The sequence below is a fragment of the Lepisma saccharinum genome, chromosome 16 (genome assembly GCF_977018435.1).
Source record: "Lepisma saccharinum chromosome 16, izLepSacc3.1, whole genome shotgun sequence".
In the NCBI taxonomy this organism is placed as follows: domain Eukaryota; kingdom Metazoa; phylum Arthropoda; class Insecta; order Zygentoma; family Lepismatidae; genus Lepisma; species Lepisma saccharinum.
The window spans coordinates 31,231,567-31,293,418 of NC_139244.1; the positions used below are offsets into that span (position 1 = coordinate 31,231,567).

General features: G+C 37.5%; 1 protein-coding gene across 3 annotated transcripts; it reads left to right on the forward strand.

Moving 5' to 3' along the window:
* The first annotated feature begins 18,518 nt into the window (after positions 1–18,518).
* mRpL37 (mitochondrial ribosomal protein L37) lies at positions 18,519–58,799 on the forward strand. 3 transcript variants are annotated; one of them, XM_083137933.1, is made up of 8 exons: positions 18,519–18,636; positions 36,988–37,190; positions 39,506–39,733; positions 43,443–43,562; positions 50,195–50,496; positions 56,123–56,152; positions 57,692–57,861; positions 58,471–58,799. In XM_083137933.1, exons 2-8 carry the CDS (start codon positions 37,012–37,014, stop codon positions 58,723–58,725), a joined length of 1,284 nt encoding a protein of 427 aa, XP_082994059.1. In that variant the 5' UTR covers positions 18,519–18,636; positions 36,988–37,011; the 3' UTR covers positions 58,726–58,799. The 3 variants fall into 3 exon arrangements, with proteins under 3 accessions (XP_082994059.1, XP_082994060.1, XP_082994061.1); XM_083137934.1 differs by having other exon boundaries at positions 18,519–18,627; XM_083137935.1 differs by lacking the exon at positions 56,123–56,152.
* The last annotated feature ends 3,053 nt before the right edge of the window (positions 58,800–61,852 follow it).

The following is a 61,852-nucleotide window of genomic DNA, read 5'->3' on the forward strand; positions in this document are numbered from 1 at the left end:
TAAACTGACTTAAAAAAAAATGTAGCATCCATTTCTGTAGATTATACTCCACAGCTCTGCAAGACAAGACCGGTTCTGTGAAAATGTAAACAAACTACTTTCGTCGATCCGGTCGACAATACCTTGTCCCGCTCGTGGGAAGTGAGACAAACTCATTCATTTCTGTTGTATAGTCACAGACATTTCTGGGTTGTAACGATTTCAATGAAAGTCAACGGGATCATTACAACCCAGGAGTGTCAGTGACTGTATGTCGAGTTCCGGGAGACAACGTAACCCGAATGATTTCTGGTTATTGAACCGTCCTTGAAAAGTGTGGCTCAAACTTAACGGGGTCAAGCGGCGGGTGGAGAAGGTGTAAGCACATGCTAGCAGACATTTTATTGGTATTACAACCGACCATAGGAATAGCGGTGGACGAATACATGTATTAAAATTCAAGAGAAATGCAATTGTGTTTCTTGTAATTTTATTTTACCACTTTCGGCCGATCGCAACGATGAACATTAATGATGATTAGGGCTAGGATTTTCATGACTTAGCATATTTTTTTTCGTAAGGATGATGTGTTCCCCAAACATATAGAAATTCTTATTATGAAGAAACTAATTAAGTTAAGGCGCTTTTTAAGGGCATATTTGGACATTTTTGCGTGATGTAGCATATTTTGATGTTTTTTTTCGGTCATATTCAGCATAGTTTTGCATTTTCAAGAAATATTCAGTCATTTTCGAAGTGGATTCGTTCTTACTCCCATGTGTAATCGATTTTTTTTTACTGTAGCAAAATCTTAATTTTTATTTGAAAATTTAGAGAAAGTATTCATTGTGCATTGCAACTCAGGACCCATAAAGTGAACTAAAAATAGTACGTATGTGAAAATATTTCAGCAAAAGTTAAACATTGATGTTTGAAACAGGGCATATTTTTAAAATTATAGTGCATATTTTGTAAAATTTTAGGTCATAAGTGCATATTTTATTTTGCATATTTTGGGCATATTTTGGTGATTTTTAGGTCATAAAAATCCTACCCCTAATGATGCTTATACCGTTCGTAATTTCAACTGGCGGCTGGGAAACAGCGAATCAGAGATCAGCTTAATTATCTTCGACTGACATCGTGCATTTTCGTGTCACGAGGCACAGAAAGTTTCTGGCGGGACGAAACAAATAAGCGTCGGATACACAGCATGTTGCCAAACGTACTGTTAAACGAGAGAGAGAGAGAGAGAGAGAGAGAGAGAGCTGATCAGCGCCGTTAGTGGATAAACGTTGTACAATAGTACACAAAGCACTGAAAATTTGTACACAAAACACCCAAAGACTGTACAAACAAGCTAATAAAAACAACAGACAAAAGCAGATGTACTCTTGGCAACGTTGTAACTGGAGAGCGATGCTACCACTATAGATTTTTACTTCGCAACTGAGGTTGTTGACACTCATCCAGGCACACAACCCCCGAAGGCGATTGGTGGACAGACAGAGCTATGTAGCAAGAAGTAGGTCAGCCTCCACTGATGAAAGGATAACAATGCCCAGCCTGGATTCGAACCCGGGACTTTCGCGGACGGAATCGTGAGAATATTCCGTATTCTGTGCAAAGGGGTCGCGTAAGCTGACAAGCATAGTTCGCCCATCATTTGATTTTGATTTGATTTGATTTGGTGTTTTAAGTCCACTTTATGCACAGTAAGGCTAATCGGGACTGGACCTACAGTTTATAGTGGGATCCGAACCACTTGTGCCTCCACCAGGTATCGAACCCGGGACCCCTTGATTACAAGGCGGAGACGCTACCACTGCGCCATGGGGGAGGCCCAGTTCGCCCATCATGTCAACAGTTACATTGACTTAATAAACATATAAAACGTTAGATATGACAACAGGACAGAAGTGGGAAATTGTACACATATTGTGATTAACTCCCCGAGGCACGAGTGAACTCACGCGTCTGTGACACGATTCCTGGCTCGTAGGCACTGTACGCTGGCTCCGTTACATAACAAGTAAACTGTGAAGTAAGAAGCTATTCTTGTTTTTTTTTTGTAGATGGATTTCTACGCTCTCTGTGGGTCCCTTGTCATTTCAGCATTACGTTATAACCCTGACCTTATTCGTTCTTCGACCAGCTCGTAAAAGCTGTGCGTAGGATTTATGTGGCGGAACAAAAACCTACTGATATTGAATAGTTGGAAGTTTATCAGTGTCAGATCGTTTGTTCTTCAATGTGAAACATGTTCACTGCGGCTTAGTTATTCCATTTTATGTCCACTCTTGCAGTTTCAACTGTGTAATTTGATCGACGTATGTTGGGAATTATTTGTTGAGACAGGTAACTAAATAGATCAATTCGAGACTTGTAGGAAATGTCTAGCTTCAAATTATCTCTTATCTATCTATCTATTTTGCCCATTATACGTCACTTTCTGAGCATCCATTCATAAATTTCATTTAATCACTATTCATCTTCATCGTCGCAATTATCGAAAGTGGCAGAAGAGCGGCGTTAAATGAGAAGCATTCAAATACAGAGTACGTAAAGAAAGCTTCTATTTCTACTTTACAAAATGTGTCGTATCTCTACCTTTTATGTTAGTCGCGGCGATGAGTATGTATGAAGAACTCACGAAGGGACAAAGGGAGCTCGAACCTGTTACTTCTGGACTCGTAGAGCGTTTCGCTAACCTCTCCGCCAAGGAGAGTTCGGTTCAATATATCTGTCTTGATTAAAGGTGCAGGAAGGCCGGGGAGGGGTGTACAGGTGTACAGGATGTTTCACGATTCCCTCCGGGATTTCGGAAGTCGATTGCTCAGAGGACAACTCGCCCACAGGTATTAGCATCTCAGTGAAGAGTGCAAATATCCAAGTTAATAACCCATCTTACAAATGTTGGATATGTCTGCCCTTGTTGACTCAACAGACGTCAATTCTGCGATGTTGTCCGTATGCAGCCCGCAATCTCAGGCGATGGTCCCGGCCTACCTACGTCTGTCGAGTCACCAAGGGGAGGGCATATCGAACATTTGCACGATTGGTTAAAAATATGGATATTTACTCTTTCCACTGACGTGCTCTCATCCTAATCTGTGAGTTGACCTCTGAGCAACCAACTTGCGAAATCCCAGAGGGATTTATGAAATACCCTGTATATATACCCAATTTTTTGGGATGGGTAGAGTATGAGTTGTACCCCAAATATGCAAGATCCTACATTTCAAAGAATCTCGTTTTTAATAGCTAAACGTAAAAAAGTTTCCTTTGTCTACAGTATCCTTCCAGTAGCGGGCCCAGAAAAGATTCAAGGGAGTTACAATTTTCAAGCACCGGTGATTATCGGTAAGGGTGTCAGAATTGGTTATCTGTTGAATGTATGTCGGTTCAGCCCTATATATTATTCTAAATTTGAATACTTCACATACAGGGTGGCGCAAAAGTCAGTTTACCCAAAAAGCACGTTGATAATAGTATTACGATAGTGTATGTGCTAAGTAATATTTACTAGGTATACGGTTGGTAACATTGTCGTTTGACACTGGCAACAGTGAACTCGTTATTCTTTCGTCGACAGTTGAGTCTCTGGCTTATTTTAGTGTGGTTGGTTGTTTGTTGTTAGATGACACATTTGAAGAGTGGACGTCGTGGTACCATTGATTGGCCTGCGCGTTCTTATGATTCGACGTCATGCGATTTTGCTTTGTGGGGAATTGCTAAGGATATGGTATATTCATCATCACCGGCAGATTTGGATGCACTGAAGGGCTCAATTATCAATGTGTTTCATGTCATCAACAATGATACAAGTTTACTGCATCGTATTTGCAATTCTGTTGTTGATCGTTGCACACAATGTATTGCAAACAACGGAGGACACTTTGAACAAAACCACTGAAACTGGATTTTTTTTTACCTACTTGTATTTTGTATGTATACTTGAATTTTGTGTATGGTTTTGCACCACATGGTAGATTGACACAACTAACATATGTACAGTCACGGACACTGCCGGCTTGTAATGAATACATTGACTTTCAATGGAATCGTTACAAGCCGGCAGTGTCCGTGACTGTACGTACTTATGGAGAATGTCCTTCCCTCTTCCTTCTCACCAAAACAAGAAGGGAGTTTTCATTGCGCTATAAACTAACAATTAAATAATGTTATGTTTAATTAATACACAAACAGCAAGGATAAAAGAGAATGAGTGAAAGAAAAACTTTTTACGTGAAACGCTTGAGCGTCTGCCAAGTAAATGTTGACTAACCTGTGAGAAATTGTTTTGCAATGTCCCTCGAGGTAGTGCATTCAGTGTATGAAGCGAAAAACCAAAAGAAATGGGCGTGTCCCTCCTAGCATAGGTAATGTTTGGGGAATAATAACGGATATGCCTGTGGGCCATGAAAGAATACCAGTCAGTTGAAAAATTCAGATAGAAAAACAGAGGCAGTAGACTATGCATACGTGACAAGACCCACCTCCCACATTTTCTGTGGGTGTAGTCATAATGTTCCAAGTTAAAAAAACGCATTAAGGTTGAGCCACATATCTCAGGGCCAGTCCACGACCGACATATGTTAGAATCTCCGTTCGCAGGCACGTAGCCAGGGGAAGGGCTAAGGGGGCTGAAGCCCCCCCCCAAAATTCTACAAACATCTTATTTAAATGTTATTGTTAATGTTAATAACTAGGGCTTGGAAGTTGAAGACCTATAAAAAGACCTAAAAATATCAAAAAAACGGAAAAAAGGACGTATAAATGTGATCCAAATTAATTAATAACTTCAGTTTTAATTACATATTTAATCAATAAAAGATATACAAAATTCTGGTGGTATGGAACACAGTGCGAAAAAACTATATGAATGAAATGCATCTTCTTTCCGACATTATATATTTTTTAGATTAACATAATTTGAAAAATCATATTTGGCCTAACCACACTAGGGTTACAGAAATAGGGCTTCGGAAACCTTACCTCAGTTGGCATTGCAGTATATCACAATAGTCATCTCCAGCGCGACCTTCCAGTCGTCCAAAAACGTTTCTCTCTCGTTTCAGGGATGGTTCAAACATATTTCTTTCTTTCTTTACTGCAGAAAGGATGTTTAAGAGGTGATGAACTGATGATGATTCGGATTGAGAATGGGCAGTAAAAACGTAGTCGAAAGAAGGTGAAGTTGCAAAAAAAGCCGTTAAGACCTAAAAAAGGCTAAAAAAGGACCAATAAGCCAAAATCGCCGAAAAAGGCAAAAAAGGACAAATAAAACTCACCTTTTTCTGGCCTACAATGACCCAAAATGAACATATATTATGCTGGGCCTCGTCTTCGGACACTAAGGAAAAAAAGGATTTTTCCTCAACTTGCGAGCCCTATTAATAACTAACAAAAATAAATTTACAACCTCAGTAAAAACTGCATTACATCGAAAGACGTTTAGTGTATAATAGAGAAACCAGGTTATATTTTCATATTCTACAATTTAATCCAGATAATAAATGGATCCAGAGGTTCCAAAACTTAGTTTTCTTTGTGTGAGGTCACAGAATATAAACTTTATGAGTAAAATTTACCACTAACTGTTAAAATCTTTTTTGAAAGATTGTGTAAAACTTAATAACAAAATACAATAACTATGATTTTCAGTGCACTAACTGTACAAAATATAAGAAAAATAATGGACAACAATTGTGTTACATATTCACTGATACGGTGGATCGAGTAGCAACGTCTCTCCATTTATGTAATAATAACAATAAATTTGGATTGAAATTGGTATATTTCTGATAACTTATATTAGTTGTTATTGTAAAATTTCTCAAGCTGAAAAAGATTGCAATACCAATACTAACAAACAGATGCATTAAAACATTGCTTCTAGAGTAAGTAACTTTCATACTACAGCAGATGGATTTGATAAAATAGTGCTTGATGTGTATATAGTCATAAATAAATATATGCATCTGATCCGACCTGCACAGGATGGTTTGCTCCCCTCCACGCACTATCAAGCATCGACATTTTCTTCTTATGCCATGGTTTGTGATATTTACATCCTACAAATTTTCAAATAAGGATACAAATAAAAACTAATTAAAAAATAATATAGTTTATATTTTATGATTTCTAGTTTGCATTTCTGATTATAAAAGTTTATCATATTTAAGAATATTTCACTTAGGGTCGTACTGTCTAAAGAACATCTAGGCCTACTATTACTTTGGAAAAAGGAAAATTCCAGCAGTGTGTTACCAGAGAAGAATTACACAGAGAGAAGTAGAGAGAAGCAGAGTGAAACAGAGTAAAAGAAAGAAAGAGGAAGAAGATAATTTAAAGAGCTCGAGAAATAGAGAGAAGGAGAAGAAACGATTGAGGGAGAGTAAATGAATGAGAAAACAAGAGAAGGGAAAGATGTAAGAGGAAAGAAATAAAAAGCGAGACAAACAGGAAGAGAGAGAGAGAAAAGCGATAGACTGAGAAATAGAAAGAAATAAACAAGCACAAGTGTGAAAAGAGAAAGAACAAACGAGAAAAAGAGAGAAAATAAGGAGAATAAAAGTAGTAAATGAATCAATCGACAAGAGAACAAGTAAATTCTAGACTTCCTTTAGCCTAAGAATAACAGCGAAGCTTGCAATAGGAACGCAAAACATTCCAAATGCATGTATCAGATAAGTGTATAGATTCAGAAACTACGAACACGATCTCCCTGTGCTTCATGAGTAGACCTCGGATTTTCAGGTTCTAAAAAATGTACTTTTAGGTTCCTAAATTAGGCTCTGAAAATCCTAAAATAGGTCCTAAAAACCTAAAAAAGGTTCTAAAAATATTAAATTTGACTAAAAAAATCCTGACGTAGGCTCCAATAAACTTTAAATGGTTCAAAGATCCTGAAAAATACTAATTAGGTACCATTGTTAAAAACAAAATTTCAAAGGAACCGTGAGAAATTTTAATAGATACGAAACCATGAAATATTAATTTTATAACCAAATTTTCATTTCTATGCATCATTTTCAAAATGATCCAATAATTATTGTAATACTAATACTTCAACTGTTGGCAAAAGTTAGTTATCGATATGATAAATGAAATGAAGAGTAAAATTGGTAAACGCTGCAAGTGCCACAATAATTCAAACACCGTTTTCCACGTTAAACTGTGAAATGTGCCATGCTTTATAATGTGGTAAACGTGAAAAGTGGCTGGTAGCCCTCTAAGTAGTTCAAAGGGCGTGTTAAGAGGTCACTAGTGTGCACGTTCCTACGGGCTGATGTGCGGAACGATGCAATTTCCCAACACTTTCGCTTTTGGCACTTACAACGTTTACCACTTTTAGTCCTTAATTATGTATAATTTCCCGCACAATACATAACAATTTTCTTCATATTATCTTCAGATAATTATCTGTGAGGATCATCATATGCTGAAAATTATCTTTGAACAGAAGCTTAGTCAATGGTGCAAATTTGAATCTTAGAAAGCACCAAAAGTAAGCGGATCAGAAGTTTGCACTTTGGACTGTGCAGGCAACAGTGGTGCCAGAAATTTTTCACCGGGTGGGCAGAAGCTGTATATTGATAGATTAGGGTGGGCAGGTATAAATGTAAGGACATATACATATATGTATGACATACACGTGTGTGTGTGTTTGGTGTCTTTCATCTTTCTTTTCTAATATATTCTCGTATCTTGTTCCACATCTTTGTCTCCGATGGACACAATTATTTCAAGGAAGTGTTTGTGTGTGCGCAGCCATACGTTCTAATCACATTCTTGCATTCATGTCAATGTAGTGAAATAAATGTGAATCTGTTGCATCACATTTTGTCCTTCAAGTGCAAAAAATACAAGGCACATACTCAATTTTATATAGCTATCCGGCAACAGTGATGAAAAGTGTGATTGTAGACAATGGTAAAGAATGAAATTACTTTCTCGTAATTTAAATGCATGTTGCTGATCATTTAATTTTCATCATATGAGTTTTTGACTGAAACTTGGAGGTTAATGATCACTTCTCTTGGTTTACAAGGTTACTGCAACTGACAAATGTCTGAATGTATGTTTGCAGTACCGGCGATCGGGTGCCAAAACGTGGGGGCAAGGACAGTTTATTTTTTGGTAGAAAAGTCTTAGCATTAAGAGGTCATAGTGCGGATGCAACAAGTGGCATAATGTGGCGAGGGGGGAAACTACCCCCCCCCCTTGTTCCTCCTAATCGCCTCCACTGGATATTGATATTTGGATTAAAATTAATGTCTTATTGGTAGGGAGACAAATTTATGGTAAATAAATACTGAGGAGAGCGGTAAATAAAATGTTAGATCAGCGGTATATACCATCGGTGGATAAAAAAAATTGGCACACACTTTTTCATTATGATAGGAAACAACATACAAAAGAGCTTGATAAACTGATAAATTGATAAACTACTTCATTTTTATGTACTGTACACATACATAAGTACTTAGCTGTCCAACCAAAAAGAAAACATCAACACAAAATCACTTCATTTCTAAATTGCATATCTCAAGTGATTTATTCATTGTATGTATTTAAAGGATATCTTTGCTGTCCAACAAATAAAATAATCACTACTGCACATACACAAACACATGTTGAAAATCACATGACGATAAACAAAATTAAATCATGACTGAACACAAATGACACCATCGAAATTGATTACCATACCCGGCAATTCATCTCTTTTTCACAGATGACTTGGGTTTATGGCGCGACCTTTTCGAAAGCGCTCAAATGTCAACCTCTATCCTGCCCAGCATACCCTGGAAACTTTAATCGCAGGTGAACGAATCTCTGCCGCCTGGAACCACAGTCAAAATAATAATTTGTGGTGGGTTGTATTTTCAGTGTCTGCGTGCATTTGTTTTCGTCCTTCGTCACTTTCACCTAATCACCATTGAACCTCATCGTCGCCATTAGCCAAATTAGAAGAAAAGTGACTTCACATAGAACAAATCAGTCGAATCAGCAACAACTTACTCTTTCAAAATTGGAGTTTCCTTAGTTCATAACCTTCGAAAGTTGAGGTGGTAGTTTCAATTTCACATTGTTTCATTCTTGAATCAAGGCAGGTAACTCCGTGAACAATAACGTTGTTTTCCGAAAGTCTCAAATATTTGTCTCTGGCAATACACTCTCTTAAATGTGGTGATAAAATGACACGTTTCCTGTAAATTCTTTCTGTATATTTTTTTCTCCAATGGCAAAACGTTATCTCCTTATAATGAAGAGGTTCTGGCTTATACTGCCACCTCCCCTGGTGGAAGCACAATGCACACTGGTTCGGACTCCACTTTAAACTGTAGGTTTAGTCCCGATTAGCCTATCTGAGCATAAAAGTGGATTTAAAAACAAACAAACAATATTTTCGAATGGATACTTCGTGACACCTTTTTTCATTACTTCATTTGCATCTACAGATTCTGTCGAACTTTTCGGCTGAACCTCTGATGCTTCTAAAGTTTAAACCATTCTCATCGTGATTGAGTAGTTCTCTGACGCCCTCAAAACAAAGCTTTCCTACCACCCCCCTTTATTCTTTTAATTCTACGTAAGTTAATCACAAGAAAAATCGCATCATTACGTAACTGATAGGCTATTATCAATTCAATAATTCTGTAGCTTTTTCCAAGGCTATTTATCAATTCAATAATTCTTTAGCTTTTTTCCAAACCCACATAACTGTTACATCACAATTTATACACCTCGGTATTGTAGTGATTATTGTGATTTCTTCTTATTAGTATTTATTAGCAGAACGAATACAAAGTTGTTGTTTATATATCACGTAGATATTTGAAGATGACATGTATATAAAAATTGTAATGAAATAAAGAAAGAGACACTTCTGGAATTTCAATGTAGACCTAATTAAAAAGTCGAAATAATTTATTGTGTTGCTGGAGGAAGCAACGCTAAGATGGGGTTTTAATTTGTTTATTTAGAGATTATTTTAATCATGCGCAGGCCGGGATTTATATATGTGAAGGCCCGGAGTTTACAACACCAAGACCCCACCCCAATCCCCTCCACAGTTTCAGTTATAACTTTTCGCTAAGCTACATGAGGTAGTTATACGTATTTCTAAATTTTTTCATCACATCCGAAGTACCTCCTTTATTTCTTCATGCAGTACTTTTCCAAGCAGTTTTCCCCAGTGAAGGCCCAGAGCTGCAGCCCTCAAGGTCACCCTAAATCCTGATCTCATCTTGACCATACCCTGAATAATTTTGCTCCTCCTAAGTCTACTAGCTGCTTCTAATCATAGAAGTATACAATTGATGACAGTTTATTTTGTTTCAAGTTCTCTAGTAATTCTTCTTGCATTCTAATGACAAAGTTAAGACAGCTTCTTATGAGATGATGATATGTGAACATTTCTAGTATACATAATATTCATGAGTAACATATACAAGTAATGAATACCAGAATATACTTATTTATTGAAACATTCACATATTCCCAAGTGTATGCACTTAGTGAATTTGATTGGGTGGGCACAAGATTTTTTGGGTGGGCGCTTTCCCACCCGTGCCCACTCCTGTCGCCGTCCCTGTTGTGCAGGCAACAGTGACGCCAGACATTTTGCTTTGATTAGAGTTTGAAAAAAACATTATAGACTTAGAAGGAGGGAAATCGGCAGAGAGTATGTTTCAAACAAGTTAGTCTAATTTTTTCTTTACCAAACAGAACAAATACCTGTGTGTGTGATGTAAAAATAATGTAAAACCTTAAAAATATATATAAAAACCCCAAAAAAGGTTTGATTTTGGCACAAAAACTTAAAATAGGTTCAAACAAGCAAAATAGGTTATTTTAGGCACTAAAAATTCATCAGATGTTGCCTTTTTTTAATAAAACGCTGACGTAACTTGTTATTTCTCATTTAGCTGCAAAGGAAAAAATAGGTTAAAAACCTAACATGCGAGGTCTATTCATGAGCACGGAATTCTGTCTGGTACGACATTGGAAACTACAAGTTTTATGCACTCTACATCATTACTAGCAACACCCCAAACTGCTTGTTTTCGAAATTAAGAGTGAGAAGTAAAACGCACTCACACTCAACCAAAAACGGTGTCAGTTTGAGTCTCAGTCTACCCCCTTGCCAGTGGCGTGCCCAAGGGGGGGGTTGGTGGGGGTTAAAACCCCCCTTTTGCTCAGTATTCCTAAAAAAAGAACGTCAAAGATAGGAAAACATGGCGGAATGGGGGATGACTACCAAAAAAAGTGTACATAACCCCTCCCTTTCGAAAATCCTGGGCACGCCACTGCCCCTTGCAGAACCCCAACTTATCAGTCCTCATTCATTTATGCAGTACCAAAGTCTGAAATGCACTCCTGAAACAACAAACCTTCAAACGTTTTCGCGACATGTTCCGTAATAAGGTGGAGTGAAAATATAGGGCAATTTTTTTTTTCAAAAAATGAAGATGACTGTAGTGGGAAAAGCTGTGTTATTATACAGTTAATTAACCCTAACTATTTCAGAAAAAGGAATTGATTTTTAGTGGTGCCCCAGGGTCACTGAAGATTTCATATTGAAAATCAGCATTTACTCACCGAAAATTATAACATTTTATTTATTTTCCTGAACTGAAACACAGAATGCCCTGTTTCCTAAGTAAACAAGTGCAAAAAATAGATATTTGAATACTACCATAAAGTTGTGCTACCGAAATACATAAAATAAACTACCCAAGTACCCATTAGTACCCAAAATATGTAACAATGTTAAACTTTTACATTTACATATAGCCCAATATCGTAATACTAATTACTTTTACAACTTATATTCTTTCTTAGTGTGAAATGTTTCCATCAATGCTCTTGATTTGATAGTTGAAAAGATAAATCCATCTCTTTGCACTGGAGTATATACCATCACCACAAAGGTCACAAGAGTTGTAAAATTATTTGAGGGTTTATCAGTCGATACATACAACCTTAGCAGTCTTGCACCGGTTGTTAGCCACCTAGAATGGTTTAATGGGCCTGGTTTGCGATTCGCTAATTCTTCACTGCAGTATTCATTTGTTACACTAATACACCAATTATAGAGATACCTCTGATCAGTACTTAAGTCTTCAAAGTCAACATTCCCAAAAAGCTGACAAGAAGAAGGAACATTTATTGGATCGAATTGCACAAGAGGTTGTTTTTCGCAAGTTTGTAGAGCTTTTCCTATTTCCCCAGAAAAATCTTTTGGACCAGTTGTGAATCCATCAGTTTTCTGAAAGAGATGGTGCAGTGGGAGTTCATTTATATGCAGAAAACATATAAGCCACTGGAGGGGTCTACCAAGTTCTTTTTTGAGTAAAACAATAACTCCTCCTTTGTTTCCTGTATTCACATTTGTACCATCACATCCAACTGCTAAAAGATCGTCCATACTTATTTCCTTCCTAGCACAGAAGCTCAAGATCTCATTTTTTATAGTGATACAGTGACGTGTCCTATATACCTACTTGGAATTTGGCTCCTGGACTAAAGTCACATGCCCTTCTGTTACGACGCGACCATAATTCTTCACTCCTCTCTTCTCATTAATTCTTCTCTGGTCCTTCCTGCCATCAAAATACAATCCAGTCAGAGTATCCAAACTATCAGCAGCTGTTTTCCTGACTTTACTTCTTTCCCTTCTAACCTTGCTCCCATCTATCACTTTAGAAACATCTGCATCACTAATAACAACTACATCTTCAAGAACTGCACTAGCAATTTTAGCTGCACTTCTGTCAGATATGCGATGTCTGTCACACTCTCTAGCAAAATTCTTAAGAGGCAACCGCATTTGAGCTTCGTTTGGGGTTAATGAGGAATTCTCTGAAGTGGAGGGCATTTCCGATTTGGTTTTAAGTACTTTACTCGTGTCGCTGTCAGTATCTGAAACATGTGGTTCCTGAGTTTTTCTCATTTTGCTTTTAAAGGCGGATATGAAGATATAATTTCATCACATCCAGAATTCTCAATGTATCTTTCAATACGCTAAAATAAGTGGAAATATGAAAACTTCGGAGGCCTTGGGGCACCAGAAGAAATTGACCTAGAGAATTTTTTTTTTTTTTTTTTTGACTATCTGATACCAAAATTCAACTTTCTTGACTACAGGCATTTCGAAATAAAAAAATCTCCATGTATCTTTCAATACGCTAAAATAAGTGGAAATATGAAAACTTCGGAGGCCTTGGGGCACTAGAAGAAATTGACCTAGAGAGCTGATTTTTTATTTTATTTGACTATCTGATACCAATATTCAACTTTCTTGACTACAGGCATTTCGAAATAAAAAAAAATCTCCATGTATCTTTCAATACGCTAAAATAAGTGGAAATATGAAAACTTAGGAGGGCTTGGGGCACCAGAAGAAATTGACTTAGAGAGCTGATTTTTTTTATTTGACTATCTGATACCAAAATGCAACTTTTCTGACTACAGGCATTTCGAAATTCAAGAAAAAAAATTCACTCCACCCTATTCCGTAAATCACTGATCACGGATCAGAAGCAAGATAAATAAACATGTGACTAACCAAAATCCTCGAATTTGGAATTCTTCAACTTTGTTTTGCTGAAGCGCCCTTATTTTTTAATTTACTGCTGTTATTGTTTATACTGTTATTATTTTATTCTATTGTATTGTCCTGTAATATCTTTATAATTTTAATTTTTATTATTATTAATTTGAATTTTGGGATTAGATGGTAGACCAGCAACATTGAACTTCAGCCAGGAATGAAGTCAGTTCTATTCAACTTGTCACACAGAAGTAATTACTCCATTTCGTGTGTCGTTCCATTATGTTGAACTCTATTCTACGTTAATGGACCGTAGAAGTGTTGGTTGCTTTGGTTTGCTCTAATGTGAATGCAATCAATAAGGTCGTATCATTTTCCACTTACTAAGGACTACTACTACATAACACTGGATCTTTTGAGGTGTGTCAGCTAATTGTATACCCAACGAGAAAACGAAGGAAATCAATATAAAGCATCAACATGCATAAATCTAATTTGTTGGGGACCCAAAAATAATGTTCTCATAATTATAATCGCTCAATAGAACATACTATCGACATATTGTTACGACAGGAGTCTCATTTAGAAGCAATTTCTGTTGAAACAACTCAGTGGAGGCGCCAGACTTGTGTTGTGGGTGGAATATGCGTAACTTGGAGGGGTCACTGGGGACACTTTCCCAGTAGCCCCGCACATTTTCTATGTTTTCTTAAAATTTGTTAATCTCCTGAGACCCTTGGAACAAATTAATAAAAAGGAAAAAAATTGATTTCACAAATGTGGGAATAAACTTGGACGATGGAATGAAAAACTTTTCCGACCCCCTCCCCCCACACACACAGTTAGGTCCTAAGGTTTCCCCTCCACAAAGTTAAGCCTCAAGTTCAGTTCTGCTCCCCCCCACTCATTTCCACCAAAGTTAGGTCCTATGTTACGCCCATGGTGGATGGGACTAATGGATGGCTGCCAAGAAACTGTGATGGACATAAATGTATTTTGATATTCATATTGCTATTGCATGATCCAAACAAGGATTAAACATCAAATAATTTGAAGTTTAAAAGTTTCACTGAAACATATCGCACAAATTCACACGTTACATTGATAAATGTAATGTGTGGGTGGATTGGTTGGTTAGACGTTAGAGCACTGGATTTGTAGTAAAATTAGAGGCCGGTCGTAGGATCGATTCCCACCACCGGCAAAAATAATCTTTTTCGCCCGAAGATGACAGAAGAGGTGCTTTGTTGACACGTAGTGTTTTTTAAAACACTTGATAATGGATAATGTACAATTAACATTGTATGATAATGTAGACCCATTGTCACTAATATTCATAGAATTATTTTAACAAAATGACGTGACGTCAAAATTAGACTTCACTGAACAAAAGCGATGATGACAAATTGATAGGGTCGGGAAGATAGTGCCCAGCCACATTTTCATGATTGTGAAAAACAAATTTTAAAGTTCAACCAAATCCACGTTTGCACTCGAAATTTCTTCCAACATTCCCACTTGATTGATAATTATTGTAAGTTGACTTTCACGTTATATTTCATTTAAAATGTCTTTTACGTGTGTGATGAAAATTAATGTGGTTTAGCATTATCTCGGTCTGATAGTGACCTTTTCTGCTGTCACTTAACATGGCCCATGCTAAGTTTAGGCAAGAAAAATGTTGCACGTCTTCACGACCAGCGAGGTCAGGCAAATCAAAGGACGTTTCTACTTCTGTAAGGTACAAGGCGTATTTGTCAAGATCAAAGACAAGTATCACAAGGATATATTGCACATCTAATTTCTTTTTATCAGCGTATTCAAAGCGTATTTCATATTATACTGAAAATGTCCATTTATAAATTATTAGCTTAGCTCCATTCGGGTCAAAATTTTCTGTTGCCGGCTCGTTTGTTCTTGAGGGTGATGGAAACGTCCTGAAAGAATAAGAACGGACGATTCAAGCAATAAACGAAATATTACGTTTTTGTAGTGTGTTGTGTTAAATGCTGGAAGAAAATATCCCCCCTCCCCATGGTGTTACGAAGACATCCGAATCTCGGCCTGTGCGTAGATGTTCTTTCTGGTGTCCCCTCATCAATTTCATCATATTCACTCATCCTCATAATTAGCCAAATGTGGCAGAGAAGCGACATAAACTTACACAATTCAATCAATCAAGCCATAAAGACACTGGTCCTCCCTCCCCATTCTGACTGACCAGTAGCGGCGATTGGGTGTCAAAACTGAGGGCGAGGGGCAAGGACAGATTACTGTCTCTTGGTACACAAGGTTTAGCATAATCAGAGGCGTGGCGTGCATGTAGCCGCTGTTACCGCAGGTAACCCCAAAATATAAAGAATTGAAGAACCCGTCTTAAAATATTATTACGTACATAAACTGGTAATATTGTCGTAAAGTAAACATTGCAGACTGACATTTTTTCTGACACCGGCAAAAGCGAAGAGGAGGACTGATCCGGTACCCTCCACAGGCAACATGAGGAAAGGGCCCTGAGCCCACCCAAGGAAGACTTCGCGTTGCGGCAAAGACTGAGGAGGAGGGTTTATGGTATACCTGTTTAGCCGGCGCACTTGCCGGTGATCCTTACCGGAAACATACCAGTGTTGCCATATTCAATTGACAGAAAAGAGCTAAGTCACCTAATCGGGTCTATCTTACTCTGAAGGTGTCCAGTCACACTGGGGAACGATGCGCAGTGGTAGCGTCGCCGCCTTATAATCAAGGGATTCCGGGTTCGATACCCGGTGGAGGCACAAGTGGTTCGGATCCAATTTTAAACTGTCCCGATTAGCATTACTGTTCATGAAGTGGACTTAAATCGCCAAATCAAAATTTAAAAAAATCAAATCACACTGGGGCAAAAGCAAACTACCAAGTGATATTTTGTATTTACACTAAATATCAGCGATTATGAAAGTCCTCTTTGTCCTTCTTCGACATCATGGGCGAGAAGGAGAGGAGAGGGATGGGTATGGTCAAGGGGTCCGCTGTCCTTCTAAAAATGTCAACCTAAAATTCTATATTTCACACATATAATATTATTTCGGTTACAGGAATTTGTGATAATTGTTGATAATACTGATTGAGATTGACATACGTTGTCGCAGGAATGCAATAATTTCGGATTGAAGCAATGTTTTTGAGGTGGTAGAACTGTTTTTGGGTGAAAACAATACTTACAAGCATAATTTCCCGATTGTTATCTTAGCACGCTCTGAAGTGTCAGGTGTCGCAGGTTCGAATCCTCAGCAAGAAATGGTTATTTCAATGTTCGTTGTTATTATTTTACTTACATAATTATAAAAATTAATAATTACATACACAAAGAAATAATAATTTTATTTCAATAATTCACCATGCATCCTCATCGTCACGATTATCCTATAAAGCGAAAGCCTTAAAGGTAGCAAAGGACGTAAAATATACGAAATAGTAGTGGTGTCAGAAATGATATTTCAGTGGATTTAGCGAAACATGTGAGTGGTAGTAGTTAGGAAACAGATGAAGACTACATCTACTCTACATACGTCTTATTTGAAACGAAAAGTTTCGCGATTTGGGCAAATCTGGTTTCAAAAGAACTAAGATGGCAACATTAGTAGAACTGGACTTCTTGCAGGTTCCGAAGGAAATATTGGGGAAGGGCCGATGCTGAGAGGGGAGGGTGCAAGGAAGGTGCTTCACGTGTTACAAAAGTAAACAACGGTTTGTGGGAGGGACTACAGTGTGTGTAATCGTGCGATAGAAGATATTTTGAAGCAATCTATAGGTTCGTTATTTTGCAGAAAAAATCGAAATTGTGGCGAAAGGGAGGCCAAAGCGTATTTTGAACGATTTAAAAACCAAGTCGTCTGCTGGATATGACCGACATTTCAATGTTTCGTGGTATAACGACTATCCGTGGTTATGTCGATGTGTGCAGTTGTCGAAACTCTTTTGTTGGCCATGTACTCTATTTTCGGGTGAAAAAAAAGTGTGGAATTCAGATGTGGATATCATGGACCATGACCATGACGCACCCAAAAATTCAAATTCAAATGAAAAACTTCTCTTTATGACAGCATCATAGAAGTTTTTTGATTTGATTTGATTGATTTTGCTTCGCTTGTGCCACTTTTGGCTAATTTGCGAAGATGGGGATGAGTGATGATATGATTAAATTGATGAATAGACATCACAAACGCCCATGCCCAAGCTAGGTTTCGAACCCGGGATCCCAGCATCATATAACTATTTTCAAAGTCGGATTGATCTGCTCTATAAGTAGCCTTCGATGTTTCTATAAGTATCAAATTACGTATTATTGTGTCAACAACCAATGTTTGCGATTTCACTTTAGTCCTTATGTCAACATTTTTTTTCCTGATTAATAACTTTACCAAAATCTAGTATTGAATTGCATACGTACCAGATTAATATTATATGAACTACTTGGAAGACATTGGGGGGGGCATGAGGTGGGGTGGCGCCCAAGTCTCCCTTAAATGTCCTACTGATAACCGGTAACACTTTTAAAAATCCACGCCACGCCACTGAGCATAATAGCAAAAAGTGGGGTGCATTTCCCCCACGCCCCCAAATCGTCATATGTACTGAAAACTAAAAATTCTCAAGAACAAAAATAAAAGTTTGCTTTTATGCAAATATCCGCCTGATTTTCCCCCTTTTTATTGCAGTAGGAAAAACAAAGACTGAGCATCACTGCGAATATGGACAAATAATGATATCCGTGCTGATCTTTCGTAGATCTGATTTTACAATTAGTCCTATGCTGTAGAGACTTATAAAAATATAAGGTAACTAAAAAATGACCATAGTCATTTGATTTAGGTTTGGCAATAAAAACATATAGGATAAGACAAAACAATACTTATATCTCCAGTATTACATAATCCGTGTATTTACTTTCCAGAATCGTCTGTGGTGGGACAGTTGTTTTCACCCGACAATGCATGTGCTTTGTTGTTGTGTGGTCGGTGTGTTGTTGAAAATGTACAAAATGTGAAATAAATTTTTCATTTAAAAGAAATTATATTGGTAACGCCGGTTGTAATATTGTAAGTTAGGTAAGGAATCTTGTGTGTGTGTTTTTGTAAAAATATCTAATATACTGTTTCCAGTTTATTTCTATTGCAAGAGACACCGAATTCTGGAGAGCATGGAAGGTAAGCCATGGTCCACCACACGCAGATTTCAAAATTGTTCAATTTCTATGTCACTTCGGAGTCATAGTGATTACTTACTGCGTGTTTTCTGGAGAACTGTTTTTCCCTTTCGTACATTCCTGCATTATTCTTTGGGTAAAAGTTCGATATATCGGAGACACATTAAAATCGGATATTTTGCCTTTCCCATGGTTCGTACTTACCTATTGTGTATTGTGGAACATAGTTAAGGTGCCATTATGCTTTTTACACGAAAACAAACACAATTTTTCACATTTACAGTGATTTTTTGGTAATTATACGATATAGCCCGATCACCTCTCACTCGTTTATTTCGTTCATTTTAGCATTGATACTGGCTCGGGTACCCTTTTCTACACCCTCGATTTTTCGCACATTTCAAATATTCTCGTTACGAAAATTAGTTCTTCATAAGAAACGATGTTTCTAAATAGCGCGGAAAGTAATTTTTTTTAGATCTACGTGCTAGGAAACTTACGTTTTTCAATATTTAGATTCCTTATGTAACGTCGAAACGGTTTTGCAGGGATTTGATCATGGCGCATCTTGGATTCATGTCACAGGCGCACGTCTGAACATTTTCTTTTTCTTCTTATCTTTGACTTGTGCAATGGGATAATTTGCAATTTTTTCTTGTTATGAATGACTTGTGCAATGGGATAATTTGCGATTTCAATATATTATTTATGTAATTTCGACGAGACATACGGGACATTGTAATTGACTTACAGGGAACCTAGCCCCACGAACCATTGACGCTAGCCCCACGAACCATTGGCGCTAGGCCCACGAACCATTGGCGCTAGGTCCACGAACCATTGGTGCTAGCCTCACGAACCATTGGCGCTAGCCCCACGAACCATTGACGCTAGCCCCACGAACCATTGGCGCTAGGCCCACGAACCATTGGCGCTAGCCTCACGAACCATTGGCTCTAGCCCCACGAACCATTGGCGTTAGCCCCACGAACCATTGGCGCTAGCCCCACGAACCATTGGCGCTAGCCCCACGAACCATTGGCGCTAGCCCCACGAACCATTGACGCTAGCCCCACGAACCATTGGCGCTAGCCCCACGAACCATTGACGCTAGCCCCACGAACCATTGGCGCGTGGATAGGTTAGTTCAGTTAGGTTGAGATCGATAGTTAAAATTTGGTGTAGTGTTAGTATCACGATCTAGAAATTGGAAATAATTGCGAACCATTTCAAACGACAAAATTTCAACTGTAAACGGCTGTACAGTCGTAAATACTTCTTTCCGCGCTCCAATTTTTTTTTATTCACAAATAGGATCAAATAATGTTCATAATGAAAAAGAAAAAAATTCAAAATTCGAGGGTGTAGAATAGGGTACCCGACCCGTTCGTGGGCCTAGCGCCAATGGTTCGTGGGGCTAGCGTCAATGGTTCGTGGGGCTAGGTTCCCTGTAAGTCAATTACAATGTCCCGTATGTCTCGTCGAAATTACATAAATAATATATTGAAATCGCAAATTATCCCATTGCACAAGTCATTCATAACAAGAAAAAATTGCAAATTATCCCATTGCACAAGTCAAAGATAAGAAGAAAAAGAAAATGTTCAGACGTGCGCCTGTGACATGAATCCAAGATGCGCCATGATCAAATCCCTGCAAAACCGTTTCGACGTTACATAAGGAATCTAAATATTGAAAAACGTAAGTTTCCTAGCACGTAGATCTAAAAAAAATTACTTTCCGCGCTATTTAGAAACATCGTTTCTTATGAAGAACTAATTTTCGTAACGAGAATATTTGAAATGTGCGAAAAATCGAGGGTGTAGAAAAGGGTACCCGAGCCCCACGAACCATTGGCGCTAGGTCCACGAACCATTGGTGCTAGCCTCACGAACCATTGGCGCTAGCCCCACGAACCATTGACGCTAGCCCCACGAACCATTGGCGCTAGGCCCACGAACCATTGGCGCTAGCCTCACGAACCATTGGCGCTAGCCCCACGAACCATTGGCGTTAGCCCCACGAACCATTGGCGCTAGCCCCACGAACCATTGGCGCTAGCCCCACGAACCATTGGCGCTAGCCCCACGAACCATTGGCGCTAGCCCCACGAACCATTGACGCTAGCCCCACGAACCATTGGCGCGTGGATAGGTTAGTTCAGTTAGGTTGAGATCGATAGTTAAAATTTGGTGTAGTGTTAGTATCACGATCTAGAAATTGGAAATAATTGCGAACCATTTCAAACGACAAAATTTCAACTTTAAACGGCTGTACAGTCGTAAATACTTCTTTCCGCGCTCCAATTTTTTTTTATTCACAAATAGGATCAAATAATGTTCATAATGAAAAAGAAAAAAATTCAAAATTCGAGGGTGTAGAATAGGGTACCCGACCCTTGATACTTATCTATTCTGCATTGCGGAAGATTCTTTGAGGTGAAGTTATGCCTTTTTCCATAAAATAGTGTCAACATTTCATATTACGAGTCATTATTTCTCTTCCTTGTTCCGCTTGGGTAACAGACAATATGGTGTGCACTCGTCTTGGATCATCGTGCTTGGGTTTTGTCGTTTTGGAATGGGTATGCAGTGTTCCAACCTTCTTAACCGAAAAATACCTACTTTCGTGTTCATTATGTCATCACAAACCATTGACGGATAGCCCCAAAAAACATTCACGATAGCCCCACAAACCATTGATGGATAGCCCCACGGACCATTTCCGGCAAGGTTAGGTTGGGTAAGCATAGTTAAAGAAAGAAAGAAAAAAATTCTCATAAAAAAAAGGCACGTTTGGAAACACTGGCGAGACCGTGTGACTTTCGACGCTCACGCCATCTGCAGGTACATAATGGAAACAATGGCAAAATGTTGTTGCTTTACAGAAAAGGCAAGTCCCTTACATAAAAAGTGATTATTTCTTTTTCTGCAGCATTTTATGGTGAAGTTTTCAGTTTCCGCAAAAGAAAATACCTTGAAGAACTTCCACAAGGCTAGAGTCTAGTTTACGTCCTTCTTGCCCATTCCTTCTTGCCCGTTTATGTCTTTCTTGCGCACTCCTTCTTGCCCGTTTACAAAACCGTGCTAGCAGACAGCCGGCGCTCCGGCATCTGTAGAGTAAGTAAGTTTTTCTTTTTACACTTTCTGTCACTAACCATTCACGGGAATGAGGTATGCCTACGAGGTTAGGTTAGGCCTGTTAGGTTAGGTTCCATTAGCACTCATTTCATCCCTAAATATGTGCTTCATCATCGAAAAATGTCCTCAGTACGTTCAATCATGCATATCCGGACAAAATCGGTTTTTCTCGATTTTCTCCTCCAGGAAATTTTTCCTCGCCTTGGGATTTACATTGTTGAATTCCTTATAAAATAACCTTTCCAACGATATATGACACGTATTCCTTAGGAAAAGGACATAAACTATACTCTTATCTTCCACAATGGGTCAATCCATATGAAGTCATACAACATGGTTGCTTGACCATTTTTAAAAAAGTTTATTTTTTGTGTGGTGTGCGCCTCATATGTTGACAGTTCAGAACCACTGTTATTTTATTTTACAAGGTAACAAAGAAAATAAAAACATAGGAAGCTTTACTTTTCAGCATGGCCTCGTATATATACTTTATTGTAGATCCATTTCAGGATTGTAATATTGTTGATTGACATTCCAAATTACAATTTGCATAATTTTAACATAAAATGTTAATAAGAAATGAAATTAGGCATGCCATATTTAATGCAAAATATTGAATTTTGCATGAGTTTTGTATCTCTTAAACCAATGAAATCTCAAACTCAAAATTTTTACTGAAGTTACTTATCATGGAGTACTGTATTGTGTACAAATTTCAGATTTTTAAACAACTGCCCACCAGAGATATTTAACCCTGAACTTGGAATTTTTTAACAAAAAGTACATGTTTATGACCCTGTAGAAAAAGAAATATTAAAGTCTCAAGCTTCAAATAATTTTGATGTACTCTATTGCTACACAGGTACTTGCACAAAAAAATTCAACTGCCTTCCCCCCTCCAAAAAAAGTCCGAAAATGTCATTTTGAGAGATTAAAATACACAATTTTGACCTTAAAATTTATTATGAAGGAATAATATTTAGAAAATTACACAGGAATATAATTGTAGCCTATAATGTGCTTAACTTCACAGATTTTGTCTCATTGTCGTAGGACTTACCAAAGCCGAGATAAAAATGTTGCTTACGAATGGAGAAAATGACGCGCGCCATGATAAAAGAATGCCCGCAATCTTCAAATCGGTGATAGTACCAGGTGTATAAGCTTAAATTTGCTGTTTGCTCATAGATGGTGTTAGTGAGCGTATGAAGCTACCATGGGCACGCCATACCTGGTGTTTGTATGAGTTGGACATCTGCCAACACGAATCAGTGCACATCGTCAGCACGTGCAGACAACAACAGACAGTGTTCCTGTGGTAAGCATGTCTAGTTTTGTGCCAGAAAAAGAGCATATGCGGGAAGCTCTGCTTTTCTGCTTCCATTTGAAGAAATCGGCTACCGAATCGCATCGAATGCTTGTGGAGGCCTATGGTGACAGTGCTGTATCGGAAACAACGTGCAGGGATTGGTTTCGTCGGTTCAAAGACGGCAATTTTGACCTGAGCGACAAGAAGCGTGAAAATCGGCCCAGGAAGGTTGAGGACCATCAATTCCAGGCTCTTTTGGACGAGGACGATACTCAAACGCAAAAGATGCTTGCCGAGCAATTGGGTGTTACTCAAGCAGCCATTTCCATGCGTCTACGTGCCATGGGAAAGGTTCAAAAGATCGGAAAATGGGTGCCGCATGAATTGACCGATTGGCAGCTGGAGAGACGCCAAAACACATGTGAAATCTTGCTTGCCAGACAAAAAAGAAAGTCTTTCCTGCATTGGATTGTGACTGGCGATGAAAAGTGGATATATTTCGAGAATCCTAAACGCAAGAAATCGTGGGTTGATCCTGGTCAACCATCAACATCTTCCTCGAGACCAAATCGCTTCGGCCGGAAGACGATGCTGTGTGTTTGGTGGGATCAACAGGGTATCGTCTACTTTGAGCTGTTGAAACCTGGTGAAACTGTCACTACCCACCGCTACCACCAACAACTGATCAAATTGCACCGTGCTCTGTGTGACAAAAGGCCGGATTATCAACAAAGACATGACAAGCTGATTTTCCTCCACGACAACGCCCCATCGCACACGTCAAGACTGGTCCAAAACTACTTGGAGACACGCAACTGGGAGGTGCTACCCCATCCCGCCTATTCACCAGACCTGGCCCCTTCCGACTACCATCTGTTTTCGTCGATGGGCCACGCCCTCGGTGAGCAGCACTTCGATTCGTATGAAGACGTCCGAAAATGGCTTGATGAGTGGTTTGCCTCGAAAGAGAAGGACTTTTTTTGTCGTGGTATCCACAAATTGCCTGAGAGGTGAGCAAAATGTGTAGCTCGCGAGGACAAGTACTTTGAACAAATTTCTTGTTGCTTTCTATGAACAAATCATGTGTTTTTCTGACTACAAAACAGCAGATTTAAGCTTATAAACCTGGTAAAAATTAGTAAATATTAGTGGTTCTGAACTGTCAACATATGAGGCTCACACCACACAAAAAATAAACTTTTTTAAAAATGGTCAAGCAACCATGTTGTATGACTTCATATGGATTGAGCCCAATGCCAATTTCAGTAAGTAGTTTCTCCTGTAAATTTGAAGAAATCCGTTCGGGATATATCACATATTTACAATTTTTTTTTTTATTCCTTTCTTAGCTTCCGCGACACACAATATGGCAGGCACATTTTGACTCACGTTGTGGGAATGCATTGTTTCCAACCTTCTTCACCGAAAAATGCCTACTATGGTGTTCGTCACGTGTGCAAATTGTACATTATGCACGGGTAGCTGACGGATAGCCCTACGAACAGTTATGCACTGTAGCTGATGGATAGCCCCACAAACCATCCACGAATAGCCCCACGAACCATTTGTGATATTAGGTTAGGTTTGGCAAGCATAGTTAAAAATGGGGGGTTGGAAACACTGTCAGGGGATTATGTCATCAAACGTATGCAGCATGCAGTTCACGTAGGCGAAGCAAATTAAAGCAATCGCAATTGTATGTCAGTGAGATATTTCTCTTGGAAAATACATGATTTCCCGGTCAAATGTATTCCACGATGAAAGAAATCTGTAAAACTTTGATAGTGTCCCAACTGATTTCTTCATTTTTACACAAGAAACTACGGTAACACTTTCATATAGGTGTGACTGATTTCTTACTTTTTACAGGAGAAAGTACTTATGCAAATCATTTTCTGTAGCGTTGTGGAAGTTCATGAATATAGTTTTGATCCATTTTAATGCGAATGCATGTTGTTTTCTGCGAAAATCTCTGTTCGACATGCTGTTGCTGCTGCCGCCATTTGCTTTCTGCATGAGAGCACAATGTTCCGTGTGTTAGATGACGTAAACTCCGTAGTCAGTGTTTCAAACCTCGCTGTGTTTTCACTATAACATGACGTGTCGAGTATTTTAATTTTTTTAAAAAATCTTAAATTATGGTTGCCTAACCTAACCTTACAGAAAATGTTTTTTGGGGCTAACGTGAATGGTTTGCGAGGTATTAGCATAATTTCAATTCTGGGCACGAAAGTGGGTATTTTTCGGTGAACAAGGTTGCAACACTGCATAAATTGACAAAACACTCGCACAATGCATGATGATCCAGTACGCTATCGCCATAATGTGTGTTACAGAATATAAATAGACATTATTTTCATTATAAATTCATTATTTAACCTAAAGAAATGTTCCACAATGGAGAATAGTACGTTAGCAATGTTATAAAGTGTGAAATGAATGATTTATAGGTGTCACAACTATACGAAAGTAGTACCGAAACTACTTACCAAAATGAGTTTCTGTAGCATTTAGAAGTTCTTGTTGGTATTTTCTTTCATTGAGAAAAACCGATGTTTTCCGTATATGCTAAATTGGACGGAATGAGTGCTAATGGAACCTAACCTAACAGGCCTAACGTAACCTCGTAGGCATACATCGTCCCCGTGATGGTTCGTGGGACTATCGTGAATTTTTGGGGCTAACGTCAATGGTTTTTGAGGCTAACGTCAATGGTTTAATAATTACTCTTTATGTCAAAACTTGAACTTTTTTCGTGTAAAAAGCAAAATAGCACCTTTAAGAATATTTTGCAATGCAGAATAGGTAAGAACAAATGATGAAATAAACGAGTGAGAGGTGTTGGGACGCTATCAAAGTTTTGCCAAGAAAACACCTTGATGAACGTTGGAAACCTTGTAGAAACTCATTTCTGTAAGTAGTTTCTTCTGTAAAATTGAAGAAATGTGTCTCTGATATACCGAAATTTTACCATTCTTTGTTTGCGAGCAGCCATTTGTCTACTGTCGTCCATAGATACAGACTGTTGCCACCACCATCTACTTATCCATGGGGTGCGAAGGTTAGACGGGTCAGGTGTAGAACTTTTAAGCATTAATAAAATAACCGCTGTGAGTGTTAAAATATTCCTAAATGCATTAAACACCTGCTCCTGCAATAACAAGTAACGGTTCCGAATTTAATGTTTAATGATTTTTAGCAAGGTTTAATAGGCATATTAGGAAGTCCTTTAGAATAATGAAAACGGTCATGGGAGTAAATTCGAAGCTTGGAGAAACTAATTAGCACTGTTTATTATTTACAGGAGGAATTATGATTTGAAATGTAGCTTGCGTGATCAGGTATTCGTGGTTTCCTATCGACTTACTGAAGTTTTGGGTTTGTGCTGGACACCAGATAGTATGTGATTAGATGTTTAAACCATTTATGAACATTATTTTAACACTAAGAGCCCTAATCCTGACCCACCTAATCTAGCAATTAAGTTATTTAGGGATATTCTATTCATGCTAAGAGCCCTAAACCAGAACCTCGTAACCTAACAATCTATGAACTTTCCGCTGGCACCCCATGCATGTGATGTAGATGAAAGCAGCACTCCGTATCCAAGACAACATTAAACAAATGGCTCCTTGCAAAGAAAGAAGGAGCGAATTTACAATACCGGACCCCTCCCCAATTTGTGTAATATTTTGCATACTCACTAATTGAGTTCTCCTAATCACGAATTTGAAGTTAAAATTTGGGGGTCACATGTAGAAATTGCAAAATAAGCGAAATTTAGTGGTCATCGATCGGAATAGAAACCCTGGATTTCTCCACAAAAACAATGGTTATTTCAATATTTTACGTTTTAGAATGAAATTGTAACTATGTTTGCCTAACCTAACCTTACTGTGAATGGTTTATGGGGCTATGCACGAATGGTTTGTGGGGCACCATAAAAAAATGTCAGTTTCGTAGCACTTGAGCGACAAATTTTAACTACACAATCGTGATCAAGTGTCCTAAATTATTGACTATGTGAAATATGAATGAATGCCCTGTATTATTAATATGTACCAAACTAAAAGTTACTAAAAAAAACTTACGAAATAACTTTATTTCCTACCTTCAAAGGAACAAGTGAACGCTACGTTGATCAAACATGGTTTCCATTCTTGTATATGGAGAACGATCGTGGTAATTTAAAAAAGCTTATTTTACAACTTACGCACATAAATTAACAATTTTAACACATCACCCCCCACCATGTTAACTTCAGATACTTCATCGGGACTACTTATTTTGTGAGTATAAGAAGTAGAATAGAAATTACGGATGGGTCCGGTATTGTAAATTCTTACCAGAAAGAATCATATGAGAGAGTATATTGAAGGGAAATATCGTTCTCCAAAAAAACACACACTAAGTAATCACTCAGACTGTGTAGTATGTGTTAACAGATATAAGTTGAAATCGAATAACAAGTTATTTCGGCGTTTCATTAAAAAACGAATCAACTGATGAAGTTTTAACAGTTGGGCTGAAAAGTTCATAGGCTGACTCATAGATGGCGTTACTAGAATTAAATCCATGTGATTTTTACTTAGTACTAACCTTCAAAAGATACGTGTATACATTTCACAGCTGCCGGATAATTAGTTCGTGAGATATAGCATTGTGAGTGAAGCAGCTTTTGTTATTGTGAAAAAATGGAGAAAAAAGAATTTCGTGTGTTAATAAAGCATTGCTTTTTGGCGAAAAAAAATACTGTTGAAGCCAAGGCTTGGCTTGATAAACATTATTCGGACTCTGCACCAGGAAAATCAACCGTTGAGAAGTGGTTTGCTAAATTTAAACGAGGCGAAATGAGCATCGAAGACGATGCACGCAGTGGACGCCCCAAAGAGGCTGTTACCGACGAAAACATCAAAAAAGTCCACAAAATAATTTTAAATGATCGTACAGTGAAGTTGATCGAGATAGCTGAGACTTTAAAAATATCAAAGGAACGTGTTGGACATATTGTGCATGAATATTTGAATATGCGAAAGCTGTGTGCAAAATGGGTGCCGCGCGTGCTCATAATCGATCAAAAGCAACAACGTTTTGATGATTCGGAGCAATGTTTAGCGATATTCAACCGTAATAAACACAAATTTTTCCGTCGATATATTACAATGGATGAAACATGGCTCCATAACTACACTCCAGAGTCCAGTCGACAGTCAGCCGAGTGGACTGCACGTGATGAACCGAATTCAAAGTGTGGAAAGACGCAACAGTCGGCTGGCAAGGTTATGGCATCAGTATTCTGGGATGCGCATGGTATTATATTCATCGATTACCTCAAAAAGGGCCAGACCATCAACAGCGATTATTACATAGCGTTTAAAGGATGAAATCACGAAAAAACGGCCCCATTTGAAGAAGAAAAAAGTGCTGTTTCATCAAGACAATGCACCGTGTCACAAATCAATGAAAACGATGGCAAAATTATATGAATTAGACTACGAATTGCTTCCGCATCCACCATATTCTCCAGATCTGGCCCCCAGTGACTTTTTCCTGTTTGCAGACCTTAAAAGAATGCTCGCTGGAAAGAAATTTAGCACTGATGAAGAGGTAATAGCCGAAACTGAGGCCTATTTTGAGGCTAAAGAGAAATCGTACTATAAAAATGGCATCGAAAAATTATATGATGGCTATAATCGTTGTATCGCCCTCGAAGGCAACTATATTGAATAATGAAATCGAATTTTGTCAAAAAAATATTTTTTACTATGTTAGCCTACGAACTTTTCAGCCCAACTGTTATAGTGCCTAAAATATCCTATTTTGCTTGTTAGAACCTATTTTAGGTTTATGTGCCTAAATCAAACTATTTATGAAGAAAACAACTATTTTTTGCTCTGATTAGCATTTCAAAACTATGTTTATGATGACCCTTAATTTTAACTATGCTTGCCTAACCTAACCTAACCTTACCGTGAATGGTTCATGGGGCAAACATGTTTTCCACCTTTACGCAAGATGCCATTTTCTCACATGCAAATCAACGCTCTCACTTATTGCACAACACTTGAGCAACATTGCTAGCAAGACCATTGTGCGGAAAGGAAGAAGTCTTCATATCGTTTCCATGTTAGTGTGTGGAGAATCATAGCGGTAAATGACAAGGTTATTTTGCTATTTCTAGACGTGACCGCCAATTTTTAACTGCAGATTCGTGATTACAAGGCCAAAATTAGTGAGTATGCCGAATTTGAAAGTAATTGGAGATACTTCCGGTATTGTAAATTCATACCAAGTAATGTTTTAGCATTCAAATTTACACCACTGAGTATGATTTTGTTGAAACATCATTTTCAGCATGTAAGATGATTCTCACAGATAAGAGATGGAGTTTGACTGTGGATAACATGAAAGATATTGCTATGTATTCAGGGTGGGCACTTAAGGACCATGATAAAATTCAAGAAAATTCCCAGTTTTCAATACGAACTTTCCAAAAATTGAAGGGTATAAGCAGATGTTTTCTCTATTTCAACCTTACGTATTACCCTCCTCACCAACCACACATATACACATGCAAATATATTAAAAACGTATAAGGGTCCAAGTGATTCTAATGTATACAAAAATTCTAAGTAAATTCAATTAAACAGTGTATGTATTTAAAATATTTAATATAAGGTGCTAAGTTTACATCTGCCATTTCACACACTCGGAATTGAAATACATCTACAAACACAATCACAAATATTAGGGGTTTTCGAAAAATCTTCAATTTTTTTTCAATTGTACAAGAATTTTAAACTCAAATTTACGAAATCAACTTCAAGATATCTTATCTTGCAATAAACTTCTGTCTTTCAGATAGATTCTTCTGCAAAGGGCACTAACAAAGTAAAGAGATTGAGAGAATGTCTTATTTGCACGTAAATTTCATTCTTTTTCTTTCTGGATAAAAATAAAATCTAAACTGAAAAACTTGCCTCAGGGCATTAATAAATTTGTGTTAATTCAGTGGGATTTGGATTAATAAATGTTGCAATTTTTCACATCTACGGAGAAACAATCATGCAGAATTTTACGCGTGATTCCCGGAGCCAATAAATAATTCATGCATAATTTCTGGAATTTAAGGAATTCCCAGTGACTCGCCACTCTCATATTGTGCAGCAAATTATACATATGTAATTAATTCTTCATTTCATCAAGTATCTTTTGCTAACAGCACAATACAATAATTTGTTGATAATTTTGAATATGATGTATACAAGTGAAAATTTGGTTAGAAAATTAATATTTGGTTGATATGTGTAACTATCAAAATTTGTTATGAATCTTTTGAAATTTTGATATAACTATTTTATGTAATCAGTATTTTTCAGGAATTTGAACCATTTTAATTTTTTTGGAACTTACTTCGAACCTAATTAAATTTTTTTAGGGCCTATTTTAGAATTTTTAGAACCTACGTATTTTAGAATTTTTAGAGCCTATTTTAGGAACCTAAAAGCACACTTTTAAGGATCTTAAAAATCCGAGGTCTACTTTTAACTGTGCTACTTAGTTTCTTCAAGCTTTGAAATTACTCCCACAATAATTTCCAGTATTCTAAAGCACTTCGTAAGGGTCTATAAAACTTGTGGAAAATTATTAAACAACATGGAACCATTGCATTTCATGCTTTAAGTAGTGTTTCTACTTTGTAAAATCATGTATGTAGGATGGATATTCATTAATTCCAACATATGAGTATGCTCCAATACTCACCAAGAAAACTAAATGCCACAGAAACAAAACATATGTTTATTTTTCAACATAGTCCCCTGCCCTTTCAGTGCACTTTTTTTTCCATCGTCGCTCCAAAGCTTCTGTGCCCTGTTGAAAGAAGTTTTCCACCTGCTTATGAAACCATGCATCGACAGCATCCATGATAGCATTGTCATCTGGAGAAATTTGTCCATGGATATGCTGCTTCAATTTTGGAAACAGTGGAATTTGCTTTTAGCAAGGTCAGGTGAGTAAAGGGAGTGAGCCACCAATTTGAATTCAGCAGCTTGAGCCAGCCTGTGAATGGGATCGTTGTCCTGATGAAGCAACACCCCACGGGTCAACATTCCTCTCCTAATGTTCTCGATTGCTGCTTGCAATTTGACACGTCAGCAAGTATGGCCCGTAATGGTGACAACTACAGGTAATGGACAAAATAATATGAACACCAATGCAATTGCAGAAAACTTGTATTAGTATCGGTTTGGGCCCCCCCCCCCCTTGCCTGAATGACAGCTTGTATCCTACGTGGGATAGACAAATAAAGGTCCTGTACAGTGTGAACTGGAATACGTAGCCACTCCTCGCACAAAACAGTCTCAAGTTCCGAAAGTGTCATTGGAGGTGGAAACCGATTACGCACTTTGGCCTCCAAAATACCCCACAAAGGCTCAATGATGTTAAGATCGGGGGACTGTGGACACCAGATGAGATGTTCTACCTCAGGGGTTTCCAACTGGCGGCCCGCGGGCCGCATGCGGCCCGCGGTGCCCTTTTTTGCGGCCCGCGAAGTCAGTTTGCAAAATACATTAATTTTATGTATTTTTATTAAAATACGTTGTATTTTTACTGAAGGAACGGAAGCTCTGTGAAGAAAGACAATATCACAGATAGAATTTATTTTGCAGTCAATAATGATCATCAGAAGAATCTAAAGTGACGTAACTTTCTCTTCACATCATGCAGTTCACCCCTTCGCTATGCGGAATGAACTCGTCCGCTTCCGCGAAGGCTTCACTCTGTGTGTTTAGAAACAAACTGTAGAGCGGCGCTAAAGAGATCTGTTTTACTACGCACGAAGTACGAAGTGAGTTCGAGTGTTCCAATTCGGATTGTACTGTAACTAATTGTTAAAGTTTGTGCAAATATCGAAATGAGCAATATCTCCAAAAAACGTAAGATTGAAAATGAAAATAGAACCTACCAAGAACGTTGGGAAAAGGACTACCTCGTTACGAACAACAATGGAAAGCTGCAGTGTTTGGTGTGTTTGCAAATTATATCAGTGCTCAAGGAATATAACGTGAAGAGACATTATACAACTAAGCATGAAGAAAGATACGGAAAATATGAAGAAGAGTCTAGGGATTTGTTAATTGTGGACCTGAAGAAGAAAGTCAAACAGCAGACAGGTAGGCTATGTTTAGCAGTTTTACAAAGGGGCAGACGTCAGCTCTGCATGCTTCTTATGCAGTTTCACTTGAACTTGCTAAGGCAAAGAAACCTTTTTCTGATGGAAACATAGTGAAAAGGTGCGCAATTGAAATGGCAAAGGCTTTCGGGGACTCTAGCGTTGCTAGCAAATTTGAATCAGTTTCACTTTCTAACCAGACTGTACAAAGACGGGTTATGGATATGGGAGAACAAGTAACAGAAAAAATGTATAACATGGTTAAAAGTAGTTCCTATTTTTCGTTGTGTCTGGATGAAAGTACAGATCAGACAGATGTGAGTCAGCTCTTGATATTTGTACGTATAACGCAAGACGATTTTTCAACAAACGAAGAATTATTTGACCTCTGCTCTCTTCACGGAACCACTAAAGGGAAGGACATATATGATGCGGTAAAAATGTCGGTAGATAAGATCGGAGGTTTTGATAAGTGTTCATGCATTGTAACAGATGGAGCAAAATCGATGACAGGAGATAAATCTGGATTTGTAGGAATGCTTAAGGAAAGTGGAGTAAATTGTCCAGCGTTTCATTGCATCCTTCACCAAATGGCTCTGTGTGGGAAATCAGTGAAACTAAATGAAGTATTTAAAACAGTTATACAAATAATAAACAAGATTCGAGGGGGGAACAGAGCCCTTCTACATAGAAAGTTACGAGAGTTTTTGGAGGATAAGGAGGCAGAATATGACGACTTACTTCTTTTTAACCATGTGAGGTGGTTGAGTGCAGGAAAGTGCCTTCAGAGATTTGTTGCAATAAGAAATGAAATCCTTGCGTTCCTTGAACAGTTTGCCTCATCGGACGCAAGACAACTGGAACAGTTTCAGAGTATGGACTTCCTTAAACAACTGGCGTTTCTAACAGATATCACAGGCCATCTGAACGAACTGAACTTGAAACTGCAGGGAAGAAACCAGCTGGTGTCAGATTTAATGGGAAACATAAATGGGTTTCGTAATAAACTGAAGATTTTCAACGTTACTTTGGAGAGGAATAACCTGGTCCATTTTCCAAGCTGTCGGCGGCTAGCAGAAGATGAAGAAACACTGGACTTTTCTGAATTCAGTGCAAATATTAAAGAAATAATGGATGAGTTTGACACCAGATTTAAAGATTTTGAAGAACTTAAAAGCAGCATCCAGCTATTTAGCAATCCTCTTGGCGTTAACATCGAAGAACAAGAAGCTTCTCTCCAACTTGAATTGTGTGATTTGCAAGGCGATGTGTTCTCTCTCCAACTTGAATTGTGTGATTTGCAAGGCGATGTGTTCCTTCAAACTAGGCAAGAAAAGGGGCCAGAGTTTTTCAAATACCTTTCAAAGGAACGCTTTCCAAACCTTCGTAGTTTTGGGCAAAGAATGACATCGATGTTTGGCAGCACTTACACGTGTGAAAGTGTTTTTTCTTCAATGAAGTTCATCAAGAACCGCTACAGAAGCCGACTGGCAGATTCTTCACTGCTTCACCTTCTGAGACTTTCAAATACAGAAATTGAAGTGGACATTCCAACTTTAATAAAAGAAGCAGATCGGCCTCAATTCTCACATTGAACACTTACTATGAAGGACTCTTATTTGTAAGGTGTGTTTTTCATTTCTTTCAATTCATCCATAGGTATCGGGCTTTTGTGAAATAAATTGTAATTATACCATTTTGATTTTGTGATTCCATTGTTTTTATTGCCTCATTTTAGAAATTTAGGTCATTCGAAAGTACTACATTTTCAGTTCAGTACTTACAATTTTTGTAATTTTTAACCCCCCCCCCCAAAAAAAAAAATGCGGCCCGCCAATCAACTGCTGGATATAATTTTGGCCCTCGGACCTTTTGAAGTTGGAAACCACTGTTCTACCTCATCACTGTGCTCATCAAACCATGCATCAACGCACCTAGCAGTGTGAATAGGGGCATGCATCGGGAAACAAAGTCTGAACCATGGGATGGAGGTGGTCACCCAGGATGGTGTAGTACTTCTCTGCGTTGATTCTCCCACGCAGGACGAAAAGTGGGCCAACACCATTCCAAGATATAGCCCCCCAAACCATCACAGACCCCCCCCCACCATGTTTCACGGTAGGCACTAAGCAGTCAATATCAAATGCTTCAGTAGGAGTTCTCCACACATAAACACGTCCTGTGGTCTGAAATAATGTGAAAGATGATTCGTCTGACCATTTCACATATTTGCTCTTGGCACCACCTTCTTCGTGTCACTGCATTACGTGGAGTCACCAAAGGTTTGGGGATGGCAACTCTGCCATGAATGTTCACAGAATGCAGCTCCCTTTGAATGGTTTTCGTTGATACAGGGTCCTGGAGGTGATTGTTCATCTCTGCGGTTATCTGGGACAGTGTTGTCTTGTGCTTTCAAGTCACTATTCGCTTCAACACACGTCGATCCCTGTTGGATAACTTTGTTTTTCGCCTACTATTCTCCTTTCCAGACGTTGTCTTTCCATGTTGTCTGTAGGCTGTCAGAACAGTTGACACTGTGCTCCGTGCTACACCAACAAGTGTAGCTGTTTTTGTCACAGATGCTCCAGCCAGGCGGGCTCCTATGATCATGCCTCTTTTGAAGTCTGAAAGGTCGGACATACCTGCATTTGACGGATAGCTGACTGCTCGCATGCAGCTCTCACACCAGCTTCTGATAGACTCATATATTTGCTTTCATCGCCACTAGATGGTTGAAATCTCTGCTGAGTGTTGTTCCTTTTCCACGACGGCGTATATAGGCCTTTGCAAACCAAGGTGTTCATATTATTTTGTCCATTACCTGTACATGTTCGACATAATCTAACAGCAGTATACCCTAGCATACCAGAATACCTTTGCCATAAGCTTTTTGGATGATGGATGAACATGAAATTTCTTGGCGGTTTGGCAAGAGGTGTGCTTCCACTGCATCGAGCTTTCTTTGCATTCTGGATCGAAGTGGTGGACTCTTGTTTCGTCCACCATCACATATCTGGATAAAAAGTCCCATGGATCCATGCTATACGTGTCGAAAGATTTCCTTGATGTCACTCTGCTCCACTTCTGATCATGGATCAGGTTTCGAGAGACCTTTCTTACTGACACTTTTGTCATACCTGTTCATAACCCTGCTCACTTTGCTAAACACCTAACGGTAACTCATCTCTCTGCCATCACCATGTCATGAATCTTGTGGTCACTGTCACAGGTGGGTCACCTGCATGAGCATCTTTGCATGATTCTCTGCCTGGTATCATCTAGCAATGGTAGGATATGGTGTAGCAGATTGTTGTAAAGTTTCTACCAAGTCACTATGAATTTCTTTAAGTTTTTCATTTTCAAGTACTTGATGACAGCACGAATTTTGCAGTGTTTCCATTTTCACCACCTTCCTACAGATGCTGTGTTTCACAACCTTTCAAAGCCAACATACATGTTAGAACGTAAAGCATTTTTGCACACAATCATTATAAGGAATGTTAAACTTATGCTGCTATGTGGGCAGGAAGGGAGTCAATATTACTGAATGCTCCTGGTAAAACATGCTTCTGATGGTGTGTAATGTTCTGCTAGTTTTACATAAGCATGACAAATGTATTTAGAGTACTTAAAATTGTCATGGAACAGGGTGGCTACTCATCTGGAATTCCTTGTATTCCAGGAATTATGCATGACTCTGTGGACGTTGAAAATTGCAACTTTTATTAATTCAAATCCCATTGAATTTATACATATCTATAATTTTCCCGAGGCAAGTTTTTCACAGTTTAGCTTTTATTTTTATCGAGGAAGGAAAATAATGCTGTCTGGAAGGTAATACAAAACTCTCTCAATCTGTTAACATTGTTAGTGTCCTTTGTAGAACATTTTTTTCTGACAGACAGAAGATTATTGCAAGATAAGATATCTTGAAGTTTATTAGGTAAATTTGAATTTGATATTCTTGTACAAGTAGCAATTTTTCGTATAATATCACTTCTCATAACATTTGTGACTTGTGTTTGCAGATGTATTTCAAGTCTGAGTATGTGAAATTACAACTGTTAACTCTATTTTAAATATATATATATATATATATATATATATATATATATATATATATATATATATATATATATATATATATATATATATAATGGATAAAAGCAAGGAGGGCCAAAAGGGCTAAGTAAAAATCAAATAAGGTAAAAGGAAACACTCACCGGACAGTAGGAAAATTTTGAATTTTCCTACTGTCCGGTGAGTGTTTCCTTTTACCTTATTTGATTTTTATATATACTGTTTAATTGAATTCAATTAGAATTTTTGCATATGTTTGAATCACAGACCCTTTATATGATAATATATTTGTGTGTATGTGTGTGGGTGGTGAGAGGCGATAATACGTAAGGTTGAAATAGAGAAAACATCTGCTTGAATTTTTGGAAAGTTTGAAAACCAGGAATTATACTTGAATTTTCTAAATACATTTAAAGTTCAAAGAAACCAATACATTGGTTTTAAGGAGAGAGGAGTAATGTCACGAAGTAGAATTAATTCAAAGAACTGTGTTTTCCATTTCCATTATTATTATTATTTCTTAAAGTAAATTGTTTTCTGTTTTTTTAGGTGTAATATTTAACTTACAACAAAATGAGAGTAACCCATGTTCTCTTCAGACAACACATTGGCCGAATGTTTAAGAAACACTGGAAAACTCAAGGTCATAGATTTCCAATTGATTCAGGATCTGAAGCTAAACTTAATGAAATAGGAATTCCTGTGTACAAACCTGAGGAAATTTTACAGGAGCAGAAGCCAGTTTTAGAGCGGTAAGTTATTGACATTATTTATGTGGTGAGTTGTTAAGAAATTGGAAAATCATTTTGCAACTCTACAGAATAGGGCACTAGTCTTTACCGATATTTGCTCCAATCCCTAATTAACATGGCAGTTTATTGCATCTCTGAAAATAGACATTGCTGTTTCCAAATGCCTTCATCCTTGCTATATTCCAAGGTTTAGTAAGACAGGTGCTCAGCTGTAGTCCCATCTTCCAGTCTAGATGCCTTCATAACCATTTGGTTGAAAATTCTGGTTACAAACCAAAGAAATTTGCAGCTTTCAATAATTTCTGTGAATTATTCCCATTGAAAATGATTGAAGGAAATCATGTTTGGAAGAGTAGCAGAATCATTAATATCATAGTTTCCACATATGGTTGACTATGTTGTTTTTTTTTAAAAAAAGAAGTAATTTTTAAAGAGATTAGCAAAACATGTCAGTAATGAGCACACTTGGCAAGTGAGTTAGTAAAACTTTTCCCATATCATGCTACAAAATTAAAACATTTACTATATTGCTTTCTCACTACAACAATGAAACTAATATTTAACCACTTGCACAATTCACTTTGTATTTTTTAAAAATATTATGGTGTTACAAATACAAGAAGACCAGTGCACATCTTATAAAATAAATCTGTCTATAGTCTATGGAATAAGTGCAAAATATTTCACTTCTGGCTACTAGGACTAATTTTACATCCAGTTTATTTATGACGTAAGATTTAAAAATTGATCAGGATGCTCTTGCAGACCCCCAGTTTGCCTCTGGTGCTGTCATCAAAATGGTTGTCGTGAAATGGTAGGTTGATTCCTCCATCTTTTGGTAACTCTGGAATGATTGATTGGATTTTAATTTTCTAAATGCCATTGTAAAAGTTAATAAAATTATGTTTCAGAAAGGTTTCGTTATGTGCACAAAAACCTGAAAAGGCAAGGGGGTTATTTGTAAACCTATTTTGAACAATTTACCCTACAGTACAGTGGAATTAAGATTTCAGATAAGTGGGACTGATTTGCTTTTATTTAGAGAAGTCTCTTGTTCACCTGCAAGAAATTCCCCCAAAATGTAGTTGCTTGTTTGCTGCTATTTTGAAGAAAGAAATTATCCATACTGGATTTGTGCCCTTGTTCATTTGACCAAGGAGGATACAGTTTCTTTTCAGTATTGTCCCGCGTTCGTATCCCGGTCGGGCTTGGTTGTTTGTGAATGTCCATTCATCAATTTCATCATTTCATCACTCATCCCCATCTTCGCAAATTAGCCAAGAGGCACAAAACGCGAAGTAAAATAAACTAAATCAAATCAAAAATCAAATCTTTTCAGTATTAAAGCTCATGCTGCGTAATTGGTAGTATGTTGATATTGGATGACAATAGCATATTGATTTAGTGGTATAATTGCTGATACTTTTAGACATCCAATACAGGGTGTACACAAAGTATCTAGACACATTTCAATTATTAAAAAATCAGAATCTGATGAAGATACAAATAAACTGGTGGCAATAAACAGATAATCTCAAAAAGTGTTGTGCCCTGTATCAGTACGCTTCTATATGTGCTCTTTTTGTTGCACTTTTGCCTAAAAACAATGTCTGCCACATATTCCTGGAGAAAAAGAATCCAATGGGGTTTTGTCGGGTCACCTTTGGTTCCAAGGGATCGGACCACCAAGTGAAACCCATCTTCCCGGAAAGCATTCATCCAAAACACGACGATGATGACGAACCTTACAAAAATGATGAAAATTAAGCCAGAATAAACAACGCGATATCTACAGTGGATGTCGACATGCTGACCTGAACGTGAGAAGAAATTGATTTTAGTCTTAACATTCTCCATGCAACAAAAGGAGCACATATAGATGTGTACTGCTACAGGACATAAAACTTTGAGTTTATCTATCTATTGTTGCCACCAGTAAATTTGTTGTGTACACCCTATATTTCTATAAAAATGGCAAAATTGACATTTTTTTTAAAATTAATTTTATTAATATGGAGGCATAATTCACACACACACACCCCTTATTTTTTTTTTGTAAAATAAATTCTTAATGAATGTGCAGTTTCTTTTTGTACAACAGAAAATTGCTGTCTTATTTTGAAGGAGGCAAATAAATTATTCGGTGTCTTCAGGAGTTGTTTACTGTTTAATATTATATCAGTACACTATTGGTTATGCTCTTGTACGCATTGTGAATGTTATTTTGAAAATAAATATCTCTATTTGTAAATGTACATTTTTTTAGTGTTAATTTCATGAGATGAGAATAACTTAAAGCCTTTTATTCATTGCAGGGTTGAGATCTTAGGGTATTTACCAAAGGTGCAGCCAAGAGACGAAACTCATCCTTTGTGGCATGATGAACCTTGCTACATGTATACCCACAATAGTGCCTTGCTGGAAGGTATTGACCAAGCTAAAGGCCTGACAAAGACAGTTGAACTTCGCCCAGGTTTACCTCCAGAAATAGAATCCTTAATAGATGCAGAAAGGTTACCAGACCAAGACAAGCTGGTACAAAGGTCAGTACATCTTAGCTTGAAATGCAACTTACTACATGTTTTATAAGTTAATTGTTTGTTTTGAAAAGTGAAATGATTATAATAGGGGTTACCAGATTATTACAACCAAATAGAGGTATACTCTGTTCCAGTGGCATAGCACCTTTCTCTGCCCCCCCAACCCCTCCTGCAAGTAAAATATTGGGCTCCCCTTTAGTGGCAAAAAAATTATGATGCGGGAGTGGGACGGACGTACATTTGTTAGCTAGTCCCCCTTACCCCCCAAGTTGTACAAGAAATTAAGTTTTGCCCCAAATACTCTTTTTTGTTATCGTCTTATATATCAGTGTATTATATATCAGTGTATTACCTCCTTGAAACTAAATCAGGATGGTCTGAATCTCTGATAAATAACTGGAAGAAGAATCTGGAAATCTTTTCTCATATTTAAACGCAGCGGCACTGCCAGGAATCTTTTTTGGAGGAGGGGAAAGTTACACAGTGCCAAATATTTTCTTCGCAAGTATGTATGCTTGAAACATTTTTTAATGAGGTTACATATAATACACAGATATTTAAAAAAGTACTGTTTTGGGGCGAATTGTTAAGGGATAGTAAGCACTCATTTCATGGACTTTGAGGTGGTAGCACCTTCAGCCCCTAAGCCATCCCTGGCTGCGCCAGGCCAAGATTCAACGGAAGAGTCGCTCACATTAACCTTCTAATACTAATAGTGACTACTCAAGCAAACTTATCACTGCAGTTATGGGGGTTGAACTGGACCTCTCGATTTCTGGTGGTAACCTAACATTACACAAAGTCAATTGCTATCTGGTACGAAAAAATGGTCGCGGTCTTCGGTCTTGGGAGATAAAACTGTGATCAGATTCTCTTCACTGGAAATTTTCCGCTTGGAAGGACCGAACGACTCCCCTCCACCAACAAAGATTGGATCTTAATATCATTATTCATAATTTTAACGCTGCCACTTCTTTTCGATAGACCATTGATCATATATTTCTTAAAGACTTTTTAATGAAACCATAACCATTTTATTAATAGATCATCAGTGCTCGAATTTGCATAAACATCCTCCTCCACATACTGCATTGTCTTCAAGTTGATCCATGCAAGGATCCTTCCTTCTATCCCCAAACTGAACAAGGAAATTCGCAGACAGAAATTTTCACATCGAACACTGCAGATCACAAAATCGTAACACATTGGCAATAAAAAAAAATGGTTCGACAGAAATGTCCACATAATTTCAATATGTCAGAAAAATGAACTTCACAAAATTACACACAAAATAATGGACACATTTAACTAATACGCTGTATACCCTGCGAGGCAGAGGATGGGATAATGGTCCTCAGGTCAGGGCAAGGTGGTAATTGCCCTGGGCCCCACCTCCTACTGGGTTTTTGGGCCCGTTTGAAGTAAGTAAAACGTAACAAGTGTAGACAATGTGGGAAATTCATTTCAACTTGAATTTCAATATGAAAAGGCTTGGGGCCCCCTTGAAAATATTTAATGTGAAGTTAAATTTTAAATATCACGTGTAACATTAATGTTAGCAGTAAAAGGTCATGAATTACCAAGTTTGATGTTTATTGTGTATAAATAAGGAATCGACTGGTTGAGCAACTGCATCTTGCTACAGGATTCATAATCGTTGACAATTGACACACTACACTACGTTTACGACAAACTGTGCAGCTATAACGGTATGAGATGAGGGATATTTTCCTATCGATTGCTATCTGCGGAGCAGGTAAGTTAATTCTGCATTTTGAAGGGGATCCATATGACAAGTTACTTGGGCTCTAAATACAAGGCTAAAAGGAAAAAATTCCTACCAATTCTTGTTCTGTAAAATGCATTCTCCTATTTATTAATCCTAGCAAGAAAGAAAAGAAAGTATGCGTATATTTTGGATAGATATGAAATGTTAATTTATTTATATAAAAAAGGCACCAACCATACCTTTCCTGGCAAAAACACAAAATACACACATCAATTCAGAGCTGATGTACTAAGGTTTTGTCTCACAAGCATGTGAAGAAAATGGTTCAAATTTGTCATACTAAGCTTAGTGCATTGATTTCTTAACACACGTGAAAACTGTGAAAATAATCTCAGTTAGCATTTGATACAGGGATCAAACTGCTCTCAAAGCACTATTAACAAACATACTCAAGTCACTCTCTACAGTTTCCAATGCGTTATGCACAATCACATTTGAATGACTCAGTGAATTACATTCTTCAACATCTATGCCTGATTTACATGATTATCTGTACAAGTGTGCATGATAATTGAATCAATCTGTAGCAAATGTACTCTATGATGTGCAATTAACATACTAACACCAACTTATATGGACCGTGGGACTCCAGCCCACCAAATAATTTGTCTATTATTATATGTGTTATTGTGATTCGTGGTGGAGGTTTACTGAAATCAATAAATAACAGATTTTTTGAAAGAAATAAGTGGATTCATTTTTGATGTGCAATAATATCATGACTAATTTATTAGACTTTTTTTGTGAACTTATAACTCCAATATTAGAGCCCACCCAATGTTTTTAAAAGTTGGTGCACCTTGTCATCAACATAATGTATTAAGTTCAAGTTCAGACCGATAGTCACAATGAGTGTCAGCCGTGAACTGTGCTTCCAACTTTTAACCTCTCTAAATGGAACAGTATAATTTTTCCTTCCTTCCTCTCCAAGGGCCAAGGCTGACTCAAGAATTTGTGTCATGCATTTTAGGTATTTTAATTTTTCTCAAAAATGATAAATCATATGTGAAGTTAATTAGATACAAATTGCCAGAGTTGATATTAATTAATTATATTATTAATATCATATATTAATCATATATGAATAGGGAACAGATGTATATGTACTAAAATGTGTTAGATATGTAAATTTATAACACGGAACCCTGATTTTTCGTTCCTTGATTTTACATTTTCCCTCATTTTAAGTTTTTTCCAGCTTGGTCCCCTGAAAATTAAGGTTCCACTCTATTTTGTTATTTCAATCAAAATATGAAATTAAGTATTTCCCCATTCACTCTATCTTATCAACATGGCTTGGATTTGAGAATTTGGTTTTAGTTATTGATTTTCACGTTTTCTATTAACTGATTGGCATGGGAGATAAAAGTGGTTGGAAGTAGAAAACAAAATGATTCCACACATCATTAAGGGTGATGGAGCTTGCTTGTTCTGACTCATCTCTTGCTTCGTCTATGGAACAGACAAAAATGCCTCAATAGGTCTGAAATGTGGCAGTGCAGCATGTCTATGACAACTGGAATGAGGAATATCAGTTGATATTCCGTGACAGCCGAACCGATAAGCACGAGGATGCCATATTTTACTTTAGTTCCAGAGTTGGAACAATAACTAAAACCAACATATCAGTACAGTGGTCTGTGCTAATTGTCAGCAGCTGGGAAATCTTTAACTTTGTTTCCAAAGTCTTCTGTAATGGTTGACTGACACTGAAGGTTATCCTTTGAGAGGACTACAAGCTACAACAATATTATTCATGATGAACAAACATAAATATAAGTAATCACAAAAATGAATACTACATGAGCGGGTCTTGGGTGATTACATAAAATAATGTTATTTATAGCACATTGTATTTGGGTGTATTTGAAATTATGTTCTTAATTTAACTGCAAATTTACAATTTTTGTTCTCCAATTTTAGGTGTGTCATGATGTCGCATATTTTCGATCCTGTCCAGTTGAAGTTACCAAACGTAATAAATCCAGATAGACCGGCATATAACTATCCAAGAACATATGGACTTCCAGATTATCGGGTGAAGTATGTATTGTTTATATGTTTATCCTTTTAATAGGAATGTGTGAGGGTATATCAAAAAGTAATTGAGTAATTATTTTACAACCAAATGAAAATGTATTCACAAAAACTGAAATATACATTTGGAAGTACATGTATTTCGCTACCTTTTCATGAGATGGCAGGTGCGTGCACCTCGCGCACGCTGAGAGGCAGTTGTTTCAAAATGACAGCTACTTTTGAGTCATTTGATACATTTGAGCTGTGGAGTGTGATTCAGAAATCTATCGTGAGTTGTGTGCAGTGTATGGTGACACGTGCATGACATTCAGAAATGTCTGTAACTGGTGTGCAAAGTTCAACGCAGGGCATGTAAATATCTTCGATAAACTCCGTTCTGTACGGCCTTGCACATCCTACACACAGAACAATGTTGACGCTGTGGAGGCATTGCTTCAGGAGGACAGGTGGTCAACAATCCAAACAACAGCGGATGCAGTGGGTATTTCATATGGCACTGCATACTCCATCATCCATGAAGAATTTGGATATCGCAAAGTGTCAGCAAGATGGATGCCCAGACAGCTCACACCACAGCATATGGAGGACCATATGGGATACAGTCTTGAGCATTTGCTCTGGTACCATAGGGCTGGAAACGCGTTCCTCGACTGCATTGTTGTTACCGTGAGTTTTTCATTACACCCCTGAACGAAAGCGACAGAGTATGGTATGGAAACGCACAAACTTGTCCCCACCCAAAAAATTCAGGACAACCCCGTCTGCAGGAAAGGTTTTGCTTACCATTTTCTGGGACAGCCAGGGTGTCATTCTTGCTGATTTTGGGGTAAAAGGAGCAATTGTAAATGCTGCTGCATATTGTGCCACACTGGATCGTCTACGAGCTACGCTGCGCTGTAAACGTCCAACAAAATCTCTAGAGGAGGTCATCATTCTCCATGACAATGCTCGTCCCCATGTGGCTGCAACAGTGATGCAAAAAGTCAATTCCTGGCATTTTGGAAATTCTCAAGCATCCAGCATACAGCCCAGACCTGGCCCCATAAGACTTTCACCTGTTCGGCCCACTGAAGGAACACCTTGCTGGCAAAAACCAGCTGTGACACGAAAGTTGTGACAGCCGTGTGTCCTTGGTTACACGTCCAGGCAAACGATTTCTACTGCATGGGGATCGAAAAATTGGTGTCATGGTGGGACAAATGTATAAAAATGAATGGATGTTATGTGGAAAAGTAGAGTAATGTTCAACCTTCAAAATGTATATTTCAGTTTTGTGAATACATTTTCGTTTGGCTGTAAGAAATTTACCCAATTACTTTTTGATATCCTCTCGTATATCTTGATACATTTTCAGTGATATCTTAACAATGCATAATCATCAAACTGGGAATTTATATCAGGGTGCAGAATCCCAGTGGAGGAGGGTGCAAGTGGGGTTCTCCCACCAATTGATCTTGTCCTAAAAATTCCGGGTACTAAAATTTCCAGGGGTAGAATGTTATAACAAAGATAAGCAGTTAGTTTTGATATCAAACTTACATTTCTAATGGTAATGCCCTACACCCACGTACACCAAACAAATGATGATATCAATCTGGGTGTGTGGTTTTGCATGTTGCATACTTTCCTCTCACCCACGTCACTCATTGTTTTAGTGCTCATAAATTCATGGAATGCAAGAAGGTAATATATAACACATACCATGTGCCAATAATTATGTACAGAGCAGATACTTGGACAATGACAGACAGAGACAAAAGAAAGATGCAGACAGTGGAGATAACATTTTTAAGGAGTATATTGGGGAAGATTAGAAGGGATAGAATAAGGAATGAGGAGATCCGACAGTGGGGCTGGTGATGCTCCATTACAGAATAGATCAGGCACAGATGGGATGGTTCGGACACATGAAGATGAAGGATGCAGAAAGACTACCCGTAAGAGCTTGCAATGCACAGCTAGTGGGAATAAGGCCAAGGGGGAAACCAAGATGTCTGTGGAAAGAGCAGATAGTGGAGAGTGTTAGAAGAAGAGGACAAGATTGGAAAACAGTGGAAAGAGAGGAGTGGTGGAAGAGCAGGAGAAAATGGAGAGGCTTGACTTCTATGCCAACCCAGCCAGAGGCAGGAAACTGCGAAGGATGATGAAGAACTTCATGGGACCAATGTGCTAGACTATAATCATGGAATAGATTTAAAAATTACATCAAATTGGACTGATAAGTAAACATGTCCTATTAAGAGACCATTATAGATACACACCAACAGCATTATAATACATAATCATACTGATGCTGATAATCTTACGAATTCCCACCGATACTGATGCCTGAAAATTGTAACAATTAGAAGTTGTTCAAAATGTGTGTTAATAATTGTGTATGTATTCCACTCCAGTTATATGCAGCAATTTCCAAGACTTTTTCTTCAAAATATTCAAGAATTACATCAAAATATTAGATACGTATTATGTAATCAGAAACTCCACTTTTTCACATGAAAATGGTGCAAATATAAATAAATAAACTTTGAATTTTGCAGAATTTCAGGGTAAGTAGATTCCACAAAAGTGTTGGATAGCTTTTTTGCAGAGCTTGTAAAAGACCAAAATGTTGGAAAAGTTGTGACCAGTATTGGTAAATAAATTTCAACAGATTCTTTCTGATACTGATTCATTAGCATTGGTTCAACCATAACAAAAATTTCATTGTTCAGTATTAATAGAAAGCAAAAATTAAATAAAAAACTAGCCTCATTGCTGATGCACCATACTAATTTTTAGTGTCAGTCTATTGATCCAACTTGTGTGGCTAGAGTTAGTCAAGAATGCCCTCAGTCATTTGTTACCTACCCAATATTGTCTATAGTCCATCTTTTGGTAGTCCATGTCCAGGTAGACTACCTCTTTGGCTTCCCATAAAGCTAGTTGAGCGGCAGCTATCACGTCGGTCAGTAAAAGTGTGTCTGCCGGCAAACTGGATGTAACATCCACGTAACTCGAACCGCTAGCTATGTAATGAAATAGGCTCTTACAATTACATTGACAGCTACAATTAAAATGAGCATGTACCTTGTTACGAAAGGTGCTGGAAATGTTGTCATTCTGTTTCCACACATTTACAGCATTTTTTAAAAGGAAATTATCACTAACATGTATCAGTTCCTCTTCCAAAATCGCTTGAACTTCTCTCCTGATATTTTCTTGCAATTCTTCTAATGTGTGGCTTCAGGTTTAAAAGCTTGGTAGCTTGCCATGCGGACGTCATGAAAATGTCTTTTGTGCAAGTCGTTGGAGGGATTTTTGACGAGTATGTTCCAATCATGCTCCAACGTCGTCTAGTTTCTCCTTGCTTCTTATCAAGAACAGACCCTGTTTCCCTAAATTTGTTCACAAGTATCCGAACACTGTGTGAAACAGGATCATCTGGGAATTCTGCTGCAAAATGCCTTCTGACTTCCCTGCAAGAATTTGTAATGACGTAAGACTCATACGTAAAAAATTGTTGCTTTAAATTATATGGATAGCATGGCATTATTAGACTGCAGAAAAGCACCAGTAATACGTAAACTAAAACAAAAAAATCTAAAACACTTGTTAACACCTTAACACTTCACAAAGATGTTCAAACTGGACATCAGCTATCTGGATACTGAAGCACTGATGCGTTCAGTGCCAAAGTCAGTGTACAGCTGTGGATCTAAATACCGGCACATGCGTTCTTACTTCCCGACATTCTAGCTGCCGCTACACGGCTACCTTGGTCGTGAAAGGCACTGCATTATTGGAATGTTAAAGTATCGGTTATCAGTAAAATTTGGTGTTTGTACATTATCAGAATCAGTCACAATTTTATATCAGTCTGGGTTCGAATCCCAGCCTGAGCATGTTCTCTGTGAGGGTCCCTTCATCAATTTCATCATATCATCATTCATCCTCATCTTCAGGATTAGCCAAAAGTAGCAGAAAACCGAAGTAAAAATATACCAAATCAAGTCTAATGAGTTTTATATCAGTCCATTCCTAATATTTAGAGTGAGAGTCAGATAACAGCAGCAATGGGAATTCATGCACTAACAAGATGTCAAAGCAAAGGGCTATTGTACTTTTAGTTAATGTAAAAAAAATAAAAAAAAAATAAAGAAAGGTAAGGTGCTCTCCTGTAGCACCATGCCATGAAGGTGTATAGGGGGGTGTTGGGGTAATGCCCCACACTTTCTTGATCCGGTCGTGAGTGGGGTGATGTGATCAGCATCATGCCCCTGACCACCTTTACCCCCCAGGGTTTCCCCCAGGTACCCATGTTATTCGACGCTGGGTGTGCGCCGGGGCCGCTTCCAACGTTAGAAAAGTTCCCGGATTTGAGCTGGCTGGGGATCGAACCCGGGACCTTTAGCATGGTAGTCAGATGCGTTACCGACTGAGCCACCGCAGCCACCTTTTGCTTTAACAAAATGAGCAACAATTTTTCATGAACTGAGTTTGGTTTTATTAAAGAAAAACATACTACATCATAATCTACACACTTTTAGTTAATGTAATGAAATATTTAAGTTGGTATTCTAGTACTGTATTAGTATTAAATATTTGTGTTCATTAATTATTACTTAAATTGTTTAAGATAGATTAAATACGAGGGGCATACTGAAAGTAATGAGCAACAATTTTTCATGAACTGAGTTTTGGTTTTATTAAAGACATACTACATCATAATCTACACACTTTACTTTTCAACAATGTCTCCTTTGCATGCATTTTTCCCACCTTTCTGGAAGCTTCAAAATACCTTTACGGCAGAACTCCATTCCAGTTGATCGCAGACACTGATACATTGCTTTCTGTATGTTCTCCGTCGTCTGGTAGTGTTGACTTCGTAACTGTTCCCTCACAAAACCGAACAGATGATAGTCGGAGTGTGCAATTTCAGGTCTGTAGGGAGGGTGAGGCAGAAGTTCCTACCACATTTTCCCAATTACCTCCCTGGTGAACTAAGCAGAGTGCGGGCTTGCATTATCGTGTTGAAGGATGATTTTCTTTCCAGGATGTGAAGTATTTATGGTTACCCCAGGTTGAAGAAATTCAACCTGAATTTACCCCTCTGCATCCAAGAAGACGATGCTCAGCAGATGGCACTGTCTTTGCTTTTTTTTTTTTTTTTTTTTTTTTTTTTTGCCAGCGATGTGGAGTGGTGCGATTCCATGCTCTGCCACTGGATATCCAGTTCATAATGATGGAATTTGCTTTCATCACCGGTCACAATACTCAACAATAAATCATCGCCTTCATTGCGATATCTCTGAAGAAGTTATTGAGCTTTTTTTTTTCATTGCACATTGTGGTCTGCCGTCAATAAACGTGGGGTCTTGTCTGCTTTAATGATGTTGTCAACTCTTTCCATGTTGCGTTCCATGGAGGCAGTTCGTGGGCAACCGCTCCGAGGCTGATCTGTGATGCTCGTGTTTCCATCTTTAAAATGTTTTGTCCATCTTGTAACTCTGCTGGCACCCATGCATACATTTCCATATGCACACTGGAGTCTATTCTGAATTTCAGCAGAAGGAGTTCCCTCTTTACCAAGGAATTCAATCACAGCACGTCAAAACAAAACAACACTGGCAGCCATTTTGAAAAACTGCCTGCTTACACGCGATCAAAGCTAATGATGTCACACTACCTCGATGCATTGAGTAAAGTCTGAATTTTGCGATGATTTCCTTCCTTTGCGTGTATTGATTGTTTCTGATTTTTGAAAAAATTGTTACTCATTACTTTCAGTATGACCCTCATACATATAAATGTGGGTTAAATCTTTTGTTACCAAGCAGATTTGGTGAAAAATTTGTCCACTGTCATATTGTAATGTAACTACTCCCAAAGAATGTGAATTTGTCGAAATTGTTGAGTAATAAAAATTCAAATCATGTTTGGTTTAAAGTTTTCTTGGCGAGTAGTGATGAGAAGATTCTCTCGGGCTAAAAAAACACTTCTACCTTGAAGATGAGAGTGACGTTAGCTCTTGAAAGCTTGAAATCTTTTCCACAACTCACCTGGTTGATAACCCGAGAGAATCTTTTCATAATTTTTTGTTTGTTAAATAATTTACGTAATCATGTGTAATGATGTAGAGCTCACTGTTACAAGAAAAATAATTACTATTATTTACACTTGTATTTAAATAGAAGTCACAATAAAATACGATTGCTTTTATTGTATTAATAAATTACTTAGTGCCTTGATTGTTGCTCACAGGCCAACTCACCCAAGGGGATGACAGCGTGTCAGTTAAGAGAGCAAATATCGAAAGTTTTTAACTCAAGTGTTTGATATGTCTGTCCTACCTTGAATAACTTGACAGATGTAAAATGAGCAGCTAGGTTGGGGCCATCACCTGAGACTGTAGACCTCATACGAGCAAGATAGAATTGACATATGTTGAGTCAACCAAGGGTAGACATATTGAACATTTGTAAGGCAGCTTAAAAACTTGGATATTTACTCTCTTCACTCACGTGATCTCCTCACCCTGGATGAGTTAGCCTCCGAGAAACTGACTTCCGAAATCCTGGAGGAAGTTATGTAACTACCTGTACAGTATTTCTCTTTCTGTTCATTTTGTAAGATGTTTTTGTTCTTTCCAGTGAAAGTATCACACATAAGTTTCTACAGCTGTGTGAGTCAGTCAGTAGCAAGTACTCTAGAGCCCAGAAGAGGTTTGTTCTGAATGATGCTGCCTTTTCAGTGCTGTTGAGGAAGGATGGGGAATTGGTGTTGTTTGATGTGAAGCCAGATTTACTCCTAATGGCTAATGAACCCCTTGTGCCATTGGCCGATGCTGCAGCCATGGAAAGAACACACGAAAAGGCTTTACCTGATTTATATCCAATGAAACCTACCATTACTTTAGAAGAACAAAATATCTATGATCCTGATGTCTTCTTCCGTAAGTACTTTTCCTCATAAATTCCATTACATATTATAATGTAAGGACTGCTATGTTGTGGATAAGTTTTCATATGTTCCCATTATACCGTGCGTCCATTTCGATCTGCAGCCGAGAGATCGGGAGAAGCGTGGCGGGCGGCGCTGACGGAGATGCCTGTAATGCCCGCTTATTTTTATAGACATATGCAGACATTTATATAAATATTGCAAAACGAGCACTAACCTGTGTTATAACAAGCAAAAGTTCTTCTGTAATTCATCCAAGTTCTGCTCTTATATACACAAATAAATACGCTATAGAAACGATGTTAAGAGCCACAGATAAAAAAGCATTTTAATCATGGTTTTGATCAGTAACGTCCTGCTTAAGTTTATATCCTTGAAAGAGTTTTGTGGCGATGGTAATCGTTTGGAGGTTTCGAATGTGCAACACTGTATCAGGATTACACTGCAGACGAAACCGATAAAAGTGAATGGTTTTCGTGAGCTTCCTCGCAATCCGAAATATCCGAGCTCGAGTTTTTTGTTCCTTCGCGACTAGATGAAGACAGAGTTGTAAATATAGTGGCGAGCAATGTAAACCAAGAGCGTGTTAATTTCGTACTGTGCGCAAGAGTGTTATTCTTGGTTACTTGCAGTTACTTGTTTGTGTTATTGTAGTGTGTATGTGTGACGTGTCAGTGAGACGATTGGAATGCCAGCTGCAAGATTCACGTTAGAACAAAGATTTTTTATGTATGACACGTACCTACGTGAAAACAAACTCGTGTAGAGACGTGTGTAGGTAATTTGTACAGAAATTCCCATGCGTTTCAACTCCACACAGAGATACGGTTAGATATCTTGTCCTTAAATTACGAGAAACTGTATCGTTAAATTTTAAAACACCTAAGCAAAAACGACGGATTCTAACCGAAGCAAAACTCGATGATAGTGGTGCAGCGTTAGAACGTTCTCCAAACAAACCTCTACGCCGTGTTTCACAAGAGGTGGGCGTGTCAAAATCATCGGCACATACAGTCACTAAGCTACTAAAATTAAAACCATACTCTTATAACACAGGTTAGTGCTCGTTTTGCAATATTTATATAAATGTCTGCATATGTCCATAAAAATAAGCGGGCATTTCAGGCCGCAAATGTCGGCATCTCCGTCAGTGCAGCCCGCCACGCTTCTCCCGATCTCTCGGCTGCAGATCGAAATGGACGCACGGTAGTATGTGAATTGTTTTGGAAGTTTCACTACTTTGTTCCTGTTCTGGTGCAGATGTCTTTAACTGTTACGCATAAATAGTACTTTTGAAACATCACATGCAGCAAATTAAACATTGTTTACTGTTTGCCTTCACATATTTTTACCTTTTAAGAGCATTAACGGCACATTTAACACCCAGATTAAAATATTGGGTTAGCCCATAAGTCCTGGCGGTTTTTTTAATTGAAAATTTTGTGTGAAAAATAAAATGTGTTGGAATGCATTTTATGATATTTGATAGAGAATTATGTGCTCTACAAAATAGTGTGTTTAGTTTTTTTATGCTGATATACTTTTTGTTCTTTTCAGGTCATTAAAATGGAGTGTCAAGTCGACAAAAAAGAGCATTTTCGACACCTTTCCTTTTTGCGTTTTAATCGAGGTGCCAAAGCCACAGAAGCTGCTCGAGAGATTTGTGAAGTGTATGGCGAAGATGCGATACCTCTTAGGATGGCTCAAAATTTGTTTAAGCGATTCAAAGATGGCAATTTCGACCTCAAAGACATGCATCGCACCGGACGCTCCGTTCAGTTCGATGAGGAGCGACTGAATCAGCTTATTCACGAAGATCCACGCCAAACGACGAGGGAATTGGCAGAGATATTGGAATGCTCCCACAGTACCATAGAGTGTCATCTTCACTCGATAGGAAAGGTTCAAAAGTTGGCCGCATGGGTTCCGCATGCTTTGAACGACAACAACAAAACTCAACGAGCCACGATCTCCGCCAGTTTGCTTGCCCGTCATCGGTCAACTCATGGACACAAGCAACGATTCCTCTACCGAATCATCGCTTCTTCGCCATACACTTCACAAATCTCTCGAGCAGCTTCTGTGGCTTTGGCACCTCGATTAAACGCAAAAAACAAGGAGTCGAAAATGCATTTTTTTCTCAACTTGACACTCCCATTTTAATGACCTGAAAAGAACAAAAAGTATATCAGCATAAAAAAACTAAACACACTATTTTGTAGAGCACATAATTCTCTATTGAATAACATAAAAACGCATTGCCAACACATTTTATTTTTCACTCAAAATGTTCACTTAAAAAAAATGCCAGAACTTATGGGCCAACCCAATACTTCATGAGCTTCATATATATTCAGTTACATTATGTGTTTGGAAGTAGCAATGACTTTTTTTGAGTACTGTAGCTGTGTGTAGTTTTATGAAATTATTAATGGTACTTCAGTAGTGGTTCTTGCCAGTAATATCATATAATGTGCAGGAAAATATACAGTGTGTGTGGCTTAAAAGTATAATAAAAGAAAAAAATAATTACTTGTAAGTTTAGTAAGATATTTCAGTACAAGTTTCTTCTACCTATAGAATAACTTTAAAAAGTTTTTAAATCAAGTAGTGTAATGTTTGTAGTAGTCTCCAGTGTACCAAACATGAGTTCGTAATCTTCCTGATCTACGACCCTGCATTCTTAATGTGATGTCAGTAATGTTGTACAACAGAAGCGTGGAGCTTGAATATAGGTTGGACATCTACCATGCTAGTAATGGTGTACATATTGAGGTAGATTAGGTGTCTAAAGAAACCTTTTTTTGAGTTACTCTATAAGTAGAAAAAAACTGTATGAAAATGTGTTAATAAACTTACAAGTTATTGATTTTTCTTTTATTATACTTTTAAGCTGAACACACTGTATAGGTAATAGCCTGTTGATTTTGATGACTCAGCATTCACAGAATGCTATTTATTGTTTTTCCTGAAAGTTTGTTAAGGCTTGTTATAAGTCCAGTTTATGCTCGTTAAATTGGTACAGAAGAAGACTTGTTTTGTTTGGCAGGAAATGAGGGGAGATTCCCCTCTAGTTGTCAATTTTTTGCACTCACATAAGCTAATTGGGACTGGACGTATAAGTTAAAGTGGGATCTGAACCACTCTACAATGTGCCTCCACCAGGCATCAAAGACCCCTTGATTACAAGGTAACCCACCCATGTTATATTCTTGACCTGAGATGCAGGTCACAATTTTATTGTTATTTTCTTTAAATTTCGATGCCAGTTTTGCTTACCTTATCCATAGTACAAGGTCCATTAACCCGTAAGAACATGTGTATGTGTAAAAATTACCCAGGCAATTTTGAAATATATATATTATATTTTTTATATCAATATTTTTTATATAATTTCCAATGGGTGACTGGGGCCACCCTTTTTCAGTACCTTTCCATTGAACTCCTCCAACTGTTGGGGCCTTAAATCCGCTGTGAGACTTCATTAGTTCTCTTTGCAGGTAGAAACACTACCTGGGTAAATTCTACTCAACGTGTACACAATCATTTCAGTTTGGCATTTCAACATGTTCTTTTTTATTTTCTTAAACTATGTAATAGAGTAACAATGTCCAAAATTAGTAAACTTAGTTTAATCAATAAGAGTGTTGTTATTTAAATGCTTTAAAACAATTATAATCGGACTTATGAAGTAATTTAGCTTTTGGGTAATATTTACTCTGCATGCGTCAGATTTCATTATGGCAGAGAGCGCACATCTTACTGTATTTTCCCTCATCTTTATTAATTCCAAAATACGTTAAAAATGTTCCAGCTTAATAAAATTAGTTTAATCAGTGAAGGTATTATTATTTACATGCTTTAAAACAATAATTTGGACTGAAGAAGCCATTTTACTTGTGGATAATTTTCACTGAGAGAGAGTGCTTACATTCAAGTGGAGAGCATGCATTCTACCAGGTTGAAAGTCACAATATTGACTTTAGTACCACAGATAGATCAAATTACCAAGAGAGACACGCATGAAAGAGGCAATAGCTGTCCATAGGGAAAATACAGGATGGCCAGAAAGTCTTCCCAACATTACAAAGTATTATTACAGAGAAACGATTACAGTTACTGATTACTTCACACTGAAATTTTATGAGGGAGTGTGGAGACCACCACTTAATTACAAAAGGATTGTCACACAGCAATTGGTGACTTGGTCTCATGTCTCATGATGCCATAACACACACTGAACTCTCTCCTTCACTGACATTTTCAATCCAGTGATTGCAATTCCTCCTGTACCAACTCAGCCTCTACCTAGAACAAGGGGAAAATAACTGAGTTTCTTTTTCTTTTGCCACAAGCGATGCAGCTGTAACTGTAGTAGTTCCTTTGTAATAGACCTCTGTAATGTTGGGAAGACTTTATGGCCATCCTGTAGAACTTCAACAGACACACTTGGCTTAATTGGACCCAAAATACCTAAAGCAATTATGTAGTAACACATGACACTCACCTGCACATCTACACTCGTACCCTTTCACACAGATTTTCATATGGGTTGACTTATTTCTCTACACTTTCTGATGGTGAGAATGAGAGCTCAGAAGCCTATCTGGAAGTTTTTGTATGATTCAGATCTAGGAAAGCTTCAAAACTAATATTTTGTGTGTTACGTTTCTATATTTTATATTATGTACAGTCATGGACAAAGATACTTGTGTGGGCTTGGGTGTTCATTGTGAGTGCCCCTTCATCAATTTTATACATGCATCACTCATTCTCAGTGTCTCCATTAGCCAAACGTGGCAGAAAATTGTGTAAGATAACAAATGCAAATACAAGATACTTTTCTGGACTCCAGGTATGTGACAGAAACTGCAACATGTTATAAGAGTAAATTTCTTGGAAATTGTGCAAAATTTGTAGTTTGTGGCAAAATTAATTTTGCATTGCATTGATTATCTTGTTATGTGAACTTACGAAATAGCTTCAATTGAATTTCTTTTAACACTAATAAGTACTATCCATTGTAAATAGTTAATGCTAATGATGTTGACCCAGCAGAGGCAGGAAACAGCGAAGGATTAATGATAAATAAGTACCATAAAAAGTTATATACTCTTTATATACTTATTGTGTTTATGTGCTTGTAAGAACCATAAACTACAGAGAAATAATTCTACTATGCAAACAATATCAGTATACAAGAAAAAATAATAAATCTTTCGAACAAAATTAAATTGTTAAATTTGTAATGCAAGTTGTCTACTCGCAGGGAATTGCTGAAATTATGTAGAGATTATTGACACCAAGAATTATGAGTGAATTTTATGATAACATTCTTTACAGATGGAAAAAATATTTGCATCTAGTAATCAAGCAATATTGTATTAGTGTGTATGTTGATTGGCAAAGGACTCCATGTAGCAAAATGGTTAGCGCAGATGGTCCTGAATTAAATGTGCAGTGGTATCCCCAAAAAATGTCTGTGTTGAGCCAGTGTTTTGTTAAGTGTATTATGTTGTCGTCCATTGTTTAAATAGCTCTCAACAATGTTAACAATGTTGTTCCATGGTAATATGTGTTTTTGTTATTGAAGTTTTGTACTTTCTTAATGCTTGCAGACAATGTAGAGGAATCAGGGTTTCCAAGAGGTGAGGCTAATTTCAAACTATATTAACATTTTTCAGGTCTATTCTTTATGTTATGTACAAGGATATAGAAATGACAATGCAAATGATGAATGAGCCAAATGGCTACAAATATTTTTCATATAGGTATCATTTTTCACAATATCTATACTGAAATAGCCATTTTGTTTTTGACATTTTCCAAATGTTGTGAAGTTACCTGCACGAGGCAGTCAATCAGTCTGTATTTCAGTGTGGAATTCTTGTTAATTAAGAAAGCCTAATGCTCCGAATTTTTCCTGTACATTTATTATTTGTTATACCCTAGTGCAATAATACAGTACTCAAATGTATGAACAAAAAATTAAGCTTCTTTATATCAATTCTGAAGTTTTGTCAAACATGTATTTAACTGAAACTTACTCATTGGTGACACAGATGACATACAGTGCATTACATTTTTCCTTCATGTATTGCAACATTTGAAAGATATCACCACATCCATTGTGGTAGAAGTCCCATTTCTTCTCAAGTTGCAGTCCACCGTCTCCACAAAACTCCCTTAGCTATTCCTAAAGCTATCTTTCTTTATCCTGAATCATTTGCAGTCTTGATGCAAATCTCTTTCCCTTCAGAGCCCCAAATCATTGAAATCTCAAGATGAGGTATAGATAGTTTGATATTTATTCACTTGTAGAGTGCTAGTACAATAAGAAGACCGATGTCTTCATGACCAGCCATAGGAGAGGCTAAGTCTCCTGAATTTCAGAAAGGTCTCTGTGTCTACTATTCTTTCAGGCATTTCTGTAAAACAAGTTGCATACAGACCACTGTGCTTATGTAACTATAATCCTCTGACCCAGGCCTGCAGTTGAGAAGAGGTTGGTCTTTTGACAAGTGCCATGTATTGTGTGTCCAAAGACAAGTTACTACTGTTCCCTAGGACAGGCCCTGAGGTAAAAATGGGGTTGTGCTGTTTCCCATCTTCCTGCATGAACCTCAGCATGGCCATAAGATTGCAATGGCATACCTTCTTCTCCTGCAATGTTACATCACAAGACAATTATACATTTTGAGTGGAGATGCAAAGAAATAACCATTACTCTAGACAAGACCTGAATCAAGAAAGAGATAAAATTATGTTGGACAAGACATGAAGTACTTACTTCATTTTTTTTTTTTTTTTTGCATAATAATGGTTACTGTATGAACTACAGTAGTGTGTATCATACCATTACACTTTGATCATGTAGATGGCCATACTGTCAAATCATCTACAAGAACTCACATTTAAGCTATAAATGGAAAATTTCATCTTTCATGGTATGTTAAAACATCTTCAAAATTCCCTGCATGATTTCAAGTATCTTGTAGTACCTTTACATGTTTGGACTTGTTCCAGTTCTAGACATGCGAAGTGATCATGCCATCTGAAATAAGCTTTCAGTTCAAGGTGCCTTATAATAAAAAAATATTTTTGTAATGTAATGGGTAGTCATAATACTAGAAATGTTAATATAATGTTGTTATTCTGCATTCCTAATATTAGATTTTTATCTTCAGCTGTGACTCAACAAAGCTTATGCCCATATGTGCATACAGTAGTTATCCATTTCAACAAAACAAAAGTCAAGAACAAACATGGAACACCTGTCACAGAACAACAGTTTCTTGGTCGAACCCTGGGACACACCTTTGCTATAGCAGCTGCCCAGGCCAGAAGTATCCATGGGGTAAGTTAACTGTGAATTCTATGCCCTGCTATTTCTAGACTACTGATTTGTATGCACTAAAAGCTGGACAAACAGGCAGGCAGAAAGCTTGAGAAAAAGAGCATTAAAGTAAGCATATGAGTTTTAATTTTGTGAATAATAAAAGCTTTAAACTCAAAACATCGCATCTGAAATTTTTATAGATTGCATTAATTTGTACTCCCTCGGTATCTGACAATATAGGCAGATTGGTGTATTAGTTTATTGGTAAAAATTGTCAGTAATTTTACTGATCCAATATATCTATAAAAAACTTGTAATTTAGTACAAAATTCTGCTATTTTGTTATTTTTATGAATTTAAATTCACATATTCAGTTTTACAAAGTCAATGTTTAAATATACACCTTTCGTTTGAAAGGGAAAACCTGTTGCAGTTATGTAGCTACACACATTAAATAGGAAAATCAATGAACCATTTATTCTCTACCCTAAATACATTGTATGTACTGACAGCCTAAAAATCTGTTCACATGAACACAAAAGGCATTTGAAGCAGAATCTAGGTTCTAATTATTCCTAATTAATAATTACTCTGCATATGTTCCAGTAAAACAATTTCCTTTTGCAGGATGATGTGAAACATCTCCCCGATCCAGTTGTTATTCAGAGCATTCAGACTGATGGAAAATATTTCCACTTTGCGGTCTTGCAGCTGAATACATTGGATCTTGATGGAGAAGATGGGCTGAAGAATATTCTCTGGATGACTCCACGGATCCCACTGTTTGAGACATGTACTTACAATGTGGGCCGACCAGAACTTGTAGGATACAATCCAGAAGTATTTAAGAGATGGCTAGCATTTTATGTTAATGGTTTGTAGAATATTTTATTGTAGAAGTTTTGTAAATAAAATTGCACTAATAAGCAAATAAAGTATTAGTTTTTGTAAATACTTATTAGAAATTTTCTTGTGTATTTTTAAGCAATTGTAGGAATGACCTCTTTTTTTCAAACTTCTCGTTTAAACAATTTAGTGAGTAGGTAAAGTGTTGTGCTTTCAGTTGTTGTTTATGTTATTGTCTAATTAACTTTGAGGGACCAGTGACTTCATTAATACAGGTTGCATAGAGGGACCAGTGACTTCATTAATACAGGTTGCAGCATGTAGGTGGAGATTGTAGCATGTGACTGCTCTGTTTACTCCCAATTGGCAGTAGTAAACAAAGCATAACGTACTACCTTCGTTGTCAAAGATTGCACAATAAGTGTTAATGAAGTCATTGGTGCTTTGGAATCGGACAATAACAAAAACTGCAGTGTAGAAATATGAAACTTTACCTGCACAATACTTTAAATGTGTTTACCGCACCCAACCATGAATAAACAATTTAGTTACTGCATGTTAACTAGCAATTGCAGCTTGACATTTCTTGAATCCTTGAACAGGATACAATGAACTACAGAACGATCTGAAAGCTGTGTAATCATAGCTTTCATAATTCCCTCGGGGATTTCGGAAGATGAAACTGCAAGAGATGTGGACACTTTTTCATTATTAAACTTACTTCACAGGTTTAATTATTTGGAGTTTGTATGCTTCCCAATGATTAGCACTTTCATCTTCGACACGAGTGGTCCTTGGTTTGAGTCCTGTATGTAGAAAGTCAGATATCCGTGACAATGGGATTTGATGTACTGACCAAGCATCACTCAATAAGCTGCTTGGCCTTGATAGATTTTAGGTTTAGTTTATATTGTAATGGTTTTTGACAGAACTATACAGGCAGGGCCCCGACTTTCCAAAATTTCTGTGGGTGCATATCAATGGCGGTTAGATCTGTAATTATCAAGTATTGTATACTTTAAACAACTTACATGCACAATGATTGCAAGAGGCAATGATATTATCAACACATTACTAAAAGAAAATATCACATTCATACAAATTAAAATGAAAAAATTCTTCATAAAATTGTATTGCAGAAAGAACTATGCAAGGATTTTGTTGTGAACAGAAACTACAAAGTGACTAACTTTATGTACCAAATAATAATAATAATAATCATGACATGTTAACTTTCAATATAAAACACATTCCTTCTTACGTCATTTGCACTTATGAATTTGTTTGCAATTTTGGTAATGTCAATATTTTTAGTCATTTCTTTATGAACATGCAAAATTACCAAATCATTCAATTTTTTTGGGGTCATTGTTGATCGCAAAAACGTTTTCAATTGTCTAAGTGCTGAAAATGACCACTCAGAGGTACAAGAAGTAACAGGTATAGTTAAAATCACCCGTACAAACTTCACAAATTCTGTGAGCATTTCACGCATGGGACCACTGTTTTCTCTACTTAAAATATTTGTAATGTCTGACAAGTTGGCCACTTTTTCTTTGTTCGTTCTGCACACATCTAGAAACATGTCCCTGTGTAATGTTAGCTTGTCTTTATCAAAGTCTGTCCCATAGAACTGCAGAATTCGATCAGCACCAATTTGACCGATAGCAAAAGCTTCAAGTTGTGAAATAAGTTCCAAAACCTTTGTTTGAAATCTACGATTTAGTGAATCCACAGCCACATCAATTATTTCAAAAAAATATTTGTCTGTACCTTCGTCATAGCATTTTGGCATCTTCCTTTTTCTAGGCAAAACTGGTTCATCAATGTTCAATTCCTCCGCTTTCCTCATGGTTTCATTCCACAACTCAAAAAATATATCCCTTTGTGATGCTAAACTTGCAGACAAAGTTTCCACCAAAGTTTTGATTTCTCGGTATGACAATGATTTCTTCTGAAAAGAAGAATTCAGTTGTTCAATCCTGCCGAAAACTGAAATTAACATTTTCAGGAAAATAAGAAATCTGAATTGATGTAGGTTTGAAAAATATCCACTAGCCTTCCCACAGACTTCACTTTTTTCTTCTGGCAGATCTTCCAAAAATTTCAAGAGAACGTCATAATTACTTTCCAACGATTGTAGTGATTTTACCCTCACACACCACCTTGTGGGACAGAATGGTCGCAAAGTCAGTCTGGGAATGTTTTTACAACACCATCTTTGTTGTCTTCTTGTAGCCATTGAAACACTGCTAGCCTCTTTGGAAAATGTCTTACAAATGATATTAATTCACGAAGAATCACCAGAAAGTCTCGCACATAACTGATACCTTGCATCGCATCTTGCACTACCAAATTCAAATTATGCGCCGAACAATGAACAAATATAGCTCTCAGCTCCAACTGAGTAATCCTACTTTGTAATCCTGTTAAATGTCCACTGACAATACTTGCGCCATCATAACATTGACCACGACAGTATTTTATGTCGAGAGGTAAACGTCTTATGATATCCTGGACGACTTCAAACAATGTGTTATAACTAGTTGAAGCTACTTCATAGAAGCCCATAAACACTTCTTCAACTTGCAGATTTTCATCGACAAATCTGAAGCATATGGATATTTGTTCCTTCACTGATATGTCGGAAGTCTCATCTACAATGAGAGAAAAATATTGTGCCACCTTAATAGATTTCACAATATTTTGCTGTACATCGCTGGATAATAAAGAGACAATTTCATTCAATATATCGTGAGAAATCCACTTATATGTAGTTCGCTGCAGCCAAGATTTCAACTCAGGAGCATCTTCTGCTCTAAGCAGCAGCAACTGATGAATATTTGATGCTTCATCGGTGTGACCCTGAATTGCTATTCCTTGCTGACTTAAAAATTGGAGGGACGTTATTATCTTTAAAATCGCCTTGCGTGCATTTTTCATATCTCCTAATTTATGTGTTGAGATAAGAGATGACACATTGGTTCCTTGTTTTGTAGTTGCCAGAGCAGTCACGGACAAACGATGAAGTGTACATTTTTCGTGAACCCTGAAACGTTCAATTGCCTTTTGCCATTGGGAAAATCCATTTCGAACAAATACGTTACACAAATCCCTGTCTGCAGAAGTAGCAGTTGCCGACGGAAGCACTATACTGGAATCA

What these genes read in the sequence shown, in the direction of transcription:
- mRpL37 (XM_083137933.1), top strand. Translation starts at nt 37,012, where the DNA reads ATGAGAGTAACCCATGTTCTCTTCAGACAACACATTGGCCGAATGTTT. An exon ending in CTTCCAGATTATCGGGTGAA is followed by an intron (nt 43,563 to 50,194) that starts GTATGTATTGTT and finishes TGTTCTTTCCAG; the next exon opens with TGAAAGTATCACACATAAGT. An exon ending in TGATCCTGATGTCTTCTTCC is followed by an intron (nt 50,497 to 56,122) that starts GTAAGTACTTTT and finishes TAATGCTTGCAG; the next exon opens with ACAATGTAGAGGAATCAGGG.